The sequence below is a fragment of the Lactuca sativa genome, chromosome 4 (assembly GCF_002870075.4).
Source record: "Lactuca sativa cultivar Salinas chromosome 4, Lsat_Salinas_v11, whole genome shotgun sequence".
NCBI classification, from domain to species: domain Eukaryota; kingdom Viridiplantae; phylum Streptophyta; class Magnoliopsida; order Asterales; family Asteraceae; genus Lactuca; species Lactuca sativa.
The window spans coordinates 113,180,087-113,252,175 of record NC_056626.2 but is presented as its reverse complement, the minus strand read 5'-3'; the positions used below and the strand labels follow the sequence as shown (position 1 = coordinate 113,252,175).

The 72,089-nt window shown below is 39.6% G+C and overlaps 3 protein-coding genes and 1 long non-coding RNA gene across 4 annotated transcripts; 1 reads left to right on the top strand and 3 right to left on the bottom strand.

The window, feature by feature from the left end:
• Positions 1–19,217: 19,217 nt before the first annotated feature.
• Positions 19,218–19,623, bottom strand: LOC122197685 (uncharacterized). The gene is made up of 2 exons (XR_006191320.2): positions 19,514–19,623; positions 19,218–19,310 (listed from the first exon to the last, which is right to left on the bottom strand). It is a non-coding gene; the product is annotated as an uncharacterized LOC122197685 (long non-coding RNA).
• Positions 19,624–33,431: 13,808 nt separating this feature from the next.
• Positions 33,432–37,850, top strand: LOC111903497 (putative zinc finger protein CONSTANS-LIKE 11). The gene is made up of 6 exons (XM_023899261.3): positions 33,432–34,477; positions 34,556–34,783; positions 34,863–35,191; positions 36,029–36,171; positions 37,059–37,155; positions 37,616–37,850. The coding sequence occupies exons 1-4, from the start codon at positions 33,896–33,898 to the stop codon at positions 36,153–36,155; spliced, it is 1,266 nt and encodes a 421-aa protein (XP_023755029.1). The 5' UTR covers positions 33,432–33,895; the 3' UTR covers positions 36,156–36,171; positions 37,059–37,155; positions 37,616–37,850.
• Positions 37,851–42,319: 4,469 nt separating this feature from the next.
• LOC111907830 (cytochrome P450 736A117-like) lies at positions 42,320–44,537 on the bottom strand. Its single transcript, XM_023903637.3, has 2 exons — positions 43,200–44,537; positions 42,320–43,086 (listed from the first exon to the last, which is right to left on the bottom strand). The coding sequence occupies exons 1-2, from the start codon at positions 44,124–44,126 to the stop codon at positions 42,463–42,465; spliced, it is 1,551 nt and encodes a 516-aa protein (XP_023759405.2). The 5' UTR covers positions 44,127–44,537; the 3' UTR covers positions 42,320–42,462.
• Positions 44,538–48,407: 3,870 nt separating this feature from the next.
• Positions 48,408–50,324, bottom strand: LOC111903489 (cytochrome P450 736A117-like). The gene is made up of 2 exons (XM_023899253.3): positions 49,324–50,324; positions 48,408–49,210 (listed from the first exon to the last, which is right to left on the bottom strand). Exons 1-2 carry the CDS (start codon positions 50,248–50,250, stop codon positions 48,587–48,589), a joined length of 1,551 nt encoding a protein of 516 aa, XP_023755021.1. The 5' UTR covers positions 50,251–50,324; the 3' UTR covers positions 48,408–48,586.
• Positions 50,325–72,089: the final 21,765 nt, after the last annotated feature.

Genomic DNA, 72,089 nt, shown 5'->3' with positions numbered 1-72,089 from the left:
AACTAATATTTATGTTTCAAATGTTTTACCAAACTTATTTATGCTTTTATATTACAAATTGCATGCCCATATATGTATAGACGTATAAATAATGTTTAAAGGGCTTAGGAAGGCTATCCACCTTGTTTCCTTTTCCTCGATTTGGATGTGGTCTGATAGGATTTTGGGTGACCATCCGAAGGTCGTTTCCATATTAATTATATATCAAATAGACATATATAGACATAAAAGTACTTCCATAATCATACGTACTAAACACACCGTTAACAAGTTACCATCGGGGTAACACAGAATCATACTATTACAACTGCTAGATCAATGAGTCAGTTCATTCATGAGTCTATACTAGGAAGAGAATATATACAACTATACTACGAGAACATATACAACTATACTAGAACACTTACATGACAATACTTGCTAGATAAAGAGATCACACATTACCGCTAGCACACGTAGAACATTTCAGTACACCATAAGTACAATTGCGTGATCACACTTACATGAGTACGCTTTCATATACATAGGATAGACGTCACTAGGGGCTATAGCTCAGAACCAGTTTAGGATCTAACTATACTGATAAAGCACACTACGATTGTGATTGTTATATCGAGTATACATGATCACAGGTAATGTGGTGCTCACGGCTTGCATTCATGCAGGGGTCGTGTGTGGGTCCTAAAATCCCTTTGATAGGGGAGCGAATCAGTTTGGGATCTAGACATCACATTATACCTTATCCATCAAATAAGGCAAGTTGAGTATCGGTGTATTGATATATAGACATATATATATCCAAATACTGTGGTACTTGGTAGTATTACCCTAGATTTAAGGTAATAGGTACGGTTGTAGTTTGACACTACACCATAGTACCATCTCCTTCCCATTACATTCACTTCGCGAATATTTCATAGGAAGCGCGGTAATGTAGATGCTATCTGTTGATAAATAGTAGCCCTTTTAGAGCTACGATTTAGTACTACGTTAATTTTTCCAGTACATATTTCAGTGATAACCTCACTTAAACATAAATGTACAATCTATATTTTGAGTAATAATAGTTATACTTTGGAAAAATACATACTCTTACAAGAAACACACACACAGAACAGTTAAGTCTTGGTAGAAGACTCCTTTTGTTACTAATAGAAATCATAGGGATTTCTAGGGATTTTCAAACATAAACAGTTGAGCTACAAATATTTTCATACTTATACTCGTTTTCTTTTAAAGCAATGTCAAGTCTTAGAAGTTATAAGTTTTCACAAATTAAGACACATTAATACTTATGATCTCACCAGCTTTATAGCTGATACTCGCTTTCAAAATTACTTGTATCCTCAGGTCATCATAGACAGGTACCGATGCAAGGAAAACGGAAGATGGAGCTTATTCAAGACTTATCTTTCATTTTGATTTATGCTTTAGTGTTTATCAAAATTTGTCAGAATACAATTGTATAATAATTATTTTATTAATGCAATGGATGATGTTGTTGCTTGTTTACTACTTTACATTGTTGTTGATATTATACATGACGTCCTCCGCCCCAGAACGTTTCCGCCGTTCTCGGTTTTGGGGTGTGACAGATTGGTATCAGAGCATTGTTTATAGTGAATTGAGTATATCAACCCATAAAAGATATACTAACTATAAATACATATGGGATTAAAAATACTCTGATTGAGAGTTTATACTTTAAATAGTAAAATATTTAAGTAAGTATACGTGCTGCATTCATACTAAAATCAGTGTCACTAGGACAGTACAAAAGAATTACGATTGTTGGGCAACACAAATGTGCTTAGAGACATATGGTCAAAGCTGGGAAGATATAGCCTGATCGCCTATATTATCCGAGGGTTGACTAGCATGTGCCTAAGTTTAAGTGTGTGGTTGCAACAATGCTAAAATCTTACCAACCCTACCCCAATGAGAACAATACAACATAACAAAAAAAAAATTTAAAATACTATAGGTGTATTTTGGTATTACTATAAGTACTTTATACTTGAGAATTAAAACGGGATCTTCATTATTAAGTTGATAGTTGCTAAGTGGATACACTAAGGCTATATGTAATTAGGATGTTATAGACTTAGAATTTGTGAAAATTTTGCCTTACCCCTATTCTGTGTGAATTTGGAACTAAGGTCATTTATTCGAAGGTCTATCCTGTTTAGGTTACACATAGCTGGTATGCACTTCACAAATAGTGATGTAACTAATGAAGGTTTTCTAAATAATTATCTAGATAGTTCGTCTGATAATTATCCTCTTACCCTAAATTCTCGCATAAAAATCATAGCTGGACTCCATCCCCGTGACAACCAATATCTTCCGAATGAAGTCATAGCTGGTTGGTTTGGAGAAGAACCAGAGAACGATCATCCTATCCCTTGGGATGATCACCATGACGAAGACTTTTCGTATGATGCTAACTCCGAACCAGAAGTTGAGAACCTACCCCGAGTAGCTCCCGTTCCAAATTCCTAACCCTCTTCCGGCTTTTCATGGCCTGACCCTGAGTGAGTGGAATGCTCGGAAACATGGAACCAAGAACAAGATCAGCCCATGCCATTTATTGGCAACCGAAACTTTTGCGACTTGAGTAATGAGGGCTTAGCAGATATAGTCTTGCCAATCTTGGTCCGCAGAGAGGCCATAAATGAGATTCAAGGCAGGACAGCCCTACATCAGATTTCAGAAGAAGTCGCCTATGCTAGAATGCATACCCTCCACACCTTTCTTCTAGAGGATGCTCACGAGAGATCAGAGAGAAACCACGAAACCCTGCTGCAAGCACTGGCTGAATCCCGAGCCGAAGTCATAGAGCTCCGAGTACGCTAGACGGTGTGCAAAAGACACCTACTTGACATGGAACGTCAATTGATTGAACTAAGAGTTCACCAGAGGGATGACCGTCGCGGTAGTAGACGCTTTACTTTATTTCCCTTATAACAAGAAACCGTGTTTTTTCTGTCTATGCCCGATGTGGTATTTTCTATGAAATTATCTTGATTCCGTAAGTACTTTAGTTAGGTCTTTATGCTGTCAGGAACTATCTTCCGAGGATATGATGTAAGACCTTCACAAGGTCATTTTCCAAAAACGTTACATCGTGAATATCAAAGATATTGACAGCCGGCTAACTTCTGTGTCATTCTTCATTCAAGTACTTTTATCTTACCTTCATTTGAGTCTATCTGAAACATGTTTTAGTCAAGTCATTGGACTATGGTGATTTATTCAGGAGACACTCCCAAGTCTCTTTCAGTGGTTGGATCTTGTTATTCACCAACCCACGATACCTCAGTTCGAACGACAAACGTCTTGTGACCATTCTACGAACATATTTCCATTCCGTACTAGGACTGCATCATAGGGATGTAGGTCAAACTTTAGAGATCATACTCTTACTCTTTTCATGAACAATCTAAGTACATCAGGGTCAACCATAATCGCTTACAAATCTTTACTCTTTCATGTTACAGAATCATGGCGTCGTCCGGAAACAACCAACCAAGCAACAAGACCTCTACTTTTCCAATGGACGCCGCCACCTTTCAAACGACAATTACAGCTGCCGTAGTGGCGGCCGTAACCGCGGTTATGGCGCACCGTAGCGCTAACAGCACAGTCAATGCTGCTAATGGGAATAAAGTTTCCAATCGCAATATCCATCCAGGAAGTCATCCAACAGTAACATCCACAGGCTCGCAAAGCCAGAAAGCAGAGAACAAGAAAAGAAAATGTCAAGCCAAAGTGGAACGCAAACGGTTTCAGAAAATTGCCAGACAGCAGCCACAAACCTCTGCCATCCCAGTACCGAGCAGACCATATAAGGGAACACTCCCGAAGTGCGACCGGTGCAATTTCCACCACGAGGGAATGTGCCGCGTCTTGCAGTGCGTGAACTGCAACAAGAAAGGACACATCGCCCGTTTTTGTAAAGCTACCTTCACCACTAGGGCCAGCCTAAATTGCTATAACTGTGGTGAGTTTGGGCACTATAAAAGAGATTGCCCAAAGAAGGAAAACAAGGAAAGCACCCGTGTTCCCATGACTCCTACCCGACACTTCACTTCCTCCACTGATGTGAGTACTAGCCAGTCATGCCACCAATGCGGTGAGTTAGGGCACTTCAAGAAGGATTGCCCGATAACGCAGAACCCTGGCGCAGACGGGAAGATTCCCAGGATCACAGCTGCAGGAGAGCCTGCTCAGGAACCACGTTATTGTATTTAAGGCGTTTCGTTGTAACAGACTTATAAACTATCTAGAACTAGTACAACTAGAGTCTTACCTTTTGCGAGATCCTGTCTGTATAAGAATTCTCGTGCTGCGTATACTTGTCTTTTGTAGTATATCTTATTCGCAGCAATAGTCTAGTGGTAAATCTAAAGTACTGTAACTCTGTTCATGGTTGCACAGTTGTGTTTTGTCTGTAATCGTCTATGTTTAATTCTAATGTCTTTAAAGTTCTGTATGATTCCGACATTATCATACAATCAGATTCAATTTGATCGATGCGAAAACAGCTTCATGCGTACATCTCTTTCTTCTAGATCACTTTTTCAGCGAAGCCGTCTTATCAGAACGCCGAAGTGCTCATTCCAGGATTACCTCTTAGATAGTTTCTTTCCAAGGAAATCCTCGATGTACCACTCGTGCAGTACGTCAAGTGCAATCTAGGAAAATTCATACGGATGATCTATCACTGAGGAAGGTATACATAAGAGTGTTATATGATCAAGGTTCTACAGGTTTAGAATTAATGATTTCGCCTTAACTCTTTTCCTCCTTGGGATGTGAGGGTAAGGAAGAATCAGTTATTCGACTACCTTTTCAATCTTAATTATATACGCCTCGTATACACGAAATGGTGATCGTGAAACCCTGTATGAATTCTCAAATGGACTTCAGGACGGAGAAACTGCCTAAGTATACGAGTAATCACATCGTCATAGACTTAGAACCCAGTACAACTCCCGAAAACAGATCGCCCAATAGTTTAAACACCCATGGAGATACCAGAACAGTGCAAACAACTAAGCGAACCACATAGAATTAGAATTAGAAGACTAGGTTTCTCACCCTAGAGAACCTCGGTCATATTCTTCCAGAGATCGACGAATCGCATCGTATGTGCCTCAGATATCGAGGACTTCGTCAAAACTTTCATAGAAAGCGTTATCTCTGCCTCGCATATACAAAATGGTTGAGCAAACGTAAGGAAAGAATTTACTTCCAGGAATGGATCTGGAATCCGAATATCACCAGTTCGAGTGTTAGGGGAGGATGTCCGGAAGACTATCTCCTAAACCCGATACGGACACTTCGAGTTCGTAGTGATACCTTTCCGATAGGACCAATACGCCCATGGTTTTCATGAGTTAAATGAAGGGTTACGTCTTTCTTACTTGGATCAATTCGTCATTTCCCCATGAAATGACTTACTTATCTACCCTCGTAGTAAGAAGAAGGCCCATGGTAACATTCCTACAGAGGAACTTTTAGCAAAGTTCTCTAGGCTTGAGTTTTGAAATTGAAGAGTCAAATTTCTAGGACACACTGATGGCAATGTGAGAAATTTTGAGTACTCTCTCAATTTGTCAAAACCGTTGAGCAATTATCAACACCAGAGACTCCGACAGTTTTTCGTCAGATTCTAGGTCTTACCGACCTACCGCCTTAGTTCATTCAGAACTCCTCGCAAGCTACAGAAACTCGTACGACTTTGACCCAGCAAGGGGTGGCCTTTGACTGAGGAGTTACGTAAGAAAAGGAACCTTTGAGTTTCCAAGTGAGTGACCAAGTTCTTTAGGATGACTCACTTTGGGAATGGCTTAATACGCTTCGTAAAGCGTGGAAATCTAAATCCAAGTTAGACAGGACCTCTGAGATTCTTATCAAAATTGGTCCTGTGCCTCACACAAACAAGACCTACTCCGCGAACTCAGTATCATACTTTCTACTCTTCGCATCTCGATCGTAAAACCATACCTTTCCGTTAGGACTCTTGCAAGTCCACTCGTCGAGATCCTCGCCTTCGTATTAGAACCGTAGTGACCCTCGACCGAGAGGTCAAGCGGACGAAGAAACGCCATCGCCAGTTAGTGAAGGTTCGTTGGAATGCCAACCGAGAACCCGTTATCACTTAGGTGCGCTAGAACCAATCGATTAGGAAGCTTCCTCCTCACGACTCAATCATTCGTGCATACTTCCTTTCTTAAATTCTAATTTCGGGACGAAATTCCTTCTAACGGGGGGATGATGTGACAACCCGATATTTCGAGACAATGTAATGTAAACCAATCAAATTTAGGTCAAAATTGTAACTTTCCTAAAAACTTATTTGGGTTAATTAAAGTAGTAGGAATCTTATCAAGGTTTTCGTACATATAAAGAACCCTAAAATCCGAGTTATAACGAAGAAGTTATGACCAACCGAAGATTCTCGGAAAAACCGGCATCAGCGATTAATCGTAAGACGTGAAATTTCGATGCAATAGTTTTTAGCCTTAAGTATCTAAATGGAAGTTATAGACAACCTCAATCTATGATCGTGCATAAAAAGAACGTCCAAATCTGACTTCGGATGTGAAAGTTATGAATTTTAGAAGAAATTCATTAATCACGTCATTTTAATAAATAAATAATAAAAATAATTTCGGAATTTGCCAACGGAATCTAAACGAAAGTTGTAGATCATGGTCTCACCTTCGCGTGGATATAAAGAACATCAAAAACGGAGTTCGTATGAGGGAGATATGAATTTTAGAAGTTTAATTAAAATAAATATAAATTTAATTGTAAATTCCTGGTATTATCCGAAGGGGAGTCATCGGATAGGTCCGAAGTACGCCCTGCGTACCTTCGTACGCCCCGCGTACTGAGATCAAGGGCTTCGGATCGTCCACGTCGCCAATATCCGAGGAATCCGACCCGTCCGACCCGTCCGAAGCTCCGACCCGTCCGACCCGACGTCCCATCCGACCCGCCGTCCCATCCGACCCGCGTACCCAGCAACCCGTCCCATCCGAACCGAGGCAGTCGAGGCTTCGGTCACGCATGACGTACGCGTACGCGCTGCGTACGAGCGTACGCCCCGCGTTCGGAGGCGGTTCAGCCTTCCTATAAATAGGATGCGAGGCTTTCCGAAAAAGTTGCTCAATTCTCTCATTTCTCTCTCGATCTTGCCTCGTTTTCCGTGCCCGTTATAACCCGAAGCTCTGGTCTTTTTGCTCAAGTCCCGAGGGTCGATTTTACTCCCGAGATTCCCGAGAATCCCGAGGAAAATCCGTTTCCCGAGACGAAACTCTGCCCGGTTTTCCATCTCGCTATCTTCAAGCTTTCATGTGAGTTCATACCCCTTAAATAATGTTTTAAACTACTTTTAAATGCTTTATGGGGGGGAATACAAGTAGAATCATGCTACTTATTATGTCAATTGCATGTGATTAGTAAGTAGGAGTATATTACTTATTACATCAATCACATGTGATTAAATTACAACAATCAAAAGATTTGGCTACTCATTTAGCCGTTTTACCAAACAATTTCCTTCAAATGATTTTTTATAAACATTTTATATGTTTTAAACTCCTTATTACACTGTGCCTCTTACTCTGTTTATCATATTTCAAACTTATTTACAACAGTGTTTCAAACAAATGTTCCTTATACTTATATTGTTTTATCAAACTTATGCCTTCAAATGGTTTATAGATTGACATCAAGTCGATCTTTCCTTAAAACTAATATTTATGTTTCAAATGTTTTACCAAACTTATTTATGCTTTTATATTACAAATTGCATGCCCATATATGTATAGACGTATAAATAATGTTTAAAGGGCTTAAGAAGGCTATCCACCTTGTTTCCTTTTCCTCGATTTGGATGTGGTCTGATAGGATTTTGGGTGACCATCCGAAGGTCGTTTCCATATTAATTATATATCAAATAGACATATATAGACATAAAAGTACTTCCATAATCATACGTACTAAACACACCGTTAACAAGTTACCATCGGGGTAACACAGAATCATACTATTACAACTGCTAGATCAATGAGTCAGTTCATTCATGAGTCTATACTAGGAAGAGAATATATACAACTATACTACGAGAACATATACAACTATACTAGAACACTTACATGACAATACTTGCTAGATAAAGAGATCACACATTACCGCTAGCACACGTAGAACATTTCAGTACACCATAAGTACAATTGCGTGATCACACTTACATGAGTACGCTTTCATATACATAGGATAGACGTCACTAGGGGCTATAGCTCAGAACCATTTTAGGATCTAACTATACTGATAAAGCACACTACGATTGTGATTGTTATATCGAGTATACATGATCACAGGTAATGTGGTGCTCACGGCTTGCATTCATGCAGGGGTCGTGTGTGGGTCCTAAAATCCCTTTGATAGGGGAGCGAATCAGTCTGGGATCTAGACATCACATTATACCTTATCCATCAAATAAGGCAAGTTGAGTATCGGTGTATTGATATATAGACATATATATATCCAAATACTGTGGTACTTGGTAGTATTACCCTAGATTTAAGGTAATAGGTACGGTTGTAGTTTGACACTACACCATAGTACCATCTCCTTCCCATTACATTCACTTCGCGAATATTTCATAGGAAGCGCGGTAATGTAGATGCTATCTGTTGATAAATAGTAGCCCTTTTAGAGCTACGATTTAGTACTACGTTAATTTTTCCAGTACATATTTCAGTGATAACCTCACTTAAACATAAATGTACAATCTATATTTTGAGTAATAATAGTTATACTTTGGAAAAATACATACTCTTACAAGAAACACACACACAGAACAGTTAAGTCTTGGTAGAAGACTCCTTTTGTTACTAATAGAAATCATAGGGATTTCTAGGGATTTTCAAACATAAACAGTTGAGCTACAAATATTTTCATACTTATACTCGTTTTCTTTTAAAGCAATGTCAAGTCTTAGAAGTTATAAGTTTTCACAAATTAAGACACATTAATACTTATGATCTCACCAGCTTTATAGCTGATACTCGCTTTCAAAATTACTTGTATCCTCAGGTCATCATAGACAGGTACCGATGCAAGGAAAACGGAAGATGGAGCTTATTCAAGACTTATCTTTCATTTTGATTTATGCTTTAGTGTTTATCAAAATTTGTCAGAATACAATTGTATAATAATTATTTTATTAATGCAATGGATGATGTTGTTGCTTGTTTACTACTTTACATTGTTGTTGATATTATACATGACGTCCTCCGCCCCAGAACGTTTCCGCCGTTCTCGGTTTTGGGGTGTGACACAAGCGTCCAATCACCAATTCCGCTTCCTTTTCCATCCGAGCATGTAATTGTTGCTGAAAAATGAAATTATAAACTAACTAAGCACCTTTTGTTCATTAAATGAGACAACAGCAACATAAAGTATTAAGATAATGCATGAATTATATGACTAAATATGCTCATATCACTCGTCATAGTCAACTCCGGGAGTTTGAGTAAAGCCCTTCGCGACCAATCGCGCTTTATATGTGTGTACGTTTCCATCCACGTCGGTCTTCTTCTTGAAGATCCATTTGCACCCAACGGTCTTACATCCGGGCACATTATCAACCAAATCCCAAACTTGGTTATCATACATGGATTGGATCTCGCTATCCATTGCCTCTTTCCATTTCGCAGACTCCGGGCTTGCCATGGCTTCCTTATAGCTATTAGGTTCATCAAGGTTTATTAGTGTACCATCACTAATATACGTGTCCCCTTCGGTAGTAATATGAAAACCATAAAACTGGGGTTGAACTCTAACTCTTTCGGAACGTCTAAGAGGTAAGGACTCGTCAATTGGTTCAACCGGAGTTTCCTCCTCGGGTTGAGTGACAGCGGTAGAGGTTCCTTCATCTATCGACTCTTGAATCTCTTCAATCTTGATTTGCCTCCCCCTGTCTCCTTGGCCTATGAGTTCTCGCTCTCGGAAAACTCCTCTCCTCGCAACAAAGACAACATTGTCCTTCGGTCTATAGAAGAGATATCCAAAGGATTTCTGTGGGTAGCCGATGAAAATACATCGCTCACTTCGAGGTTCGAGCTTGTCGTGAGTATCTCTTCTTACGAAAGCCTCATAATCCCAAACCTTGATATGTGCTAACGAGGGAGCTTTCCCTGTCCACATCTCGTGAGGTGTTTTGACAACCTTCTTAGTAGGGACTCAGTTAAGGACATGGGCGGTAGTCTCTAAGGCATACCCCCAAAAAGAGATAGGTAGTGAAGCACGACTCATCATAGAGCGAACCATATCCAATAAGGTTCGATTACGCCTTTCTGCCACACCACTCAATTGTGGTGTCCTAGGTGGCGTCAATTGTGAAACTATTCCACACTCCTTGAGATAATCGTGGAATTCAAGACTTAGGTACTCTCCTCCTCGATCGGATCGAAGCATCTTGATTTTCCTGCCCAATTGATTCTCCACTTCATTCTTGAACTCTTTGAACTTTTCAAAAGTTTCTGACTTTTGCTTGATTAAGTAGATATACCCATATCTACTATAGTCATCGGTAAAAGTCACATAGAAGCGGTTCCCATCCTTCATGGCTGATCTAAACGGTCCACATACATCGGTATGTATTAGGTCCAATAGACCCTCTCCCCTTTCACACGTACTTGTGAAGGGTAACTTAGTCATCTTTCCAAGTAAACAAGACTCGCATGTGTCATCTTCCCTAAGGTCGAATGACTCCAACACTCCATCCTTTTGGAGTTGGGCTATGCGCTTCTTGTTGACATGTCCAAGACGACAATGCCACAAGGATGCTCTATCCATACTATTGGAAGAATCTATGTTCAAAACATCATTTCCTAAGTTATCAACAATCATAACAGTTTCATATATTCCATTACATGGTATAGCTTCAAAATAAAAGACACCATTTAGATAAGCCAAAATAGAACCATTCTCATTATTAAAAGAAAATCTAAAACCTTGCCTAAACAAACCATGAAATGAAATGATGTTTCTAGCCATTTATGGCGAATAGCAACAATTGTTCAAATCCAAACTTAAACCTTTCCTAAGCACTAAAGAATACACTCCAATCTTGGTCACAGGCGCCGATCTTCTGTTCCCCATGATTAAATTTATTCTTCCAGCCTCCACATCCCTATTTCTTCTTAGTCCCTGCACATTAGAAGAAATTTGGTAACCACAACCGGTATTAAGAAACCAAGAAATAGCATGATGAATCGTTAGATTTAATTGTGTATATACCTGCGAAAGACGACTTGATCTTTCCTTCCTTGATGGTTTGCAGGTACTCTGGGCAGCTTCTCTTCCAATGTCCTATCTTGTGGCAGTGGTGTCACTCTGCCTCCTTTGGGTTAGGGCGGGGCTTAGCAGGATCAACTTTGGTCCCACTAGAAGTGGCACCATCTCGGGCTTTAACCTTGCGATAGTTCTTAGACGAAGCCTTCCTCTTCTTTCCCTTTCCTTGTCCAATAGCCAAGACAGGAGCAGCGGGTGGATTGGGAGTTGGTGCAACAGACTTGTCTTTGAAGTTGCTCTCGGCGACCCTCAAGAGACCTTGGAGTTTGCTTAGGGTGACCTCCTCTTTGTTCATGTGGTAGGTCATCCTAAATTGATTGTAGCTTGGAGGCAAAGAGTGAAGCACCATGTCGATCGCCAAGTCTTCCCCAAAGTCAACATTCAACTTGCGAAGACGGTCGACATACCTTTGCATCTTTTGCAGGTGCACGGTAAGAGACTCTCCATGACCCATCTTAGCGGAAATCATGTTAGTGAAAATCTCATAATGCTCTTGTCTCGCGTTTTGGTGGTATCTCTCCAATAAGTCTTAGTGCATCTCATACGGGTACATGTCCTCATAGGACTTTTGGAATTCGGAGTTCATAGTGGCTATCATGATGCAATGTACCTTCGTTGCATCACGCTCGTGAGTTTCAAAAGCGGTCATTTCAGCCGGAGTAGCGATTTCAAGGTTGATTTTCTCGAGCTTCTCATCGAGGACATACTCCTTATCCTCATAGCGAGCAATAGTGCGAATGTATCTTATCCATTCACTAAAGTTCGTCCCATCGAAAGTGACCTTTTGACAAAGGCTCATCAATGTGAATGAACTAGCAGCAGCGTTGTTTGCGTTCGACATCTACAAATAGAAAGGACAAAGATAGATTAGAATATGAATCCCTAATTATCACCCAATAAGAAAATTAGGGCTAGGATCCAACAACAATATTTACATATTAGAAAAGAGATGCCGTAATCTAACATGCAAACAATTTGAAGGTAAGTGAATGACGATTCACTAATTCTCCACCATGAAAACCTAACTTTACGTTCTAAATGAATTTGAGAATTCCTAGGTTTAGATGAGATTCATTGAAACATTTCAATGGCATGTTTAAATCTCGATATTCCCCTCTTGTTTGTGACTGGGATACCGAGGATCACAAAGCGGGTGTGAATTACCATGCAAATTCACATGGTGCCTTCATTGTAACGATCACCTATTCGATGTGCCGGTAAACCACACACGCTCCATCGAACTATGATAAACAATGAATCACCCTTTGCCACATTCGCTTAGAACCAATTAGTGTGCTGGTAAGCCACACACGCTCCACTAACTTATTAGCAAGGTGCAAAGTGTAATTTCATGGGATTGCATCAATTCACTTTTCCTAAAGTAACTAAGATTGGGAAATTTTTAAAAAACATGTAGTTACTTTGTATTTCATATTATACTTTTAATGAGAGGATGAGGTTGCCTCTATCCTACCCGTTCGGCTAACGACCCTCCACCGATCAAGCAAGCGGTGGGTGTGAGTGTACACCCATTAAGCGCCATTTTATAGGCCTCAACCTTATACCCACCTTATAGATCAGCTTCATGAATGAGGCCTACTAACGGTAAGACTAGCATTTTAGTTATACATATATATATATATATATATATATATATATATATATATATATATATATATATATATATATATATTAATCTTGTAATATTATATTAGTATAGGGTTGTATTTTAAACTTGTAAAATTCTAGGGTTTGAAATTTAAATTTTCTAAATTAAAACTTTTAATCACAAAACATAAATTTCAAAACTTGAGGACAAGTTTTAAACATTTAAAACATGGAGGATCAAATAACAAATAATCTTCATTAACAATTAATTCCATAATTATCCATATTTGATTTATTTAAGATTTCTTGCATAATAATTTACCAATTTAATCAAAATAATTAATTACTTATCACATAAGAAAATTAGATATTTTATTAATTGACAAATCTCTTTAATTAGATCAAGATTATAGTCATATATATCAAAAAATCGGATTAGGGTTGATCTAATATGATAAAGGCAAGTTTCCATAAGATAAATATGAAAAAATCCCGAATCTGGCCCTTCCTGACGCTTGGACTCGCCGAGTGCACCATGGGACTCGCCGAGGCAGGCTAACTCGCCGAGTCCACAATGGGACTCGCCGAGTCCACGACTCAGAAACACAAATTTCGAATTTTGCAAGCAAGATTCAAACAAACAAGCAACAATTTAATAGAAACCAATCTAGGCTCTGATACCACTGATGGGTTTTGGCCATATGAACATTCCTATGTGCACATGCAAACCCTAATGCTTGGATCTAGGTTTCTCTAATTAAACATGCTTTGAATCCAAGACTTCTAATGACTAATTAAGTATAAGAACAATACAAAATCAGATCTAGAAGTTTACCTTTGAATCTCTTGTTTTGATCTTGTTATCTTGGAGCTCTAGAGTCACAATTGTCACTCCTCTAATGGCTTAGAAACACCAACTGGCAAGGAGGATGATTTGAGAGAGAGGAGAGGGAAGAAATTCGGCCAGGGTTTTCTTTCTTTAGAAGAGATGCCGATTTCACATGCCCTAAGGGTCTATTTATACTTGTAGGCTCCTAGGGTTTCACCCTTAAACCCTAGTTGGATAATCTTTTGTTAAAGAAATCCAAATCCTTACCTAAGATAAGCCTTGGACGAATTTGAGGCTATCCCAAGCCCTAGAATTCATCCATCCTCTATCCAATAAGGATTTATAGCCCAAAGTGTAACTATCAAACAATTGACAGTTTATACCCTCTTATATAATTAATCTCTTTAAGTCACCAAATTAATATTAATTAATCTATGACTTATATTAATCAAATAACAATATTATTATTCCTTATATTATTCTCATAATATATTAATAATATCTATTCTCCCATGATAAATCATCTTATCATGTTGCTATGGTGAAGGCAACCCAAAAGGACCATGCACAATCGGGTCAAATACTTGCCTAATATAGTTGCAGCCTTAGACACTATTCCAACACATCTAATCTTCATAAGTTCAAGAACATGAATATGAACATTTCAAGAATCATAAATTACTCATAAAACTTGTAGTTTTGATACTAGCCATTGTAAATGGATTAGCATAAACATTACACCATCAAAAACAAGTTTTATAACACCAAAACAGTTTAGGGTAATGTTTCTAGTCCATTTCCAGCAGCAAAACTCGAAAAACTGGACACTGCAGCCTCTACTCGTCGAGTGCATGAACAGACTCAATGAGTAGCATGCATTTCTTCATGGACTCGTCGAGTCCTCCCATGGACTCGGCAAGTTCATACGAGAAGTGAACAAAAAAATTGATTTTAAGCAGTTTTTGCAAGTGTAACAAGAAAACAAGCCTAGGCTCTGATACCACTGTTGGGTTTTGAGCATTCTAACACTCCTATGGTGTACATGCAACCCTATAAACCTTGGATCTATGTTTTCTCTATTATACATGCAAATAAGAACTTTCCAAGGCTTTAATCCTAACTAGCATATTATGAAGCTCTTATACTACAAAGTACTAGTTAGATGACATACCTTTTGATGTAGCTTGATGTCTTCAAGCTTTAAGAGCTTAGCCCCAATAGTGTGGAAGCCTCAAGTGGAATCACAAATCACCACAAACCTTGTAAACTTGAGAGAATAGTAGCACATAAGTAGAAATCAGCCACACCTTGTATTACACATACACTAGTGCCATTTTAGGTGCCAAGTACTCCTTTATATAGTGTGGTGGGTTAGGGTTACATCCATGTAAACCCTAATACCCATGTCTTTTTATTTCCATGAGATCCATGGGTTAAGCTCCATGGATTATCCATGGACTTACCATGCAAGCCTAGCCCATTCCAAATAAGCATTAGCCCACACTATATAAATACTTGAGCCCATATTTATTTAGTCATACTTATGATCACTAAATTAATTCCAAATTAATTTAAGATCAATACTAATTAAATAATATGATTTCATATTAATATATTAGAACTTATAATATATTAATAAATCATAACTTATACTATACTTACAATATTATCCATATAAATTGTTCGGGTGAAGTGCAACCCAAATGGACCATGCCGGGTCGGGTCAAGTACATACCAAATATAGTTATGGACTTAGACATTAATCCAAGAATAACATCCAATCCTCCTAGGCTATAATAAATCACACAAATCAAACACTTATATCATATGATTCCTGAAGGTACCCTTAACCCTACTCTAGCAAGCAATTCACATTTCTGTCATAATAGTCATAACACATGGGTATGGGTATTTTGGGAACCACTTACTTGAGCTTGACTGATTGCAAGAATCGCACCCCCTTTTATTTTGTAAAAATATTTTAAAGTTTTGTTTTTCTTTTGAAAAATTATCAATTCCTCAGTTTGAGTTCAGACACACCTGAAAGTGTGCCCAAATCCCTCAAACCAAGGCTTTGATACCGACTCGTAACATTCCAAAAAACACTGATAGAATTTTTCATTTTAAAAAATCATTAATTCCATACATCATATGTCTGAAAGTCAACCACGATACAAAGTATCAAAATCATCAGAGTAAAAGTAATCATAAGTGCAGAAACATGAGGAGGATGATGTGACATAACATCGAGCCCTTCACTTTCGAACTAGAAGTACCTACAACCTTAAACATAAATTGTAAGGACAAAGCTTAGTGAGTTCCCCAAAGTACTACATACCATACATACAATTGGGCCCAACCCCGGGGTATATTCCAACCCAATCTACAACAATGGGCGTAACCTTAGGGCCGACCCTAGGGTTTCTTTCAACCCAATACACAATAATGGGCCCAATCCTCGGGTTTCTTTCAATTCATGATATACTCATGGGCCCTGCCCTGGGGCCTAGCCTTGGGGTGTATTTCAACCCGATCATACAAACATGCAAGTGTCACAAAGACAACTAGTATCCTACATACACAATCCAATGGGCTAAAATTAATGCCTTCGACCCAAGAGTACAGTGAGATTACTCACCTTAATCGGAAGATAACTGAATCACACACGTGCTTGCTGCTACAATGGCTCCTTACACTAAACACATCCAAAACCCACCCTACTTAATAATTAGGGTAATAGCCGATAATCAAGGTCCAAACATAATCTCTCTTAGTAAGGGTAAAAAACCATTCTACCTTTTCTAAACTAGACACAACTAAGCCTGATCCAAGGCCTAAAAATGACCCAAATGCACTTCTAGGAGTACGCATTACGCCCTACATATTAGGTTACCACAAAAAAGGAAACGGGCAAAACCCGCTATGTGTTGAACACCCTAGGGTTACGCCCCTGCATAACCCATTTGATGCCAAAATCCACTTTTAAGCTCTTAATACTTAAACACTAAGGTGTTGTTTGTTTTTTCTGAGGTAAAATGTTTGCAGTCTGCGGACCACATCTGTAGACCTCTGCAACAGAAGAGGTTGACCAAACGTCTGCAGTAAACGTCTGCAACAGAAGAGGTTACGCCCCTGCATAACCCATTTGATGCCAAAATCCACTTTTAAGCTCTTAATACTTAAACACTAAGGTGTTGTTTGTTTTTTCTGAGGTAAAATGTCTGCAGTCTGCGGACCACATCTGTAGACCTCTACAACAGAAGAGGTTGACCAAACGTCTGCAGTCTGAAGAAAGAAGACTGTTTGTTTTTTTAACATCTGTAGGCTACTAAAATAAACTAAAATCTAAGTAAACTGGTTTTTTTAAACTACAAAGTGATTTTTTAAATATATTTATGACTTTGTTACAAATAATTAACAAATGTAAATCAACTTTTACGTATTATTGTATAAAAAGTGAAAATAAAAATGATACAAATTAACTTATATATTTGATAAAAACCAACAATTTTTGTCGAAAAGTTATGCCTAAACATTGTAATTAGGAATCAAAGAATTTGATATCTAAAGGGATGGAAATAAACTTCGATTTTTTCAATTAAATCAATTAAAAACGTGTCATAAATATTTTTTCTAAGAAATTGACGATGCTTTATTAAATAATGTTTTATAAAATTTGATACAAAAAAATATAAGAATACATTATTTTTTTCATATTTATATAAACAATTTCAACGACCATTATTGTCATAAACTTTTATTTATAAATTTGTCAAAAATATCATGTTTGTGTCGTCAAACTTTTTTTAAGTATTGATTTTTTTTCAAATTGTTTATCACTAATAAAGTTGGAATAAACATAAATTTAAAAAAACTAAAAAAAATAAAGTATATGTGTTTTTTTAGGCTAGAAGATGTCTGAATATATTAGAAGACTTTGGTCCACATCTGCACCAAGAAGAGGGCGCACATACATTTTTAGGTCTGCAGTCTTCAAAAAAACAAACAATCTGTGAAGGCTAATGTCTACGCATGGTCTGCGCCGCGCAGATAGAAGAGGCCAGAAAGATCTGCGGACAAAAAACAAACACCACCTAAACGTCCAACTCACAAATCTCAATCTTGGGAAGGTCCTAACTGATAAATTTGTCAAGTTTAAGCTTTTGCATAGCTTAATAGAGTCCAAAACCAAACCCTAAGTCCGTAACACTCTTTAATAGCCTCAAACTCTTGCATGAGTGAGAAATAATAACAAAAACTTCATTTTTGTGGCACAAAATCTCCAATAACAACATAAAGTGACAAACTTGAGCTTTGGAGTAGCTTTAACTCACAAGAACCAAACCATGGGACCAAAAAGTTTGCAAAACTAAGACCTAGCCTAGATCTAAATTATAGAACCATAAAGGTGTGTGCTTTATACCTACTGAAGTTGGAAAATGAAAAGGAAGCTCTTGATCTACAAGCTCCAAGCCCAATAATCCTTAATGGTGAACTTTTTCTTCTTCCACAATGCACCAAGAACACTCTAAAGGTCCAAAACAAGCTTTTAAGGGTTAGGGGTTCGAAATGACATAATGGGGGAGTTGAGGTTGAAGGTAAGGGATTTCTTTAGTAAGCACCCTAAAAATTAGATTTTTGGGTCAGCTCGAGTATGTCATGCGTACTTCTTGTGTTCGCCCAAATTACACAAAGGAGTCCCCGCCTCCTTTAGTGAGCTATGTCCAGCGTACCCATAGGGTACACCCCATGTAATGGACCAACATTGCAATTATTTAGACTTTAAGTCATAATTAAAAATACCTGGAAACATGATGGTTACAATATGTACATAAAATGAATGATTCTTGAATTGAAAGTTCATGTACTAGTTTTGATGACTCATTCGTTACTCTTGTTTTTTTCTTAAAAGTTCTTTTATTATTTTTCTCAACAAACACATGATTAATTACTAAATCATAAGCTATAAATCGGACAATATTCAAAGCATTCTTAAACACATGCTCTGATGGTCTTTAAAAAACTTAATAAGTTTTCTCATACTATTAATTGCCTTTTCAATACACATGATTTCAAATTGCACTTGTGCTCCCATTCACAATTCAACTTAGGGCCTGTTTGATAAGCCTTCTAACTGAGTCCAAAGTTAGGACCCAGTCTTAATCCCCAATCAGCTTGTTTGTTTTGACTTTAGCATCCTTGGACTCGGTCCAAATCAGGGACTCGGTCCCCAATTCTATGTTGATTCAGTCCTCCAACAAAAAGAACCGACTCGATCCTTTTTTTCCCTTTCACGTATTTGCCCTTCACCTTTGTTCCTCCTGTACGCCTTCGCTTCATCGTCTTCGACTGATTATGGTTGTAGTTGTGGCCTCCTCTTATAGAAATTAAGGGAGACTTTGACTTATTTTTCGCTAGTAGACAACAACCACAGGAACGGATCTCGGCTTCGGAAGATGATATCGATTGGGTGAAGACCCAGATCGAAGTGAATGGACTGCATATGTAAGATAATGTATATTAACAATCCGTATAGAACGATTTCAGAAAACTAGATGAAAACTACTAGAAGAACATATTTTTTTGATCGGTAGTTTCATAAAAATGCAAATTTGAAAAATCTGTGGGTTCACAAAAATGCAAATTTGAAAAGATCTGGAAGATGAAGAAGGGATTAGATTTAAGAAAAGTGAAGATTACCTTCGGATTGGAAGATGAATTGTGAAGCAAAGAATGTGAAAGCTGGATTTATGGAAGGAAGCGTAGCGAAGGAGCTGCCAAAGCCCCTTACGCCTTTTTCTTGAAGCTTTAAAAACATAAATCCCGAGAGTATGAAAGAAGGATGTTTTAGTAGATGACAAAATAAAATAAATAAATAATAAAATAAGTTTCTATTCCTGTTGTTAAAATAACAAAATACATCTTGTCATATATTATTATTTCATTTATAATATTATTTTTATATTTTAATAACTTATGTTTGTAGGTGACAAAATAAAATAATTAATAACTGGAGGTGTAAGTGAGTCGAAAAATTTATATGTGGTCATAAGGGTAATATAATCATTTTTTCATCATTCATCATGGTCGGTCAAAAAAATAATCAAACAACATAAACTCGGTCAGATGTGGACTCAGTTAGAACTTCTAACTCAGTCTGCTTCTAACCCAGTCAACTCTAATTCAGTTAGCAACTATCAAACGACTCTTATTCTTCTCCAAGTTCTTCCACTACTTTACCGTTCCATATGTTTTTTCTTTTTAGATTGAACATTATCAAAACTTATATTATTATATATGGATCACTTGAACAAATATATATATATATATATATATATATATATATATATATATATATATATATATATATATATATATATATATATATATATATATATATCAACCGAGCTATTATAAATGTAAAAGAAAACAAAAGGAACAATTTAATTCATAATAAAAAGAAGTTATCAATCAATATATTATCAAACAAGTAAGTGTCAGAGTGTTATGATAAAAAAATAATTTGTTCAAGTGATCCATATATATATATATATATATATATATATATATATATATATATATATATATATATATATATATATATATATATATATATATATATATATATAAAAACCAATGTTAATAAGTTAACAATCAATCAAATTTACATAATATATCAATCAAATTTAAAGATTATACTTGTTCATATTATCTATTCAAATTACACACGTTCACCGTTCAAATTACTTAGATCGCAATGTGAGTTGATCTTGAATAGCAGTGACAGAGCTAGATGGGACGTTGGGGGTATTACATTACCACCAAAAAATTGTTTTATATACATAAAAAATATTATTTGTAAACATTTTTATGTTATTGTACTCCCAACTAAAGAGATCATAACATGTTTTTTAATGCCAAATATTGTATAACTACGTATAATATATCAGACCTGGAGTTACATCGAGCAGCCTGTAGCGATCCTCGACCGGAAGTCGAAGGATTTGAGGAACAAGAGGGTGGAACTCGTGAAGGTGCAATGACAGCACCGGAAGGGATCAGAGTGGACTTGGGAGCCGGTGGAAGAGATGATGGAGCACTACCCCGAGCTGTTTCCGGGGCGAACAGCAGACTTCGAGGACGAAGTCTAAAATAAGTGGGGGAGATTTGTAGCACCTGGTTCCCGGTACGTATTCCTTGTAATTACAATTCTTATTTCTTGCATTTTTGCCTTGAACTCGGCGAGTTGACGGACCAACTCGCCGAGTAGAAGCGGGATGAGGCGCGGGGTCCAAGCTTTGGACTCGGCGAGTCGGTCCCCGGACTCGGCGAGTAGACCCTGTTTGGGCAAAAACCCTAATTCGGGTGTTTGCACCCTATTTAAACGCTCTAACTTGGCGTCCTTTGTCCCTAACACTTCCAGAGAGCTGTAGAGCGAAACCCTAGCCACCATTTTGTTCTTGAGAGTGTTCTTGGCTTTGTGAAGAAGGTTTAGAGCTTAGGAGAAGAAGGAAGAGGTTGAAGTGTGCAAGGAGGGGAGGTAGATCCAGAATCTTCACTGAAAGAAGCTTCCATTCAGGTAGAAAAGTTCTTACCTTGATTCACTAGTTCATTAGATCCCCCTTTTTGTCCCAAATTAGTGGTTTTCAAGCCCTAAAACCTCAAAATCCATGTATTTGTGCTTTATGTTCCAAAAGGACTTCAAATCTAGACCTTATGGACGTATTAGAAGTATAAAGTTTCTGTGGTTGAAGTGATTAAGGTCCCCATTGAGTGTATGACCTCATTAAGAGCTTGGTTTTGCCTTTTGGAGCTTATAGGGCCATGCATGCACGTAAAGTTTGCAACTTTACGTGATAAGCATGCCCTAGGATCATAGATCTATGGTTTGGAAGCGTTGCATGTCTCAGATTTGGTCTGTATGGGAAATGGGTCGTAGGGACTCGGCGAGTCCCAAAGTGGAACTCGGCAAGTTCTATGAAGATGGTCTTAGACTCGACGAGTTGGATGAACAACTCGGCGAGTCCTTTGAAGATTGCCTGGTACTCGACGAGTTGTTCTTCAAACTCGGCGAGTCATATGAACTGTTACTGAGTTAAGACGGGTTTAAGTGTAGAAGGTCCAACCCTTCGCATCTACATGCAAAATTAGCAATTTAACGTGTAGCAATAGTCCCAGAAACCCAAACCCTCATAAAGGATGCTCTGAGGAGGATTTGGAATCGAGTAGGAGATTTGCTTGTGGGACTCGGCGAGTTAATCTTGGACTCGGCGAGTCGGATCGCGAGTCGGTTCTATAATCCCAAGTAGTGAGTTGAGGGTGACTCAGTGAGTGGGAAGAGGGACTTGGCGTGTAGGACCATGTTAGTAGGAGAAGGAATCGGCGAGTCTGTGCCATAACTCGATGTGTCCAGTCAACTGGAAGTTGACTTTGACCAAGGAGTTGACCTTGGACCAGAGGTGGGTCAGTCATTTGATCTGAGGGTATTTATGAGTGGCTAACCTATGTTTATGGATTTGTAGCCGGAGGATTACCAGTGCAGCAGTCAGACGTTCAACAGTTAGACTTTTGGTAGCTACTTTTCGAGGTGAGTTTCCTTCCAGTAGGAACGGGTCTAAGGCACCAAGGCCTGCCCGTATAGACGATATGATAGTATCGGAGTGTGGGTAAAGCCCGTATCTCTTAGTTGAGTCTGATGATGATATATGCTAGTATGGTAGAATTGTTTATACACGTTGTCTGTGTGATACTTGTATGTTATGGTATAGTAGTGGAGTGTGGGCGAAGCCCATATCTCCTAGATAGCAGAGTGTGGGCGAGGCCCGTATCTCCTAGATAGCGGAGTATGGGAGAGGCACGTATCTCCCAGTTAGCAGGGTGTGGCCCGTATCTCCTAGCCGTTCCTCATATGATTGTATGATATGTGGTATTATGGGGGAACTCACTAAGCTTCGTGCTTATAGTTTAGAGTTTTGGTTTCAGGTACCTCTTCAGCGAAAGGGAAAGAGCTGGCACGATAGCGGCACATCATACACACCCCTTGTTTTTCCGCACTATGAGATTGTTCTGGGATTTGTACTCTGACACTATGGTTGATTCCATGTTTTGGTTTTCAGATACGTAATATGTTTAAGAAACGATATGATCGAATGTTGTTTATTTTCAAATGTTTTGCAAAATGTTTAATTAAAAATGAAATTTTTGGCTGTGAAAATTGGGTCGTTACACAAGGAGAAAGAGTTTATAATTCCTCCTTCAAAAATACCAATGAAATTTACATATTGGGATTATATTGAAAGTTTTCATAAAGCCTTCTTATATGAGAATCCTCAAAGAAAGCATAATTGGTTCTTTAAAGTATGTGAAAAGGTTTATAACCAAAGCAAAAATATACCAAATTGGTTTACTAATTAGTGGACCTCATATGGTCCAAGTATAGATATTCTCCCAGAAGAACCATTTAGAAAGTTATATGGTGAATGGCTACCAGTCTCTCCAAGTTACCTAAAACAGTCCATTCCTTTGAAATCAGAAGGACTAGAAGCAATATCTTCTATGTTTTTTTTCATGGAATTTTCTATTCCTTGGATCTGGAAATGGTCCCCACATATGGATTATACTCCCTCTAAATTTCCTTCTCTGCAAAGGTTATATTTTACCAAATTTTAGCCTAAAATGCTTCATAAGGATCTAGAAACAAAAGTTCTTAATGCCCAAGAAACAATTGATCATATCAAACAACAAATCAAAAAATATCAAAGATTAGAAAAATTTCTCGGATATAACCCCCTCAACCCTCAAAATTTTAATCTAACTAAAGAAGAAATGATCAAATCATTCAGGTTATACTGTTATGAGATAAAGGAAAACCTTAAACGTCTTACAGAAAATGAAAATGTAAAAGATGCAAATTCAAATGAAGAAATTTCAGACAACATGTCAATTGAGAACCAAAGCCAATCACAATGCTTAGCAGGGGAAGCCCAACCAAATGATGAAGAAATTCCAGATGCAGAACTTCTAATTGATTGCATGATTGATATGATCGAGGAGTCAACCACTCAAAGAAAGAATCTTTTAAAAAACAAGAGGAAATCATCGCAATGAACTCATGATGACAAATGTGTGAACCAAAATAAAAGAGGTTAATATTCCTCAAAAGTTATTGAAGGCAAAGGGCAATATTCTTCAAAAATTATTAAAGATGAAAGAATCAAACAAAGAGTCATTTCTACTTTTCTAAAAGCTGTCTGCCAACGCTAAATGTAATAATTTAGATTTTGTTTGTTTTTATGCTCTCCTAGTCTATTTAAGGAGACTCTTTCTTATGTTTGAGGCAGATTTTTGTGGCCACAGAGCTGTTTTAGGGTGTTTTACTTATTGACTCGCCTAACTCACCAAACTCTTTTGTTTTAAAAATTAAGTCCATGTCCGTTTACTCATATCTCGTTATGGTCCTGCTAGAAAATAATGTTAATAAGTTAACAATATATATTAGTAATAAATTTAATGCTATTATGCCATTTCGACTAAAAAAATATTAAATATAACATAAATTTACATAATATATCAATCAAATTTAAAGACTATACTTGTTCATATTATCTTTTCAAATTACACACATTCACCTTTCAAATTACTTAGATCGCAATGCCAGTTGATCTTGAATAGTTGAAGATAAAGTGCATGAGCAATGGTATGCATAATTGTGATTTTTCTATTCTTGCCGTTGCTGTAAAAACGAAACCGTGTTTGTGAAACATTAAAACGTAAATATATAATTTTAATATTTTTGTCCATGTAGTAGGTTTATTATATTGACATTTAAATTTTAATTAGTTTTATTAATATATCTAACAAATCTAATTCTTATCGTTCATAAAACATTAACGAGCTTAGTAGCATGTTAATATTATGCCTTATTTAATATATACTTATTTTTATTCTTTTGATTTTTTGAATAAAAAATATTAAATAAATTCTTTGATCGAATGAACTTCACAATTAAAGACAGTACCATGCAACCCTACCATCCATACATCCCTCACCCGCCACTACATAATACACCAAAACATACATAAAACCACAAATTTCAACTAACTCGTAGAAAACCACAAATTTAACAAAACTTACATAAAAAACACAAAATTTGAGCATGTGAGTCTAACCGTTGTAGGGATGAGTCTGTTACTCGAAGGATTATCTGAGCCTCATCACATGTGATGGTATTCAGGTAATGGCTAATTGGCATTACAAGGAGGCCTTCAGCAGCTGAGGACCGGGTAGGTTGGAGTCAGAGATTTCCCTAAGGCAAGCCTAGGATGAGTATAGTAGTGATCAGTAGTAGTGAAAGGGATCTGGTGGAGTCGAGGCAGTCCTTGAAGAAGGTACGGATAGATGTGGAAGGTAGTATGGGTCCGTACTACTGAAAGCAGAGGATCCATATCCGAAATAAGGAAGGCCGGGACAAGACCAGGGAACTTGAAATAGACGTGATCCCTTTAGAAGTATCAGTATCACTAATGGTTGCCTGTGTGTATTGCAAAATGGTGGTACTACGTCAGAGGCCAGCTGGTGGCAGTTCTTGAGAGGGATCGGGTTCGGGATCAGGTTTTGAGCCTGTAGATGAGAGGCTACGCGAGTTCATCGCGTCAGAGATCACCAGAGGCATCCTTGAGTCGACCCCCATCATTTTCGGGTCGATCAAGGAAGGGATAGTTGAGCTGATGGAGGACTGCCTCAGGGCGTTCAGGAGTGACAGGCATCTGGCCAGCCAGGATCTTGCACACTGTCCTTTAAGGACTTCAGGGGCAGTGGTGCGCCGGATTTCCATGGGGCGAAGGACCCCATTGCTGCCAGACGATGGATTGCGGACATTGAGTCCGCACAGCTGACTAGCTTTTGCCCCGAGGGGTCGAAGGTGAGATACGCAGCAGGGTGTTTGAGAGACAGAGCCAGAGATTGGTGGGAGTCCGTCGGTGACTCGTTGGGAGCCTCGAGCCCTCGAATGTTGAGGCTGTGACCTGGTCGGAATTTGTGACCAGGTTCAGGGTAGAGTTTGTGTCGGGTGTCGAGCTTCAGCAGCTGGCCAGGGAGTTCCTAGACATGAGACAAACTACGGAGACTGTGGCGGAGATCACCGCCAAGTTCTGGGAGAGGGAATTGCTGGTGCCCCAGTATGCTGGAGACGAGGATATGAGGAGGACCCGCTATCATGACATGCTCCGCACTGACATCCGAGAGCATGTTAGCTTTTCAGCTTGCCCTACCTAGAATCCATGATTGCCAGGGCAAGGGAGAGGGAGATCGATCTGGAGCATATCCGGAAGAGGAAGGCAGAGGTGGGGTAGGTGGCTGGGGCTTCGGGGAAGAAGCCCAGGGGATCAGATGGTAGGCCGAAAGGCCAAGGAGGACCGGGCCGCTGCGGGAAATGCGACAGGTCACACAAGGGAGCATGTAGATTGGGATCGTCGGGCTGCTACAAGTGCGGCAAGACGGGACACTTCAGCAGGGATTTTACTGCCCCTACCTCGGTTGTTCATACATCTGAGTTGTTGTGTTTCCACTGCAACCAGAGGGGCCACAAGAGGGCCGATTGCCCCCAGTTGACAGCAGCATCAGCGCCAGTGAAGGCGCCAGCTCCAGCGACCTTGCGGATCACAGATGGCTGGCAGGGCAAGTCGGAGGCTCCAGTGGTGAGGAGTCGGGCCTTTCAGCTGACTACAGAGGAGGCACGCGCCACGCCCGATGTGGTGACGGGTATGATTTCTTATTTATGCTTTATTTTATGTTGCTGTAATTTTGATATGTTATATGTATGTGCTTTGTCTAGGATCGTTCCATGTGAACGACATCCAGTTCAGGTGTTGTTTGATTCGGGGGCTACCCGGTCGTTTGTTTCTCTTGCGCTTAGCAAGAAGTTTCCTGAGTCTCCCGGCATGTTGGGTTGCCCTTTAGAGGTAGAGATTGCCGATGATCGATCGGTGCGAGCATCAGTAGTGTTCAGGGATTGTGTTCTAAGGTTGTTTGAGGAGTGCTATTTGGTGGATTTGGTTCCCATTCCGTTGCGTGGGAGCAAGGTGATTATTGGTATGGATTGGTTAAGCCCCAATAGAGCAGTGATAGACTGCGTGCAACAGCTAGTGCGAGTCTGAGCCCCAAGTGGGGGAGAGTTGGTGATTCAGGGTGAGAGACCACAGCGAGGGCCAGCCTTGTGTTCGGCGGCGAGGGCAAGGCGCTACCTCCAGCAGGGTTGCGCAGGTTATGTCGCGTATGTTTCGGATACCCGGGAGGCGGGTAGAGAGACAGTGGACAAGGTGTCCATAGTACGAGAGTTCGCGGATGTATTCCCCGAGGAGCTGCCTGGGATACCTCCGGAGAGGCAGGTGGAGTTCAGGATCGACCTAGTCCCTGGTGCGGCTCCGATAGCCAAGGCACCATATCGGTTGGCTCCTCCCGAGATGCAGGAGTTGTCTCCACAGCTACAGGATCTGTTAGACAAAGGGTTCATTAGGCCAAGCAGTTCACCCTGGGGAGCCCCAATCCTGTTTGTAAAGAAGAAGGACGGGTCACATCGGATGTGTATAGATTATCGGGAGCTGAACAAGGTAACGGTGAAGAATTGTTACCTACTCCCAAGGATTGATGATCTCTTTGACCAGTTACAGGGAGCATCTTGGTTCTCAAAAATCGATTTGCGTTCAAGTTATCACCAGATGAGGGTCCTAGAGGAGGATGAGCAGAAGACCGCGTTTCGGACGCGCTATGGCCATTATGAGTTCGTGGTGATGCCGTTTGGGCTCAACAATGCTCCTGCCGCGTTCATGGACCTCATGAACCGTGTGTGCAGACTGATGCTAGATCGACCTGTGATAGTTTTCATTAATGACATCTTGGTTTATTCCAAGATGCAGGAGGAGCACGAGGAGCACCTGCGAGAGGTGCTGGAGACTTTGAGGAGGAAGAGCTTGTATGCTAAGTTCTCCAAGTGTGAGTTCTGGTTGCGCGAGGTGCAGTTTCTTGGGCACCTTGTCAACCAGGACGTGATTTCAGTAGACCCGGCCAAGGTAGAGGCCGTGATGAGATGGGAGGTTCTGAAGTCTCCATCCGAGATTCAGAGTTTCCTGGGTTTAGCGGGCTATTATCGGATATTCATCCAGGATTTCTCCAAGATAGTCATACCATTGACCAGGATAACAAGGAAGGCCGTGGTCTTTCGTTGGGGGCCTGAGCAGCAGACAACATTTGAGACACTAAGACGAAGATTGTACGAGTCGCCAATCTTAGTCCTGCCAGAGGACATGAAGGATTTTGTTATGTACTGCGATGTGCCCATCTCAGGTTTGGGCGTGGTATTGATGCAGAGAAGGCATGTCACCGCCTACGTGTCGAGGCAACTGAAGCCTCACGAGACGAATTACCCGATACATGACTTGGAGCTGGGGGTTGTTGTGTTCGCCCTCAAGATTTGGCGTCATTACCTCTATGGGGTTCGCTGTACCATTTACACGGACCATAAGAGTTTGAGGTACCTCATGGATCAGCCGAATCTAAACATGAGGCAGCGTCGGTGGTTGGATGTGGTAAAAGATTACGATTTCGAGATCCTTTATCACCCAGGGAAGGCCAATGTGGTGGCCGACGCGCTTAGCCGTAAGGCAGCGCCGATCCAAGATATCTGCCTACGGATGACAGTAGTGACTCCGCTGTTGGAGCGGATTCGGGAGGCTCAGCAGGAGGCTATAAAGGAGGAACATCAGAAGAGTGAGCGGATTGTGGGGCAGGTTTCCTCCTTCGACTATCATAGCCGAGGGTTATTGACTCTTCACCGTAGAGTGTGGGTCCCTTATCATGGAGGCGTGCGTCAGGTTCTGATGGAGGAGGCACACAAATCCCAGTTCTCTATTCATCCCGGGGCGACGAAGATGTATAGGGATCTTCGTCTAGATTATTGATGGCCCTGCATGAAGCGGGATGTGGCTTGGTACGTTGAGTGGTGTTTGACCTGCAGGAAGGTCAAGGCCGAACATCAGAGACTGCACGACAAGATGCAGCCGTTGGACATCCCGTTGTGGAAATGGGAAGATATTATGATGGATTTTATCACAAAGCTTCCCAGGACCGCGCGAGGAGTGGATTCGATATGGGTCATCGTAGATCGATTGACCAAGAGCGCCCATTTTATTCCAATTCAGGAGAGCATATCGACTGAAAAGTTGGCAGACATCTATATATCAGGGAGATAGTGGCGCGGCACAGAGTGCCGGTATCCGTGATTTCAGACAGGGATGTGCGTTTTACTTCCAGGTTCTAGAAGAAGTTTCATGACGAGTTGGGTACTCGTCTGCATTTCAGCACCGCTTTTCACCCGCAGACGGATGGTCAGAGTGAGCAGACCATCCAAACGTTAGAGGATATGTTGCGGGCATGTGTTCTGGATTTCGGGGGTAGTTGGGATACTTACCTTCCGTTGGCGGAGTTCTCGTATAATAATAGCTATCATGCAAGTATCGACCATCCTCCCTTCGAGATGTTGTATGGGAGGAGGTGCAGGATCCCGATATGTTGGGGAGAGGTTGGCCAGAGGGTCATGGGGAGCACCGAAGTAGTGCTCAAGATGACAAAGAAGAATCAGCAGGTCCGAAGCAGGCTTCAAACTGCTCAGAGTCGGCATAAAAGTTATGCCGACAAGCGTCGATCAAACCTGGAGTTCCAGGTCGAAGATATGGTCCTCCTGAAAGTGTCGCCGTGGAAAGGCGTCATTCGATTCAGGAAGCGGGGCAAGTTGGGCCCGAGGTATATTGGGTCGTTCAGGGTTATAGCCTGGGTGGGCAAGGTGGCATATAGGCTGGATTTGCCAGCCGAACTCAGTCAGATACACAACACTTTCCATGTCTCTCAGTTGCGGAAGTGTCTGGTGGACGACTCAGCAGTAGTACCCTTGGAGGACATTCAGGTTGATGGCAGCCTGAATTACATCGAGCAGCCTGTAGCGATCCTCGACCGAAAGTCGAAGGATTTGAGGAACAAGAGGATGGAACTCGTGAAGGTGCAATGGCAGCACCGAAAGGGATCAGAGTGGACTTGGGAGCCGGTGGAAGAGATGATGGAGCACTACCCCGAGCTGTTTCCGGGGCGAACAGCAGACTTCGAGGACGAAGTCTAAAATAAGTGGGGGAGATTTGTAGCACCTGGTTCCCGGTACGTATTCCTTGTAATTATAATTCTTATTTCTTGCATTTTTGCCTTGAACTCGGCGAGTTGAAGAACCAACTCGCCGAGTAGAAGCGGGATGAGGCGCGGGGTCCAAGCTTTGGACTCGGCGAGTAGACCCTGTTTGGGCAAAAACCCTAATCCGGGTGTTTGCACCCTATTTAAACGCTCTAACTTGGCCTCCTTTGTCCCTAACACTTCCAGAGAGCTGTAGAGCGAAACCCTAGCCCCCATTTTGTTCTTGAGAGTGTTCTTGGCTTTGTGAAGAAGGGTTAGAGCTTTGGAGAAGAAGGAAGAGGTTGAAGTGTGCAAGGAGGGGAGGTAGATCCGGAATCTTCACTGAGAGAAGCTTCCATTTAGGTAGAAAAGTTCTTACCTTGATCACTAGTTCATTGGATCCCCCTTTTTGTCCCAAATTAGTGGTTTTCAAGCCCTAAAACCTCAAACTCCATGTATTTGTGCTCTATGTTCCGAAAGGACTTTAGATCTAGACCTTATGGACGTATTAGAAGTAGAAAGTTTATGTGGTTGAAGTGATTGAGGTCCCCATTGAGTGTATGACCTCATTAAGAGCTTGGTTTTGCCTTTTGGAGCTTATAGGGCCATGCATGCACGTAAAGTTTGCAACTTTACGTGATAAGCATGCCCTAGGATTATATATCTATGGTTTGGAAGCGTTGCATGTCTCAGATTTGGTCTGTATGGGAAATGGGTTGTAGGGACTCGGCGAGTCCCAAAGTGGAACTCGACGAGTTCTATGAAGATGGTCTTAGACTCGACGAGTTGGATGAACAACTCGGCGAGTCCTTTGAAGATTTCCTGGTACTCGACGAGTTGTTCTTCAAACTCGGCGAGTCATATGAACTGTTACTGAGTTAAGACGGGTTTAAGTGTAGAAGGTCCAAACCTTCGCATATACACGCGGAATTAGCAATTTAACGTGTAGCAATAGTCCCAGAAACCCAAACCCTCATAAAGGATGCTCTGAGGAGGATTTGGAATCGAGTAGGAGATTTGCTCGTGGGATACGGCGAGTTGTTCTTGGACTCGGCGAGTCGGATCGCGATTCGGTTCTATAATCCCAAGTAGTGAGTTGAGGGTGACTCAGTGAGTGGGAAGAGGGACTTGGCGTGTAGGACCATGTTAGTAGGAGAAGGACTCGGCGAGTCTGTGCCATAACTCGGCGAGTCCAGTCAACTGGAAGTTGACTTTGACCAAGGAGTTGACCTTGGACCAGGGATGGGCCAGTCATTTGATCTGAGGGTATTTATGAGTGGCTAACCTATGTTTATGGATTTGTAGCCGGAGGATTACCGGTGCAGCAGTCAGACGTTCAACAGTTAGACTTTTGGTAGCTACTTTTTGAGGTGAGTTTCCTTCCAGTAGGAACGGGTCTAAGGCACCAAGGCCGGCCCGTATAGACGATATGATAGTATCGGAGTGTGGGCAGAGCCCGTATCTCTTAGTTGAGTCTGATGATGATATATGCTAGTATGGTAGAATTGTTTATACACGCTGTCTGTGTGATACTTGTATGTTATGGTATAGTAGTGGAGTGTGGGCGAGGCCCGTATCTCCTAGATAGCGAAGTGTGGGCGAGGCCCGTATCTCCTAGATAGCGGAGTGTGGGCGAGGCACGTATCTCCCAGTTAGCGGGGTGTGGGCGAGGCCCGTATCTCCATGAGTGGCGGCGAGGCCCGTATCTCCTAGCCGTTCCTCATATGATTGTATGATATGTGGTATTATGGGGGAACTCACTAAGCTTCGTGCTTATAGTTTAGAGTTTTGGTTTCAGGTACCTCTTCAGCGAAAGGGAAAGAGCTGGCACGATAGCGGCACATCATACACACCCCTTGTTTTTCCGCACTATGAGATTGTTCTGGGATTTGTACTCTGACACTATGGTTGATTCCATGTTTTGGTTTTCAGATACGTAATATGTTTAAGAAACGATATGATCGAATGTTGTTTATTTTCAAATGTTTTGCAAAATGTTTAATTAAAAATGAAAATTTTGGCTGTGAAAATTGGGTCGTTACACAAGGAGAAAGAGTTTATAATTCCTCCTTCAAAAATACCAATGAAATTTACATATTGGGATTATATCGAAAGTTTTCATAAAGCCTTATTATATGAGAATCCTCAAAGAAAGCATACTTGGTTCTTTAAAGTATGTGAAAAGGTTTATAACCAAAGCAAAAATATACCAAATTGGCTTACTAATTAGTGGATCTCATATGGTCCAAGTATAGATATTCTCCCAGAAGAACCATTCAGAAAGTTATATGATGAATGGCTACCAGTCTCTCCAAGATACCTAAAACAATCCATTCCTTTGAAATTAGAAGGACTAGAAGCAATATCTTCTATGTTTTTTTTCATGGAATTTTCTATTCCTTAGATCTGGAAATGGTCCCCACATATGGATTATACTCCCTCTAAATTTCCTTCTCTGCAAAGGTTATATTTTACCAAATTTTGGCCTAAAATGCTTCATAAGGATCTAGAAACAAAAGTTCTTAATGCCCAAGAAACAATTGATCATATCAAACAACAAATCAAAAAATATCAAGATCAGAAAAATTTCTCGGATATAACCCCCTCAACCCCTCAAAAAGTTAATCTAACTAAAGAAGAAATGATCAAATCATTCAGGTTATACTGTTATGAGATAAAGGAAAACCTTAAACGTCTTACAGAAAATGAAAATGTAAAAGATGAAAATTCAAATGAAGAAATTTCAGACAACATGTCAATTGAGAACCAAAGCCAATCACAATGGTTAGCAGGGGAAGCCCAACCAAATGATGAAGAAATTCCAAATGCAGAACTTCCAATTGATTGCATGATTGATATGATCGAGGAGTCAACCACTCAAAGAAAGAATCTTTTCAAAAACAAGAGGACATCATCGCAATGAACTCCTGATGACAAATGTGTGAACCAAAATAAAAGAGGTTAATATTCCACAAATGATATGATGACAATGCTACCGATTTCATAGAGTTTAGATTACATATTATTTATAAAAAATTTAATTATGAATTTAATCCTAATTCTTAAGAAATAATAAGATGAAATAGAGCAAAATCCATATCAGCAACATGACACCACGTCAGCCGATGAGATTATCCATGTCACCAAGTCATGTGAATTTTTTCGATGATCACAACCTCCAGGCGTAACAGAACACTATTCTCTGCGCATGACTCGGATGACGTGTCAGTTCAGTTGTGGGTAATTATTCTTAATTGACAATGCCCTTAATGTTACAACTATTTACGCTTTATGCCACTCAGATATAATTAGTGGCTGGAAAGAGCGAGTAAAAGGTAGATCTTTTCAAATTCCACATCAGCTACTGCCATGTCACTCTTTGGACCCACACCGTCCACGTGTCATCCCATTAACTCGGAGGTTTTGTGTATAAATATGAACAAGCTACACCCTCATCGACCCTTCTTCCATCTCGTCATCAATCAAAATCTCTTGTGTTGTATTTTCTTCAAATCAAAATCAAATAATTTACTTTCGCAAACAAAAAGAACCCATTTTTATGATTATAATTAACTTTTTTGATCATATTTCTTTTCTTGGAAGATCTGTTTAGAGATGATAAATCCTTTTCCTCATTTCTCAAGTGTAATTTATTAAATAATCGGTGGAAATTCAGTCCAATAAATTATCGACAACATCAGTAACCTCTAATATCTCCACCTGTTCAAGATTCATTAGTTCTTGTTGCATTTGGTGCTGAATATTTGAGATCTTTGGTTTGATAATCGATACTGGATAGGCTGAATTTCTACAGACTATTACAAGTAATTTGATCTAAAAAAGTTCAAGAAAAACGAAGGGTTTTACTTTAATATGGAAGCTTTCTGTGATCTCTGTAGGGTAGCTAGGGCATTGGTGTATTGTAAATCCGATGCAGCAAAATTATGCTTCCAATGTGACAACCGCGTGCACTCTGCTAATTCATTATCACGCAGGCACCCTCGTTCCTTCCTCTGTGATAACTGTAACTTGCAGCCGGCTATTGCCCACCATCTGTTCGATAAAATGTTATTTTGTCAAGTTTGTGATATGAATGAGAATGGATGCTCATCTGTGCAAGGACATAGCATTGAGGAACTCAATGCCTATACCGGGTGTCCTTCACATGATGAATTTTTGAAGATTTTGTCTACAATTCGTGATAGAGGTCCAAGTATTGACCCTCAGTTCCATCCTATGACCAGTTTAAACCTCAATGAGAATCTTGTCAGTGATCAAAACGAGGATCAAATGGGATTAGTGGCATCTACGCTCAATGAATTAGCATCAGCAGTGAAGTTTGAGCCTTGGATCGTTAATCCATCTTCAATAATCCCACCACATTTGACCTACTTGCCATCTTGTGATCAAAAAGATCCAAACCCTTTCTTCTCAGATGGATCAAACCTGACTAAGGTATTCTACTTACTCCTTTCATTCATCTTTTTGATGTAGAAATCATGAATCACTTTAAATTTGTCTTGAAAAATGTAGGATGGATCCGATTTGAACAATCTTGGACTTAATGAAGGTGAAGTTTTATGTGACAATGTTGATTTGGGCGATGTTTCACTGAGTTTTGAAGGTGGTTATGAGATGTTTAATGGTATTCCTCAACCTCAAACCAGATATCCATCCGAGGGTGGAGGTGGGGATTGCCTTGTAATGGAGAAAAACTTATCAGTTACCGAATCAAACAGTCATATAGAAAACACACTTGAGGTTCTCTTCTACTTTCACATTTTTTGTGTATCTTTCATTTAACTTCTATATCATATTCATTTGCTTGAAATGTTGTTAGGCAACATCATCCGGACAACAAGATTGCACCACTTTTCCGGCATCACAAGTGGCGGCATCTGCTAATGTGTTGCAGGCGGTGAGTGGCGGCGGCGGCAACATGCTTATGAATCCAAGCTGTAATCAAAGTGTTGTGAACCTTGGATTCCCCAATATGCCCCTTTCATTATCAAACATTACTGGAGAAAGTAGTGCTACAGATTATCAAGATTGTGGCTTATCACCAATGTTCCTCACGCGTGAATCATTGTGGGAGTCGAATTTTGAATCAAGCCCACAAGCAAGGGACAAAGCTAAGATGAGATATAATGAAAAAAAGAAAACACGAATGTATGTTCTTCTTTTAGTTTCTTTTTCTTTTTCTTTAGATGCTACTAAATGCAAGAAATATCAACGTACTTTTAATATATATGTACTACAACATATTATTTTCGATATTTTCTTATTAAGACATTATATTTTGAAATATCTGATCAATCATGAGTTAAATTTGCTTTGTATTTGGATAACATTGCTATAACGGGTGGATTTTTTAAAGTACAATGTTTTAATAGGAAGAAATGAAAGTGGGATAATAATAAACATAGAATGAAAGTTCATTGCTATTTCTTGCATTTAACCTGCTAGATTCATGAAATAGCAACACACTTCCATTTATTTGTATCATATAAATGTCTTCGTATTGCAACATTGTACTTTAGAAAAATCTACCTTATTATAGCAATGTCATACATATACAAAGGGATTTTGCATGTTGTGATTCGGTAATATTTTCAAGGTATAATATCCTAATAAGAAAAAGTTTGAAATTACAATGCTTTAACAAGGAAAAATATAAAATTACAATGTTGTAATACAAAGAAATAAAGTAGGAAGTTATAACAAACAAATAAATGAAAGCACGTTGTTATTCTTGTATTTAGCCCTTGAAAAAATGATGGTTTACTCTGGGAAATGGAAGGAAAATTTAGTATAAAGGTTGGGAGTTAATACTACTTAACACGAATGCCTTCTCTAATAAATTATTCTTTTTTGCATTAAGTAAAATAAACATCTTCACTTACCGTATAGGTAAAAAAGAAACAACACCTTAACTTTTAATGGAAACTTGCAGTTCTTCTATAAAAATTACATTTTTATATAATCATTTACACTTGTGACATGTAGGTTTGGTAAACAAATACGATATGCTTCTCGTAAAGCTAGAGCCGATACTAGGAAGCGCGTAAAAGGTAGATTTGTTAAGGCGGGTGAAGAGTATGATTATGACCCTCTTGTGACAACGGGGTTTTGACTTTGCTATATATAAGGTATCAACTTGTTACTCCTAACCCCATTTTAATATGTTTGATTTAAAGAGATATTTCTCATTCACTAAATACTCTAGTGGATTGATTTCATATATCAAGCTAGGTTAAATGCAAGAAACAACAATATACTTTAATTATTTGTTTATTATAACATCCTACTTCACCTTCTCTTTTATAGTATTTTATTTCAAAATCTGCCCAATTATAGCAACACCATCTAAATATAAAACAAATTTCACACCTATAATTAGGTAGGTTTTGTAAAGTATAATGCCCTTTTAAGAAAAAAAAAAGTTGAAAGTGAAATGCTATGATTGGATAGATTTTTTTCAAGGTACATTGTATTATTAAGAAAAATTTGAAAGTAGTATGTTGTAATAGAAAGAAATGAAAGTATGATGTTATGATACAAAGATAAATGAAATACGTTGCCATTCTGTGCATTTAGTCCTCTTAGATTTGACTGAGGCTCGTTTCTTTCTTCCCCATTAAGTAATCTTTGGAACTTTGGATGAATGATGTTTAAAAACTATTTGAGAAAATTACAACAAACTTGGGGAAATGGAAGGAAAAAATAAATGATGGCAAAATTGTAAAAAGTTAGGACTTAATGGTGAAAACCTTATTTCTTTTGCTTTCTCTGTTAGTTCGTTCTTTCTATATTAAGTAAGAAAGAAATATCATATATTGCCTACCATATTAAGCTCTTATTTCCTTTTCTTGTCCATTAAGTCCGTATGAACAAAGATTGTCTTCTTCTGGATTAAATGAAACGTCTGAATGAGAGTAAATGAAGTGGTGATGTTGAATAAAACGTCAATGTTTATTTGTCCCAATTAAGTGCATTTTATTATAAAGAAACAACACCTAACGCTAAGCAATTTTAGGTCCTCAGGATCAAATTCTGCTGATAATGGACCGAGTCACAACATTTTTGATTAGTGATAACATTTATGAAACACCTTCGTGTTCTCCATGGTAAAGGTATGTGTGCATATATATATATATATATATATATATATATATATATAGGGTTAGGTTATTTTGTTTTCACTATCTATTGTGTGCATGTATGACTGATTCTGGACCAATCATTTTAGTTATTTTAAAAAAGTAATTAATGCATATTACATGTTGAAGATATAATAGGTATTAATTACATCTTCAGCATTTAATAAGCATTAACTACTTTCTTAAAATAACTAAAATGATTGGTCCAGAATCAATCATACAGGCACACAATATATAGTAAAAACATCTGAACCTAACTCTCTCTCTCTCTCTCTCTCTCTCTCTCTATATATATATATATATATATATATATATATATATATATATATATATATATATATATATATATATATATATTAAGAAATGGATTTTATATGATACTTTTTATTTTTTTATAGCAAGAAATTGAGGTTTTGGTTTTGAAATTTTGAAGGATTTTGAAAGTGAGCTCCGTTTTGAAGCCGGTAAAGGAGGCCATTGCTTGGAGTTGCATTCTAATTAAATTTTTGATTAGATTAATATGGTTTTTAATTCAGAAAACAATATTCATTTCAGGCAAATAAGTTCCACATTAATTCATTTATACTTGATTTAAAGAAACATTTTTTCCATTATGTTTTATGTTACATAATAAAACCCGTATACTTTTTTGGATATTGTGAGTTATCATGTATGTTATTTTGATTTGTATCACCTATGAACTTAAGGATGTTAAAAAATATATGAATCTCATATTATAATCCTAAATAAATGTGGAATTTTGTTCATATATTAAGGGGGTGTGTTTAAATGCTCATTTAAATCAACTTATGTTTTTTTTTTCAAAAGTATCATGTGTTTTTTTAGAATGGCAAACAAACAAACCTATTAATCATACTTTTAATTCTATATATTTATTCACAACAAGACTTGAACCTTCGATCACTTAAAGGAAGGATCATCTTTTCAAAAAATATTATGTGGTGATAGGTTGTTAAAATAGTTTTTGAATGTTTAACAGATATATGTAATTATGTAATTACAGACCAATAAAGCTATCGTCACATATTATTGATTTATTGGTTCTTACATATAATTACAATTTTTTAATCATTTATGGTAATAATTTTTACTAAAATTAATACTAATAAATTTAACAATTTTATATTATGATAACTATATGTAACAAACTTTATTACAAAATAAAATATATAAAACCTCAAATATCAATAATGTAAATTAGTACAATAAAGGGCTTCAATCGATCATTGTCAAACCCAAAATTCAATTTTAAATAGGATAATGAATTATATTCATCAACAAATACGAAAAATATTTATATCTAATGTCAAACAAATTATGTAAATAGTGAATTGAGATTTTTTTCCTTTTAAAACAAAAATATATTAATTTGTTACGTAGCAATAACAAATGGTAAAAATATTTAAATCTAATGCAGTGACGGATGCAAAACGTTTTAGTAAGGGTGATACTAAAAAAAAATTTCGGAAAAATCTAAATTAGCAGTGACACTCGTATTTTAAGCCGGTGTACTTAATAGAAAAAACATAAAAAAAAAAATTTACACTACGTGCCGGAATCGGAGCAGTGGCCCGGAACCCCCCGTACTCCACTAAGGTCTGCCACTGATCTAATGCCAAAAATTATGTAACTAGTGAATTGAGATTTTCCTTTTAAAACAAAAATATATTAACTTATTTTGTAGCAATAGTTACTCCTGGTTTCCCATGAAAACAATAAAGCATTATTAGGCTGAACGAAGGCACAAAGCCTCGTCGTAGCCATGTGATAAGGTCACAATTAAGGGTGTTTGTTTGGATGGATCGGTTTGATCCGATCCAATTAAGTAAATCCAAATTGATTTCGATTTTCAAAATATGGATCCGAACTGTTCAAACTAAATTCAAATCCGATCCGATCCAATCCAGTTACAATTCGGTTGGATCGGTTTTTGTAATCCGGTTTTCAAAAGTCAGAACAATTTAAAACAACGTATACTTATAATAATATCCAATGTTTAATGAAGAAACAAAAATAAATTATTTAGTTGTGATTTAAAATTTATAAACAACTAGTAAGAAGGTATATTATAATTTAATATATTATAGATAAAAAAACTCTTGAGAGAAAATACATATTAAGTTGTTTATTATGTGAAAATTTTTGGACTTTTTGAAAAAAATAAATTATAAAATTAATAAATAATTATAAATATATTAAAATAAATAAATAATAAACTGTTATTCAGTTTTTTTTGGACTATTCGGTTCTTATTTTATAAACCAAAACCACTCCAAAATCCAAAATAATAGTTTGGTTTTGGTGAAATCCAATCCAAAAATCCGAATATCCGAACCAAATAGTCCAATCCAAATTGTCCAATTAGACAATTCGGTTTTATCCAAATAGTGGACAACCCTAGTGACAATTACCTTGCACATTATCCCCACAAATTGCAACATATCAATAACAATTAAATGAGTATATTTCCAAGGCTAAAATGGTTGTAAACATTTATTCCATAATTTACCGACAAATATAACCCTCTACTATAATATATTTCACATCATTTTTCGTTCCCTAATACACAAACCACAATACGTTTACATGCAATTTCTTACTCCTTACCTACCATTGAACAATTTCCATAACAATCAAATTTCCAAAAGCAACAACTTTATGAGGAAATAAAGAAACCGCTCAAAAGTCCTCCGACACGAGTCCTAGTCCTAGTCGTTGCGTTGCGATCTATTTCCCGGCTTCGCCGTTTTAGCTCATGATTGGATTTCATTGTCCGAATACCCCTTAAAAAAAGAGAAACTTTTTGGAAATCTATTCGAAACCACTTCCACAACAAAATATGAAAATGTGTTTATCGGCTTCTCGATGGACTTTCGTCAAAATGACACAATATGAGGTTAAAGTAACCAAATTCAACAAAATTTTAAATGGTCCTAAAAATACACATTCAAATAGGAGTAGTAATTCTGAGGTCATCAATGCAATGTTGAAACAATACCAATAATACCAACTTAACTGTAAACATCTTTTTTATATCAATATTTGGTATGAGTTTTTTAATTATTTAAGATCATTTCTGTGGACACATGCGAATGTTGAAGATGAAAATTAAATTTCATACTACGGTGCCGTTTGTTTTTTCAAAGCTAAAATGTCTGAAGTTTGCAGACCACCTTTGCAACCCTCTGTAGTAGAAGAGGGAGACCAAACGGCTGCAACATGTAATAAGATGTTTGTTTATTTTTTAACCTCTGCAGACTGCTGCAATAAGTTAAAGTAAGATGTGAAGAGGTTTGAAGCAGAGGATCAAGTGCTGTGCCACACAGCACATGCGCAACAATTTTTAAGTCCAAACAACTGCGAAGGGTCAAGTGATGCGCGTGTGGTGCGTGGCGCAACAGTAAGTGATTAGAAGATGTTTTTTTAGAAAAAAAACAAACACCACCTAAGTAAATTTTCTTTTATTTAAATTAATGTAACCTTTTTTTTTTTCCTACTATCTGATTTTCCTTTTTATTAAATTTAATGTAATGTTTTAATTTTAATGCGAAAAGATGCAAGTAAAGTATGAGAAGAGGTGAAGAGATGCGATGAGGATAGAGTAGGAGTATGGGAAGAGGTGAAGATGGAGTATGGGAAGAGTATGAGATGAGATGAGAAAGGTACAAATAGAGTAAGAGAAGAGTATGAGATGAAATAAAGATAAAGTAAGAGTCTAAGAAGTGTTAAATATAGAGTAAGAGTATGAGATGAGATGAGAAAGGGTGCATATAAAGTAAGAGAAGAGTATGAGATGAGATAAAGATAGAGTAAGAGTAGAAGAAAAGGTAAAGATAGAGTAAGAGTATGAGATGAGATGAAAAGATGTGTATAAAGAGTATGAGATGAGATGAAGATAGAGTAAGAGTATGAGAAGAGGTAAAGATGGAGTATGAGTATGAGAAGAACATGATAAGAGGTGAGAATAAAGTAGAGTATGAAAAGATGAGAAAAATAAGAGAAGAGTGTGAGAAGATGAGACTAGAGTGAAAGAGTATGAGAAGAAGATGTTAGAATGCCAGAGTGTCAGTAAAATAGAACAAAATGGTAGAGTATGAAAAGAAAGAAAGTAAAGAAGAAGAGTATGATGACATAAAAACAGAGTTTTTATAACTCACAAGACTAGTTTTCTGATGTTGTAGATTTTCATTTATTGTAGGTTCAGGTAGTAGCTGTTGTATAAGAGGAGATAGAAGCACCAAGGACTTGGGCTAGATATAGTTTTTTATTTGGTACTTCCTTGTTGCTTTAAATTATGGTTATGATATGCTGTAAACCCAATAATATCCTATAATGTAAAATATTTTTGAAATTTAGAATTCAACATTTGTATAGAAAAGCTCTGATAAATCTCCATAATATTAATTGAGAACAATTGAGTCGTTACATATTATGTGCGAGCATGCATAATGGAGAGTTTAGTTGGAGAGTTGAGTAAGGTGACAGACTTACTCGTCATTCAATGGATGCAACTCTATCATTGTCAGATGTCATATTGATATTCAATAAATTTGGAATTCAATAGTCATTGAATCTTTCAATGGAAAAAAGAAAAGTTTTCTATTACATAAATAAATATTTAAACATGTTTCACTGAATTTTGTAGAGTTCAATATATTATAGAAAAAAATTAATGAAATTATATATAATGTACAATGATGACGTTACAATTCATCAAACTTTATTTATATACCAATTATTACTCATATAACAAATAGAATATATTGGTAAGAACTATATATTATCATGTATTTTTATAAGATCTTGATAATGATCATTAATTGGTTAAGATTTTCTTGTAAGAATATTAGACGTGTAACACGTGTTTATCCTACTATACTAGTTGATGTACTTAGAATGATGGAAGCAGTTTATGTATTTTTTTTTTTTTTTAATAGATTAATGAATATAACCTCATTTAGAAATATGTACAATAACCATGCTTTTAAACATATTGATGTAAAAGCTAAAATCATACATGAATATTTTACGCTGATGTGTAAATTTATAAAGAGGAACAGATGAAAAACTATGTGAATGGTTATATAACGATACCATTATGTTTGCCCACTATATATTAATTTAACAAAAGAATATGCATATCATCATATAACTTGGGCTACAAATACAATCGTACATGAAATTTTTTCCAAAATAAACGAATAAATTAATGGCAAATATCCATCCATTCAACTAGGAATATTTTAGATAATGGCTAGGTTAATTATTATGGGGAGAATGGAATGGTGTCCCAAGAGCTAGCAATGGAACCTTCCGGTGATTAGCGAGACCAAAAGTTTCATTCATATCAACGTCCTGTGGCCTAACTCCTTGTGGCAGAGCCCAATCGAACCTGTACAAAACATTAGCCAACACCTTCTCATTGATGGCCATGGCAAATATCCTTCCAGGGCAACTCCTCCTTCCAGCACCAAATGTAAGCAACTCAAAATTGTGCCTCACGAAATCAATACATGACTCCAAGAACCTCTCCGGCATAAACGTTTCAGGTTTATCCCACACTTTAGGATCCCTCATAATTGCATAAACATTGACGTATACCCTAGTTCCTTCTGCAATATCATACCCCATTACTTTGGCATCGTGTCTTGCAACTCGTGGTGGTAGAACTGGAAGGGGAGGATGGAGGCGGGTGGCTTCCATGATGACGCATTTTAGATACTTCATCTTCTCCACATCGCTGTCAGTTATGTCTTTCTTTCCGTTAAGGACTGCCCTTATCTCGCCCTGGACTTTCTCAAGGCAATCACGATGTAACAGAAGTTCGGTCATCGCCCATTCCAGTACGGATGATGATGTATCCGTACCAGCAACATACGCATCCTACATACATACGAAATTAATAGGTCAAAACAAATACTTTAGTGGATAATTCATTCAATTGTCAATTGTTCATGTATATAAGATGAAAAGAGATTAATTTGTATATATTATACCAAAAGCAGTGCTTTGATGACGTCTGCGTCGATGGTGATGCCAAGAATATCTTCCTTCTGAATCTTGAGTAGTGCATCAATGAAGGTCTCCACACCGTGTTCATCACCACTAACTGGATTAGGGTTATTTCTTTTCTTGGATAAAGTCTCATCAACCACATTTTGAAGGAACTCATCAAAATCCACTGCTACCCTATCGACTTTAGCACTAAGACCAGTAATCCGATCCACGACTGCAAGCTGAGGAATAGAATCCTCAAAATAAAAGCTACCCAAAACCTCGGAGAAGTCTTGCATGATCTTTTTAAATTTCATACCAATCTCTCCTTCGTTATACGTCCTCCCAAACGTCGCCATGCATGTGACATCGTTCGTAAGTGAGCTAAACAAGTCGCTCAAGTCCGCAGGCTTGTTTGACAAGAAACATTGGTTGATTTTAGCGAGGCAATCGCCGATTATCTTTTCCCTAAGCCCATCAAAAGACTGGACCTTTTTGTTACTCAGAAGCTGGAGAGTTAGAATACTCTTTGCTTGCCTCCAGTATTCACCATAAGGAGCGACTGTTATTTCCTTGAGATCGTAGGAGATGGTCCTGAACATCCTGGTGGTGGGCCTGCTGGCAAATGCTAAATCATGTGTCTTCATGATCTCACGAGCCGCTTCAGTTGACGAGACGACCAGGCTTGGGACTGAGCCGATGTGGAGGAGCATGAGGGAGTCACCATAGCGTCTGGCCAGAGAAAAGAATGACTGGTGGACGAGTGCCCCGAGCTGGTGGAGGTTGCCAATAACCGGCAACGTTGGTGGTGAAGGAGGGAGTTTCCTGATGATAGTTGGCGTTGTAGAATTGTACCATCTGGTTAGGAACGCACCACTTAGAAACAACGGCAATATGTAAATAAAAATATGATCCAAGAAAGCCAACATCTTGATTACTAATGAGTGATGACTACTAGAGATGGAATTCAATGGTATGTGGAATTGTGTTGAAATGACGTGCTTTCTTCACTTATTTATACGTACTTCAGATCTTGTGTACAGGCGGCCGCACGCCAGAAAGGAACCTCCATTCACGAAACAATAACTCATTGCCCCATTTCCATGTAAAAACAAAAAGAAAACAATCTAGGTCGGCCGTAAAAGAAGATTTGGTACGGTAGACACTTTAAAACTCGTTACTCGGTACTTGGTCGGTCGACCATCGAATAGCGAGTACTCGGAGTACTCAGGGTATTCGAATTCGGTAATTCATGTAAAAATATTTTAAGGAAATTATATATGTCAAAATCTAAGTTAAAATCAAAAATTGATTGAAATATTTAACAAAATTAGATACATATGAATATACAAAAAAAAAAAAAATGCATAATGGTCAAAATTAGTAGTCCAACGGTGAAAAGACAGACGAAAACGGACGTCGGATGAAGAAGTTATGAATTTCTAACGGAATTTTCCTATCCTGACCTACTAAAAATAATATAATGAAAATAAAGTCAAAATTAGCCGACGGTGTCTAAACGAAAGTTGTAGAGCATAGTCTCACCTATGTGTGGATATAAAGAATGTCAAAAACGGAGCTCGTATGCAGAAGTTATGAATTTATGAAGTTTTTAAATAAATAAAATAAATAAATAAAATTATAAATTCGGAAGCTTATTCGAAGTCGTGACTCGTCCGGTCTGATCCACCCGGTACGCCCAACGTATATGTCGACAACGGAGTACGCCCAACGTAAATCGGGGTTCAACCCCTATAAATAGAACTCAAGGGTTGCTGATCTTTTTGCTAATTTTCCACTTCTCCCCCCTTTTTCTTTCTTCTACTTGGCAAGAAATACCCCCCGAAGCCCCGATATCATCCCGATACCCGAAGCAAGTCCCGAAGCCCCGAAGATCCCGAGAAGAAAAGAGTTTTCAAGCCGAAGCTCTGCCCACGAGATGCCCGGTTTTTGGAAGATATCTCGGTTTCATCAAAGATTATTATTTTAAGAGTTGTAGTGCTGTCCGAGCATCGTCTTATCAAGTGAGTGTGTAATTGCTTTCTTCTAACACATAGATATGAATTATTTCTCTATAAAATACATGTTATATGTTTATATGTTATATGTTATTTGGGATGGATATTGAATGAATATATTATACATGTTTTAAGTCATGTATAAATGTATATCTACAAAAATGTTGGGTAAAGCTTGGGTAGATAGTTGATGTGTGATGAAATAAAAATGATGAGAGGCCTCGATGTTGTTGTTGATCTAGTAATCTAGCGGAGTATGGATGATGACCACAGACTCTTTCTAGACAGTCCAGTGGAACGCTGACAGGTTCATAACCTATAAGTGTTGTGAACGATGTGTTCATCGGTGTACTCTATCCCCCTCATGGTTGCCTTTAGGACATCTATTGTTGAGGAAACCCCTTTGCAGTAATGTTCGTCCCGATGAAAATCCTAGATTAGGTCCCTTGTAATAGTTGTTGTCATAGGGACGTAAAGTGAGGATAACAGGAATGGGTAATCGGGTTATTGTTGATTTGTTGGTTGGTGAAAATTAAATATAATTATTTATTGTGGGTTGAAAACCCTATATGCTCAACAGACTCCCAAGCCTGACCCACTCAGTTTCTTTGTATTACAGGTAGTGGCGCGAGAGCATAAGTTGGACAACTTGTGAAGATGTTTTTGTTTATAGACCAATAGTTGTATATAACTGTGTAAGGTTTATGTTTTTGTGTCTGTATCGGAACATGACATCTCGAGTTTTGAGATATAATGAAAATACATTTCTTTAAGAAATGCTTTGATAAATCTTATTTTATCATGTAATGTTTTGGGGACAAATTACGCAACACTTTTTAATCAATAGATTTACTCTGAAATTATTTTACAAGCATAAATGAAACCGGTCTTTTCTGGCCGTGATTTTGGGGATGTCACACTGGGCTACCCCTATGGTTTTTCCTTGCAGTGCAATAACCAAATCATGGTCTTACAAGCAAAGGTCATCGGCTACCCCATGGTCTTTCATACAACTGCCATGAGCTACCCCCATGGTCTTTCATACAGATGTCAGGGGCTAGATCATGGTCTTTCATGCAACTATCACAAAGACAACTAGCATCGTACATAGTATAATGAGAAGACACACCTCGTAATTTGGACTAGATATAGTTTTTTATTTGGTACTACCTTGTTGCTTTAAATTATGGTTATGATATGTTGTAAACCCGATAATATCCTGGAATGTAAAATTAGAATTCCACATTTGTATAGAAAAACTCTGATAAATCTCCATAATATTAGTTGAGAAAAATCGAATCGTTACATTTTATTTGCATATTATGAGCATGCATAATGGAGAGTTTAGTAGGAGAATTGAGTGAGGTGACAAACTTACTCGTCATTAAATAGATGCAACCCTACCGTTGTGAGGTTTTATATTGATATTCAATAAGTTTGGAGTCTAATAGTCATTGAATATTTCAATGGAAAAAATGAAAGTTTTCTCTTACATAAATAAATATTTAAAAATATTTATTGAATTTTATAGAGTTCAATACATTGTACAAAAAAATTGATGGAATTATATAAAATATATAATGATGACATGAAAATCCATTAAACTTTATTTATATACTAAGTATTGTTTAACAATAGAGTATCTTGGTAAGATATATTATCATGTATTTTTTATACGATCTTGATAATGATCATTAAATGGTTAAGATTTCCTTATAAGGATATTAGACGTGTTTATCCTACTAGTTGATGTCATTATGAGTAGTGTATCATGAATGATTTCAATTCGTTAAGGACTTAGGGGCTGTTTGGCAGGATCTGAATTTTTAAAATCTGAATTTTTAAGAAGTCTGAATTTCTAAGAGGGTCTGAATTTTTAAGATCTAAATTTTAAAAATCTGTTTGGCTAGAACCTCTGAATTGTTGTGCTGAATAATAAAAATGACCGTTTTGCCCTTCTATATCATTTCTTTCAACTACAACATTGTACTTCCAATTTTTCCTTATCAAGAGTTCGTACTTAAAAAACTATAACCATAAATTTCACCAAATAACATCAAAACTAATAAAAACATCAAAATTCAGTAAAAAAAAACAACATCAAAATTCATTAAAACAACACCAATATTGATGTGAAATCACCCAACTTTGACCTAGATATTGATGATTTGATTATGTTCACAGTATCAAGCTCTGCTTTCTTCACGAGCACTTCTTGTTGCCTCCCATTTGGTACATCTTAAGGCCAACAACAACACATTTCCCACTTGTTCTTTGATCATGGTATCATCAGCAACCTGAAATGCGAATTATCACATCAAAATTAGAACTCTTAAGACCTAATTGGGAAGCAGAAACAAAAACAAAAAACACTTTGGGAGAAGATAACGAATACATAGAGAGTTCTGATCTTTCAAGAAGTCATCGATCGACGCTGTGATTGAGAAGAGGATTTCCCAAATCGATGATGACGTCAGCCTTGGGAGAGGATAATGAACCCATGAAGTCTTACGCGGCCTCTTCAGTTTTTGGTGTTCTCTCTTGTACACACCCACAGTCGCTGGAGGGGCGGTGTCGATGTGAGGGTGACACACCGGAGATGAGGGTGGTTGCTTTGAAGAGGTCGAAGTCAATGGAAAAGTGAAGAGGTCAAGGCCTCAAGGGTAAAATGGGGCTTTCTTGGCTATCACACACATTTTAAATCTAAGCCCAACGTTCCGAAGGGGATGACCGGAAGGGATGGCGGAGGGTTGCAATTGGCGTTTCAGTGGGAGGGGGCAAGAAGAAAAGCGACAATTGTGAAGAAGAAAGGCAGAGGAAAGAGAAGAAGTATTTGGGCAAAAAGGGAACGAGATCTTTTTATTTTTTCAGACGTAGTTTTATATCTGAAATTTTAAAACGCTTCTTAAAAATTAAGAGGCATAAATTCATATCCAACCAAACAGTCTAAATCTGAAAAATTAAGAGTCTGCCTCTTAATTTTTCAATTAAAAGGCTACCAAACGGGGCCTTAGAACGATGGATGCAGTTTTTGATTTTTTTAATAGATTAATGAATATAACCTCATTTAGAAATATGTACAATAACCATGCTTTTAAAATATTGATGTAAAAGCTAAAATCATACATGAATATTTTACACTGATGTGTGAATTATTTATAAAGAGCAACAGATGAAAAACTATGTGAATGGTTATATAACGATACCATTATGTTTGCCCACTATATATTAATTTAACAAAAGAATATGCATATCATCATATAACTTGGGCTACAAATACAATCGTACATGAAATTTTTTCCAAAATAAACGAATAAATTAATGGCAAATATCCATCCATTCAACTAGGAATATTTTAGATAATGGCTAGGTTAATTATTATGGGGAGAATGGAATGGTGTCCCAAGAGCTAGCAATGGAACCTTCCGGTGATTAGCGAGACCAAAAGTTTCATTCATATCAACGTCCTGTGGCCTAACTCCTTGTGGCAGAGCCCAATCGAACCTGTACAAAACATTAGCCAACACCTTCTCATTGATGGCCATGGCAAATATCCTTCCAGGGCAACTCCTCCTTCCAGCACCAAATGTAAGCAACTCAAAATTGTGCCTCACGAAATCAATACATGACTCCAAGAACCTCTCCGGCATAAACGTTTCAGGTTTATCCCACACTTTAGGATCCCTCATAATTGCATAAACATTGACGTATACCCTAGTTCCTTCTGCAATATCATACCCCATTACTTTGGCATCGTGTCTTGCAACTCGTGGTGGTAGAACTGGAAGGGGAGGATGGAGGCGGGTGGCTTCCATGATGACGCATTTTAGATACTTCATCTTCTCCACATCGCTGTCAGTTATGTCTTTCTTTCCGTTAAGGACTGCCCTTATCTCGCCCTGGACTTTCTCAAGGCAATCACGATGTAACAGAAGTTCGGTCATCGCCCATTCCAGTACGGATGATGATGTATCCGTACCAGCAACATACGCATCCTACATACATACAAAATTAATAGGTCAAAACAAATACTTTAGTGGATAATTCATTCAATTGTCAATTGTTCATGTATATAAGATGAAAAGAGATTAATTTGTATATATTATACCAAAAGCAGTGCTTTGATGACGTCTGCGTCGATGGTGATGCCAAGAATATCTTCCTTCTGAATCTTGAGTAGTGCATCAATGAAGGTCTCCACACCGTGTTCATCACCACTAACTGGATTAGGGTTATTTCTTTTCTTGGATAAAGTCTCATCAACCACATTTTGAAGGAACTCATCAAAATCCACTGCTACCCTATCGACTTTAGCACTAAGACCAGTAATCCGATCCACGAATGCAAGCTGAGGAATAGAATCCTCAAAATAAAAGCTACCCAAAACCTCGGAGAAGTCTTGCATGATCTTTTTAAATTTCATACCAATCTCTCCTTCGTTATACGTCCTCCCAAACGTCGCCATGCATGTGACATCGTTCGTAAGTGAGCTAAACAAGTCGCTCAAGTCCGCAGGCTTGTTTGACAAGAAACATTGGTTGATTTTAGCGAGGCAATCGCCGATTATCTTTTCCCTAAGCCCATCAAAAGACTGGACCTTTTTGTTACTCAGAAGCTGGAGAGTTAGAATACTCTTTGCTTGCCTCCAGTATTCACCATAAGGAGCGACTGTTATTTCCTTGAGATCGTAGGAGATGGTCCTGAACATCCTGGTGGTGGGCCTGCTGGCAAATGCTAAATCATGTGTCTTCATGATCTCACGAGCCGCTTCAGTTGACGAGACGACCAGGCTTGGGACTGAGCCGATGTGGAGGAGCATGAGGGAGTCACCATAGCGTCTGGCCAGAGAAAAGAATGACTGGTGGACGAGTGCCCCGAGCTGGTGGAGGTTGCCAATAACCGGCAACGTTGGTGGTGAAGGAGGTAGTTTCCTGATGATAGTTGGCGGTGTAGAATTGTACCATCTGATTAGGAACGCACCACTTAGAAACAACGGCAATATGTAAATAAAAATATGATCCAAGAAAGCCAACATCTTGATTACTAATGAGTGATGACTACTATAGATGGAATTCAATGGTATGTGGAATTGTGTTGAAATGACGTGCTTTCTTCACTTATTTATACGTACTTCAGATCTTGTGTACAGGCGGCCGCACGCCAGAAAGGAACCTCCATTCACGAAACAATAACTCATTGCCCCATTTCCATGTAAAAACAAAAAGAAAACAATCTAGGTCCGCCATAAAAGAAGATTTGGTACTATAGATATAAAACGGATTATAAAATTATTGACTAATATTATACTCATATTTAGTCAATTATGTAATCCGCCTTTAAACTTGTTTAATATAATATGCATTTCATGTGGATAAAGTATGTACTTTAATTTACTAAAACTAACACAATTATAAAGACCAAGGAGTTAATTAATAAAATTAATATACTGATACGTAAAAGCAACAATTAATTAACATAGTGTGGTATATATTCAGGATTTGATTTTGTTTGAGGGTATGTCAAAATATAAAATATGAGCGATTGATAAAAATTTTCAAATGATAATGAAATGTAACTGTATATGAATTACTAACTAAATTATCTATTTTAAATTACATACAATGCTGTCTTATATTATTAAAATAATCTAAAAATAAGTCTAATCGACATATACAATAATATATTTTCTTGTACTAATTTTAAGTTTTGAATGGAATAGGCCGTATCACAACCCTAATTCCTTTTATTTAATATATATATATATATATATATATATATATATATATATATATATATATATATATATATATATATATATAACCTTAATTTTATATGGGTGGGCCAATGCCCACTCTTACCCTATATTGACTCTACAAAAACTGGAACAAACTTAAATACATAGTTTAAAGTATATATAGCACTAAAAATATACTACCGACAAATTAATTATAGAGATTTAGAAAAATAGTATTTGACTAAAATTTGAAATTTGTTTAACTTTCAATTTGAGATTCAAACCATCCCACATAATATGTCGACATATAACACAACTAATGCACATACAGATAATCACATAATACTACAGGTAGTCCCACAGATCTACCTAACTGCCATAACAACTAGCATGCAGACAGTCATACCAACTATAGGTCACTAAACATAAACACATCCGATCTACCAGGATACTGATCTAACAGATCATACTAGCATATAACAATCCTATCTACCAGTATACCAAACTAACATATCACAACAGTAATAATCCCAATAACAAAACAAAGAGTCGGCCTTAGTGCCTTAGACCCTTGAGTACAGTGAGGATAACTCACCTCGCAACTGACGCGCTGAAGTGATAAGCTCCACTATCGGATCACTGACACAACTCCACTACCTATATTCACCATAGAACTATACTTATAATTTCCAATTTCCTAAAATGCTCCCAGAAGTCAACTAGTCAACCCTTTGTCAAAGTCCAAGTCAATGGTCAAGGTCAACAGTTCATGTGGACCTCAACTCGCCGAGTACAACCAACCACTCGTCGAGTTCCTTGCATAGCTTGTCAACTCACCGAGTCACTTGAGTGATTCGTCGAGTTCCTAATGTTTGCGGCCGTAAACTCCTTGGCTAACTCGTCGAGTTTCCTCTACAACTCATCGAGTTCATGTGTGCCAAAAATTGGGAAAACCCTAACTGACTCACCGATTCACCCCACTAACTCGCCGAGTCCACGACAATCTTCATCGGACTCGCCGAGTTGACCATGAAACTCGCCGAGTCCCTTCAGTCCATTATCCATTCAGATTCTTTTTAAGCCATCTTAAGGTTCCATATTGTAGATCCAGTTTCCAAAGGCATTTTTATCCCGTAAAGTTGCAAACTTTATGTGCATGCAAGGCTCTAAAGTCTTATAATGACAAAACCAAGCTTGCAATGGAGTTTTACACTTAAGGAGAGGTTCACACTTGCTAAAGCTGAAATCTTTATGGACTTAGAGACCAAAGAGAGTTCAGATCTAATTTTACAACTTTAGATCTGAGCTCATACCCAAGAATAGCTTCATAATATGCTAGAAAAACCCTAAACTTCCCCCAAATGAGATCTTGAATGAAATGAGGTCAAGGAAACGACTTGATACCTTCCAAAAGATGCTAACTGAGGTAGATTTCAGTTCCCATACGTTCCTTGCTTCTTGTCACTTGTTCTTCAATCTCTTCCCACCAAGAATCCTCTTCCAAAGCTTAAAACACACAAGAATGATGCACACACATGGATTAGGGTTTATAGACTATCAAGAGGGTGTAAGGGGAAGCTGAGTAGGCCAATGATCCTTTAAATAGGGTGCAAAAACCCCGGAAATTAGGGTTTCATCCTCCAGATCTTACTCGTCGATTCCCTTCTTAGACTCGGCGAGTAGGTCACTTGAATTCGTAGACCAACCTGTTGCTACTCGACGAGTAAGGGAAACAACTCATTGAGTAGACCTTGAAACCATGAGAATTTATAACCATAAATTGATACTCGAGAATCGGGGCGTTACATTAACTTACATGGATCCTAATGAGAATCAGGATTATTGCTGGCAGATGTTCGATACCGAGCACTTCTATTTGCATGGCTATCTACTATCCCGGAGCTTTGCTTAAAAGGAAACTCTTCAGAACCCCAAAAGAACTTAAGAATTCTGATTGTTAAGAGAGAGAAGGTGAGAAAGTTTCGTGTCTGAAATGAATAGGCAAAGCAGCAATTTATAGGTGAATTCGGCAGGCGCATCACTTACATGGTCAGGTGCGCGTCGCACATTTGGTTGGGGTGCTGACGTGGCTCCTCTCAGAAATTGACACATGGAAAATTTACGGTGGCGTGTCAGTGCGCGTAGTGCGCCTTGTGGGTGTGCGCTCGCACGCGCACAAGTTTTCAGTTTCTTTTAAAATTCATATCTATTCATATGTGCTTCGTTTTTTACGTTCTTTATATCCATGTGTAGCTATCGACAAGATCTACAACTTTTATTTAGACCCCATCGGCTAATTCTCACTTTATTTTAAAATTATATTTTTAACAGGCTTAGACTGTTAAAACCCATATAAAATCATAACTTGTCCATACGAACTTCGTTCTCAACTGTCTTTATATCGAGGACCTTATATCGACGAGATCTTCAATTCTCGTTTAAATTTTTTTCCTAACAATCGATCGATCTTAATTTCGGTTTTTGTGTCGCATACTATTGCGTTGAAACTTCTTAAAATCATAACTTCCTCATATGAAGTCAAATTTAGGCTGTCTATATATCTACAGAAATCATATTGACGTTCCCTACATGTTTATGATGATTATTTGGGCTAAAAAGTGACATATCTCTACTTTGAATTTTATAAACAATATTTTATATTGAATCCTACTGAAAGGTGAAAATGAGGTGTTACAACTCTCCCCCACTTACAAAGATTTCGTCCCCGAAATCCTGCTCCTAGCGCACCAATACTAGAAATCATGTTATCCGTGTTATCGAGATTGACTCATGATCTAGTCGATGTTGCCACATCGAAATTTCTCGTAGAACTTTTTTTTTTCTATCTTAGACGTACTCCTGAACTCCTCATGAAGTCTTCTAAAACCAGGAAATTGTCTATCTGGACTTCTAGAATTTATATTTTACAACGAATGATCACTTGCAGACGTGAAATCTTGAATTTTTTTCTTTTGATTAGGAACGTTGTTGCCTCGATATAAAGTGATTAATTGGGGAAATTTAACTACGACATCGTAACAAAATCTACTTATTCAGAACATGCCTCTAAAAGGACTACGTTGCATTGTTAAAATACACACGAACCTAAATTGTAAGTGGTTTCTCTACCTAGTGTAGGTGTTCCATCATCTTGAATTTTAACCGAAACTACTATGACTGGTTTATTGGCTTGAAAACACAGGAACCGATACTCTAATATTAGTGATGAACTCATTATAAGGCTTGTTTATTCTTCAAACTGCTAGATTATAATGAATACTAGGTCACCAATAGCCTTCTCTCTAGGTTCTAACTATATTTCTTGCATCAAGGTATGCCTATTGCTCGAGTAACATGCTTATGACAGATCGTAATACTAGCCAACTTTTGAGGTGTTGATGCTTGATTGCTCCTGTTATCATCCTTTCTTGATCATAATAGATCCCTACATCCCCTAAAACAATGAGGTGTCTCCACAACTGAATCCATAACGCTTTCTATTGGAGAACTACGCAACCTACTGGATTTCTTGTCTGGAAGCTCCTATGCTGCCAAGAAAAATCCCATATTCTCCTGGCTATCAGATTCATACCCATGGATTTAGTAAATTCCTAAATCATATCTGATGCTTGGGAGGAAATACCAACCTTTCCTTGGGAAGTAAGAAGCTCATAGCATATGGGTAATCTTAACAAAAGACTTCCTTCTTCTTTTACCCCGAACAACTTCTATCTACTTGTGTTGCACCCTCCTCGTCCTTGACGTAGAGACCGAAAGTCGAACTTCTCTTCACACTTTTGTCTCATGGGCCGATTCTCCCCACTTGGGTTTGACCCATTATCTGTTACTGTTTGTCACTGATAAAATCCCAAGATGGCTTTGTCTATGTAATTTGTAGATTCTTTTGCCTTTCAAGAAACTCATGTTTGTCATATCCAATGACCTTTGATGTTCCTATTGTAGTACTACTACCTGTATTCACCTTAGTGACCCCTTGTATAGTATGAATAATACATGATAAGCTTGTGACAAGCACACATCGTCTTTGAAATGTAAAAACGCATACATATAACTAAATATGGTATAAGGATATTACTATCTTAACACTAGTCACCATAAAGTCAACATTCCATTTTTATTATATCTTCATTGTCATATGTTTATTACATAGGGTTTTAGCTAAAGTCAAAAAGCACTATTAATCTCTCCAATGCAATCACATTCATGATGGAGCTTTTCCTCACTCCGAAGAACACCCAACTATGACTTCTGGTGCTTCCCTTTCGTCCTCTATTGTGAGTTGAAAAGCTTGCCCTCTGTCCCTTGGGGCTTCAACACTGCCATGTTGTGCATCGCTTATCCTTAAATTTGTAGGTTTGGGAGCTTGTATTGCACCTGTTGGATTTAGAAGATGACAATTTTCCTTGATGTGACCCATTTGGTGGCAGTGGAAATAGATATGCACTCCTTGTGCTTTCTGCTTACAGTCTCAGCTGTAATCTCCTTCCTTTCGGCACTTGAAGCATATCAAAGCATGGAAAGCTCCTTCATGGGACTTTAAACACCTATTACACTGTGGATCCCTCTATCTTCCAGACCTCGATTCATCGGGATTGAATCTCTTAGTTGTTGGTTGAGACGGAGCTGGAGTCTACCTCTTTTCCTTTTGTTGAGTCTCCAACTCAATTTCTCTTCTCCTAGCATGCTCTTGAATTTTTGCTAAGGTCTTGTATCGATTATGCAATATGAACTCCCTGATATTAGTCTTGAGCATACTCAAGTATGAATACATCTTCACTTGCTCTGATGAGTCATATTCTAGGCAAAACAAGGCTCTGTCGGTGAACATATTGGTGATCTCAATCACAAATTCAGTGGTCTGTTTGAGTGATAGATATTCTTGAGCAAGTCGTTTCCTCTTTAATGGTAGAACATACTCTTCCTTGAACTTCTCAACAAATTGTTCCCAAGTTTCAACACTCTTTTTGGCAGGTGAATAGTTCTTGGTGACAAAGTTCCCCTAGTATTTTGCTCCTATGCGTAGAAGATTTTGTGCATATCTAAACTTTAGGTTAGCTGGACAAGCACAAGTGTGGAAACACCCTTCTACATATGAGATACATCACATGGAAACAATCAGATCTATAAAACCATCAAATTCTGAGGGCTTGGTGTTATTAAACTGTAACACCCAAAGTTTGGAAAGCCAAGAAAGGAAAGAAAACCCCAAATTTTAAGGGGAGACTCGGCGAGTCCAAGGAGGGACTCGGCGAGTCCGAGCGGGATCCAGGTTGAGGTGTAAGCGACCGACTCGGCGAGTCGGCCAAGGTGACTCGGCGAGTCAGGCCTGAGCAAGGAAAACCCTAAATCCGGACTTGGAGCCTATTTAAACGTCTCATTCTCCTCCCTAGGGTTCCTTTACTGCCTCTCTACCCCAGAACACCAAACCCTAGCCACCATATCCGTTTTTGAGCTAGATCTTGCCTTGAAGGGTGCACTAAAGCTTGGAGAAGGAAGAAAGGCCTTAGAGGTGCAAGAAGGGACTGTAGATTCGGGATTGAGAAGACATTTCAGACCAATTGGAGGTAATAAGCTGTTGCTTGGACTCCCTTTGCACCTAGATCTATTCTTATGTGTGAGTTTTGGACATTTTTGGCATGATAAGTAACCATTTCGAGTTAGAGGTCCATATCTGAGGTTGCTACCTCAGATCCATGCTTGTTTTGGTTTAGAATCCCCTAAAGTATCAGCCCTTGGTATGTTGAAGAAGTATGTTTGCCATAAACCCTAGTTTGAATGTGTTTTGAGCCTAGATCTCTTGATATACACGTAAAGTTTGCCACTTTACGTGGGGGATAGGCCTTAGAAGTATGGATCTATGAGTTGGAAGCCCTGTTTGGCTCGAAAAGCCACTGCATGGATTAAGGACTGGATAGACTCGGCGAGTCCTTCGAATGGGCGAGTAGCTTAAAGATGAGGAGGAACTCGACGAGTGGGATGAACAGCTCGTCGAGTCGGATGAAGTTAGGCATGAACTCGGCGAGTTGGATGAACAACTCGACGAGTTGGATGAAGATTGCCTTGGGCTCGGCGAGTCTATTCTTGGACTTGGCGAGTCAGGTCGCGAAAACCCCAAGCCCTTCGAGTTGAAACTCGAATCAGCGAGTCGGGTGGAGACTCAGAGAGTTGGACAGGTCAGGACTCAGGAATAGTTGACTCGGCGAGTCATGGACTGACTCGGCGAGTCGAGTCGCGAATAGAAGGACCCTGAGCATATGAACTCGGCAAGTTATTAGCTGGACTCGACGAGTAGGGTTGACCTGGAAGGTTGACTTTGACCAGGATTTTGACCTTGACTAGAGTTGGCCTAGTTGACCTTTTGGAGGTCAGTTGGACTAAGTGTTATCTTGGCATTGGTAGCTCGAGGAGCTAGTGGAGCAGCTGTTTGGAGTCGGAGGTCAAGTAGCAGTCAAAGGATTAGCAGCATCAGTTTAGCAATCTCAGGTGAGTTTCCTTCCAGTAGGAACGGATCTAAGGCCACAATGCCGGCCCGTTCAGTTAGCCGTAGTTTCTGGACTTCGGTCCGATGCAGTAGTTAGCATGTTTGATGCCTTCGTGGCTCAGACAGGATTTATGTGTTATGTGAGCCGGGCTACGGCCCGATGTAGTATATGTGCGTTCATGCTAGTGGATATGTTCATGCTATGTTCAGTCAGCTTCGGACTTCGGTCCGATGTAGGGGACAAGGTCCCAGTCATCTTCGGACTTCGGTCCGATGTAGGGGACAAGGTCCCAGTCAGCTTCGGACTTCGGTCCGATGTAGGGGGCAAGGCCCCAGTTAGCCCGGACTTCGGTCCGATGCAGTGGGCAAGGCCCAATATGTGCTTTATATGTTATTGTGTGGTATGTGGTAGATTGGGGGAGCTTACTAAGCTTCGTGCTTACGGTTTTCAGTTTTGGTTTCAGGTACTCGGTTTTCAAAAGAGGAGCTCGGGAAGATTGCAGTGCACACACCATAGTCAGTTAGCCTGGGAACGTTTGACTCTGATAATAATGTTATGTGTTGATTTAATACTCGAGAAATTATGTTATGACTTATGATACGGTTTTTATAAATATGATTTTAGTATTGTTTTAAAAGAAAACTCTAGTCGTGATTTTTGGGTCGTTACAAGTTGGTATCATAGCCTTGGTTTGAGGGATTCGGATGCACCTCCGGGTGTATCTGGACTCAAACTAAGGGAAAGATAAAAAGATTTTCAAAAAAGGAAAAACGTTTTCAAATGGAATTTTAAAAAGCACTTAGAAAGAAAAGAATTCTTAAACAAGATAAAGGTGTGGTGCATGCAATCAGCCGAGCTCAAGTAAGTACTCCCAATTCACCCATACAAGTTATGTTATGATTATCAGTATCAGTTTCAGTTTCAGTTTCAGCTTCAGTAGAACAGCATGCTAGAATAGGACTAAGGATCTAGGATGATGCCTTATGTGCCTGCTTTATGTGTTCTAGCTTGATGAGAATTGCATGCTAGTATTGAGTAGACAGTAGTAGGATAGCCTGCGTAGGTTATGCCTGATAGTGTGAGCTTAGCATTGTATGCTAGTGCAGTTTCTTGTTATGAGAATAGTTTTGCCTGAGTATGTTTCCTTTATCCGAATGCTGCTTGCTTTGTGCTTTGTGGGACTCTGAGTGATGGGAGTTAGCCATTAGGTGAATACGTCACATCACATGTGATCAGGGTTGAATAATCTCAGAGTGTTGGATTTGGCCCTACGGCGCAGCTCTTGTCCGAGTCCAACCGTTGTAGGGACGAGACTTTTACTCGAAGGATTATCCGAGCCTCATTACATGTGATGGTATTCAGGTGGTGGCTAATTGGCATCCCAAGGAGACCTTCAGCAGCTGAGGACTGGTTTTAGGTGGAGTCAGAAGTTCCCTAGGGCAAGCCTAGGATGAGAGTAGCAGAGATCAGTATTAGTAGAAGTGATTTGGTGGAGTTGAGGTAACTCTTGAGGAAAGTACGGATAGATGTGGAAGGTAGTAGGGGCCCATACTACTGAAAGCAGAGGATCCGTACTCGATTCAAGAGGAGCCAAGACGAAACCAGGGAATGGTGGAGTGAGTGAGAAATCCCTCAGCAGTAGTGTGTAAATTGATTAGAAATTGTTATATTTTCAGCATGGTGACATTGCGCGAGCTACCAGTTAGCAGTTCAGGCATCGAGGAGGGATCTGGCTCGGGCTTTAGAGCTGGACAGCTTGATGATCAGATGAGGGATTTCATTTCCGCAGAGATCACGCGCAACATCATTGATCAGACTCCAGTGATTTTCGGTTCGGTTAGGGAGGCCATTATGGAGCTCATGGACAGTCATCTTGAGGCCTTTAAGGCTGGGATAGTTTCAGGACAGATTGGGGCTCGTATAGACCCTGATTCTTATGGAGTTCAGGGATCCATCGGGAGAGGAGATCCCATTTCTAGTTTTTGCCATCAGGGGACAGGAGTGAGTGGGGCACCCTGTCTCCAAGAGAGACCTTTGCATGATTGGATAGTTGAGGAGGTTACGCGAGCCATTTGCGAGGATCTGCGCGACATGGTCGTGAGGATCACTGATAGATTGATCGAGAGGCTCCAGGATCAGATAGCTGTTGTTCAGCCATCGGGCAGGGAGTCGGAAAGGAAGAGGAAAACGGATGAGACTCAGGTAGCCACAGGTTCGGGTAAAAGGCTCAAGGGTTCGGATTTGAGGACGAGGAACTATCAGAACCGCAGTCGATGCGGGAAGTGCGGAAGGACGCACATGGGTGTGTGCAGGCGTAGAAGTCGTGGCGATGCTGGATGTTTCAAGTACGGCCGGATTGGTCATTTTAGCAGAGACTGTGTTGTTACCATCGCCTAGGGACTTGATCCGTTATGTTTCCATTGCAGTCAGAGGGGCCACAAGAAGGCTCACTGTCCGAGTTTGTATTCAGCAGGGCAGGTGCCAGCTCCTGCCCCTGGGAATTCGAGAGCCACCAGTGGACATCAGGGCCGAGCAAGGGCGTCTACGGCTCGGAGCCGAGTTTTCGGTAGATTTCAGCAGGGATTCGAGCAGCACTGAGTGATGGAGGTATGTATCTTTTGCTTTTCTGTCATCTATTATTGTGATATTATTGTTATGTTGCTGCATTGTTATCAATAAGCTTAAGTATTGGGGTATTGTATTACCTGCTTTTGGTTGAGTTTTATGCCATCTGCATACCTTGGAATTAGAATGGTGAATTGGAGGTCGTTCCCTCCAGATCAGGTTACTTCGGATACAGTAACTATAGCATGTATGTGTAAGATGCAGTAGTGCCTTACTACTTGCGGAAGGCATTAGTCGGGCAATGATCAGTTATATTTTCAGTAGTGATAACCCAGAGTTTTTAGTGGAGTAGCTAGCGTTCAGTAAGGAAATGGGTTGGGGATGTGCACCCCAAACGCAGATTCTCGGGATGTAGTCCCTAAAGCAAATACAGTTAAGGATCAAAGGGTGCTCAGTCAGATAGCAGGAAGGGTGCGGATCTGGTAAGAGTTAGTTAGAGCGCTGGCAAGGGTAAACGTCGGCGGACAACATATCGCCCTTTTAATGGAAGGAAGGTTGGAAATCCTTTCGACCAGTGAGCAGTAAGGATCTAGTCGAATCCAAGTGGGGGAGAACCCTCCGAGTATACAAGGATAAGAGCCACGTAGACTCAGAATGAGTGCGCGTCCTCTGAGAGGAAATGATAGTAGCACAGTGATCGATGGATCGAGAGGTTCAGAACTGGAAGTTCGAGGACCTTCATAGCAGTTAGTTCATGTAATCAAGATGGTTAGAAGCTGGTGGAGAATCCAGGATTGGAGGACCACCTGTAGAGGCTCAAGTGAGTCGGAATGAGGATCCTGAGAACGGTTAGCAAGAGATGCCTTCGTATTAGTAGCCAGTGGCAGAGTTAGCATGCAGGATTGTGTAAATTCAGGAGTTGGGAGTTTGGAAACTTCCCAACAATAGCTTCTTGTATCCGGATTAGTAGACGGCTGGTTTGGGAACCAAGCCGAAGAGTTCCTCGACGAAGCGCTAAGTATATCAAGGATATAAGATGTCGAGGATGATGCAGTATTCAAAGACTGAGGGCTGGTTTTGCGGAATCAGGATGAGGAATCACTAGCAGGACTAGGGACAGTAAGGATTTCCTCGGGATAGTAGTAGTGTTGTAAGTCTGCGGGGGTAGCCGTAGCATTCACTAGCAGTCAGATAGCAGTAGTAGTGTTGTAAGTCTGCGGGGGTAGCCGTAGCATTCACTAGCAGTCAGATAGTAGTAGTAGTGTTGTAAGTCTGCGGGGGTAGCCGTAGCATTCACTAGCAGTTAGATAGTAGTAGTAGTTTTGTAAGTCTGCGAGGGTAGCCGTAGCCTTCAGTAGCAGTCAGGTAGTAGTAGTGGTGTTGTAAGTCTGCGGGGGTAGCCGTAGCATTCATTAGCAGCCAGATAGTATCAGAGAGTTGTAAGTCCGCGGGTGTAGCTGTGGCCTTTATCAGATTGGTAGGCAGCATGAGCGCATTGTTGGGCGCGGGAAAGCAATAGTTCCCACCCGTTCGGGTGCAGCAGTGAGGATATGGGAATCCATGGGTTAGATTTCGGATTTCCAAGTATTTCAGTTATGAGATTAGAGTAGTAGTGGACCGATGGGGTTCGTGCATGTTAAGGGCTACCTTCAATCTGGGAGCCATCGTGTTGTTAGTCGCGGAATTGATGATGTCAGGATGTGACGTATGGACCCGATCGGTTGGATCAGAAGGGTGTTAGAGCCACAGTGACAGGATAACTAGTGGAAACTAGTTCCAGAGAAAGATTTCATTCAGAAGTCATGGGAGCGACTAAGTGGGGAGTCCTTTGACTCCACAGTTGAGTTGGAACTCAGTGTTTCAGGCAGTTCAGTGTTTCAGGCAGCTCAGTGTTTCAGTCAGTTCAGTGTTTCAGGCAGTTCAGTGTTTCAGGCAGCTCAGTGTTTCAGTCAGTTCAGTGTTTCAGGCAGCTCAGTGTATCAGTCAGTTCAGTGTTTCAGGCAGTTCAGTGTTTCAGGCAGCTTAGTGTTTTAGGCAACTCGGTGTTGCAGGTAGTTCCGTGTTGCGGATAGTTGCAGTGTGAGGGTCAGTGTTAGTATAGTTGGTTGATTTGGTAATGGCAAGTCCCTCTCAGCAGGATCAGTGGAGCCTTCTTCCAAGTATAAGTGATCTGTAAGGATAGCTAGGCAGGCAGTTTTTCCTTAAGGATGGAAGGCTCGAGTTAGTAGGAGTCGAGTAATCAGATGGGAGATAAGCAAGCTGGTTCCAGCAGCATCGTTTCAGTATGAGTAGCAGAGTGGACAGTAAAGTTATAAATAGTCAAGGAATCTTGCGGAGTCGCTAGGAGCGACTAGGAGATTGCGATGGAGTGTAGTGACCGGTGGGAGTCCGGTAACTCAGATATCGGCATATTAGTTAGACCTAGGTAGTCTCAGTGCATCCGGTAGGCGGATGAGAAGCAACATGATTTTCAGTCGGAGGAAGTAACGTTGAGGAAATTATGGAAAAGAGAAGGATTCAGTATGTACCTACAGTAGTGACCAGCACTACAAGTGGCTGGAGTGATGGGCAAGAAGGGGGTGTTAGATTTCCCAGACAAAGAGTTGGAGGCAGCTCGCAGGACAGTTGGTCATAGCAAACTTCAAGGACGAAGTTTAGTTTAAGTGGGGGAGAGTTGTAACACCCAAAGTTTGGAAAGCCAAGAAAGGAAAGAAAACCCCAAATTTTAAGGGGAGACTCGGCGAGTCCAAGGAGGGACTCGGCGAGTCCGAGCGGGATCCGGGTTGAGGTGTAAGCGACCGACTCAGCGAGTCGGCCAAGGTGACTCGGCGAGTCAGGCCTGAGCAAGGAAAACCCTAAATCCGGACTTGGAGCCTATTTAAACGTCTCATTCTCCTCCCTAGGGTTCCTTTACTGCCTCTCTACCCCAGAACACCAAACCCTAGCCACCATATCCGTTTTTGAGCTAGATCTTGCCTTGAAGGGTGCACTAAAGCTTGGAGAAGGAAGAAAGGCCTTAGAGGTGCAAGAAGGGACTGTAGATTCGGGATTGAGAAGACATTTCAGACCAATTGGAGGTAATAAGTTGTTGCTTGGACTCCCTTTGCACCTAGATCTATTCTTATGTGTGAGTTTTGGACATTTTTGGCATGATAAGTAACCATTTCGAGTTAGAGGTCCATATCTAAGGTTGCTACCTCAGATCCATGCTTGTTTTGATCTAGAATCCCCTAAAGTATCAGCCCTTGGTATGTTGAAGAAGTATGTTTGCCATAAACCCTAGTTTGAATGTGTTTTGAGCCTAGATCTCTTGATCTACACGTAAAGTTTGCCACTTTACGTGGGGGATAGGCCTTAGAAGTATGGATCTATGAGTTGGAAGCCCTGTTTGGCTCGAAAAGCCACTGCATGGATTAAGGACTGGATAGACTCGGCGAGTCCTTCGAATGGGCGAGTAGCTTGAAGATGAGGAGGAACTCGACGAGTGGGATGAACAACTCGTCGATTCGGATGAAGTTAGGCATGAACTCGGCGAGTTGGATGAACAACTCGACGAGTTGGATGAAGATTGCCTTGGGCTCGGCGAGTCTATTCTTGGACTCGGCGAGTCAGGTCGCGAAAACCCCAAGCCCTTCGAGTTGAAACTCGAATCAGCGAGTCGGGTGGAGACTCAGCGAGTTGGACAGGTCAGGACTCGGGAATAGTTGACTCGGCGAGTCATGGACTGACTCGGCGAGTCGAGTCACGAATAGAAGGACCCTGAGCATATGAACTCGGCGAGTTATTAGGTGGACTTGGCGAGTAGGGTTGACCTGGAAGGTTGACTTTGACCAGGATTTTGACCTTGACTAGAGTTGGCCTAGTTGACCTTTTGGAGGTCAGCTGGACTAAGTGTTATCTTGGCATTGGTAGCTCGAGGAGCTAGTGGAGCAGCTGTTTGGAGTCGGAGGTCAAGTAGCAGTCAAAGGATTAGCAGCATCAGTTCAGCAATCTCAGGTGAGTTTTCTTCCAGTAGGAACAGATCTAAGGCCACAATGTCGTCCCGTTCAGTTAGCCGTAGTTTCTGGACTTCGGTCCGATGCAGTAGTTAGCATGTTTGATGCCTTCGTGGCTCAGACAGGATTTATGTGTTATGTGAGCCGGGCTACGGCCCGATGTAGTATATGTGTGTTCATGCTAGTGGATATGTTCATGCTATGTTCAGTCAGCTTCGGACTTCGGTCCGATGTAGGGGACAAGGTCCCAGTCAGCTTCAGACTTCGGTCCGATGTAGGGGACAAGGTCCTAGTCAGCTTCGGACTTCGGTCCGATGTAGGGGGCAAGGCCCCAGTTAGCCCGGACTTCGGTCCGATGCAGTGGGCAAGGCCCAGTATGTGCTTTATATGTTATTGTGTGGTATGTGGTAGATTGGGGGAGCTTACTAAGCTTCGTGCTTACGGTTTTCAGTTTTGGTTTCAGGTACCCGGTTTTCAAAAGAGGAGCTCGGGAAGATTGCAGTGCACACACCATAGTTAGTTAGCCTGGGAACGTTTGACTCTGATAATGATGTTTTGTTTTGATTTAATACTCGAGAAATTATGTTATGACTTATGATACGGTTTTTATAAATATGATTTTAGTAATGTTTTAAAAGAAATTTTTAGTCGTGATTTTTGGGTCGTTACCTAAACTCTCGATAAGGCATCTCCTTCTCTCCAGGTGAAGTTGCAACAATGATAACAGCAGTGGCTGAAGCGGCATCGATATTGGCAACGACAACGTACCATTCATCAAACAAGGCTATCAGTGCATTCTTAATAGTTCTACACATTTCCATAGTTATCTCTCTTATAGTTGTTGATACCATCACCTCTATCTAATCGTGTATATCAGTCTCGCTTGGTCTTGACCCTTTAGATCCAGAACCCGACCTACTTTCTCTTATGATCATTATCATGTTGAAGGCGTTATGGGAATAGGTTAATATGAACCGAATTAACTCCAAAATAATACTCGAATCCTCTCTAGTTCCTTAGCAACTTTGTGTCTTTTCTTGATTCGTGTACGGATCATGTGCTTCCGGTAGTACGGGTCCATACTACCTTCCACACCTATCCATACTATATTCAAGAATTGCTCTAATGTTTCCAAGTCACTACACTCTGCTATTAATAGGTCTTTTCATACACACAATGTTTCAAGGACCTAATTATTTATTTCCTTGATTTCACTAGTGCAAGGACATGTAGCTTTGATTTGACATTGTGGAAATGTAGAAGTGCATAATCGAAAAGAATGAATTAATGTGTAAGCATAATTGTATAGATAAAATGGAGTAAACAAAATTTGTAGTAGCATGTGCTTGCTCCTACAATATTCTCTCTCAAACTAATCAACTCATCTATACAAAATGGGAGCTCTCTCAACCTACAAAAAATACTAAACTACTATATATAGGGAAGATCAACCCATAAGTCACAAGGCTATTCCCACACATGTCATAAAAAGGGTGAAGTATTCAAGTCATCACCAAATGGAGAGCTTTGCACCCCAAAATTCTCCCCCTCAAAGCTTGGAATGGATGACTCGGCTTCTAGTTCCAAAAGAGCGACTAGCGATTTAAGACCTTAATCGTGAAGAAAGTAGAAGTGATCACCAAATCTTCAAATCTTCTATAGCCTTATAAGTTGGGTTCTAGGATGTAAGACATTATAATACAAAGCTACAAGTGACAACTTCAACCTTGAGCATAAAGCATATGTAACACCCAAAATCTGGAAGGCCAAGAAAGGAAAGAAACCCTAATTTTTAGGGGCGACTCGGCGAGTCCAAGGAGGAACTCGGCGAGTCTGAGCGGGATCCGGGTCGAGGAGTAAGTGACCGACTCGTCGAGTCGGCCAAAGAGACTCGGCGATTCTGGTCTGTGCGAGGAAAACCCTAATTCCGGGAGTTGTATCCTATATAAAGGGTGTTATGTCCCTCCCTCAGCCTCCATATCATCCTAGAGAACCTGTAAACCCTAGTATGTTTTGAGCCAAGATCTCTTTAGTTATACGTAAAGTTTGCAACTTTACGTGGGGATTGAGCTTTGGAAGTAAGGATCTATGGTTTGGAGTCCCTGCATGACTCAAAAGTCCTCTGCATGTTGGGAGATCTAAATGGACTCGGCGAGTCCTTTGAGTGGACTCGACGAGTAGCATGAAGATTTGGAGAAAATCGACGAGTAGAATGAACAGCTCGTCGAGTCAGATGGTGTTGGGCAGGAACTCGGCGAGTTGGATGAACAACTCGGCGAGTCTATTGAAGGTTGTCTTGGACTCGGCGAGTCTGTTCTTGGACTCGACGAGTCAGGTCGTGAAACCCCAAACCCTTCGAGTTGAGACTCGAATCAGTGAGTCGAATGGAGACTCGGTGAGTTGGTCAGGTCAGGACTCGGTAATCGGTAGACTCGGCGAGTCATGGACTGACTCGGCGAGTCGAGTCGCGAATAGAAGGACTATGAACATATGAACTCGGCGAGTCAATAGGGTGACTCGGCGAGTAGGGTTGACCTGGAAGGTTGACTTTGACCAGGACTTTGACTTTGACCAGAGTTGACTTGGTTGTCTTTCGGGGGTCAGTTAGACTCAGTGCTGCATTGATATTGGTAGCTCGGGGAGCGAGTGGAGCAGGAGTTTAGAGAGTTGCCGGGCAACAGCTAGTGGGTTCATCAGCCAGTTCAGCCAGTGCAGGTGAGTTTCCCTTTGTATGAATGGGTCTACGGCCACAATGCCGACCCATGTAGTTATGAGTAGAAGACCCGGGGGTTAGCCCTAGGCACAGTATGCTAGTATGATATTTGGGACGAGGTCCAATGATAAAGGGCGGGTTCCCAAGGAATGGTTTATGTGATAGTTTATACTTGTTGTCTGTGTGATACTTGTATGTGCCTGGTAGGGAGGTGAGTGTGGGCGAGGTCCCGTATCTCACCAATAGCAGAGTGTGGATGGTGTTCCACATCTCAGTAGCAGCAGAGCAGGGGCGAGGCCCAAGTTAGGGAAGGAGTGAGGGTGGGCTGGGCCCGTACCTCACTATCAGCAGAAGTATGGACGGGGTTCCATGACTCATCAGTAGCTGGACAAGGGTGGGGCCCTGAGATAGGCGAGGCCTTAGGACAAGATCCGTTAGTATGTGTTTAGATTATGTAATGTGATGTGATATGTTTACGTGCTATTATATGTTAGTGGGCGAGGCCCTGTGACAGGCGAGGCCTAAGTGAAACAGATCTGTATCCGAGCGGGGCTCGAAGCCAGGCGAGTCCTGGAGCGGCGGGGCCGTTGTAGCGGGTGAGGCCCGAGGTAGGGGGCGAGGCTAAGGATAGCGGGCGTGGCCCAGTATGTGCAATATGTGGTTATGCATGGTATGTGGTAGGGTGGGGAACTCACTAAGCTTCGTGCTTACGGTTTTCAGTTTTGGTTTCAGGTACTTCCGGTAGCGGAGGGAAGAGCTCGGGGTGATCGCATGGCACACACCATAGCTTAGACAGCCTGGGAATGTTTACTCTAATAACGAACATGTATTTTGGAAACTAATACTCTGTTTATGTTTTGAAATGATGAATTTGCTTAAAGTAATGTTTTATTAAAAGAAATTTTTAGTTTTGAATTTTGGGACGTTACAACACATCCCAAAAATAATCTAGAAATCTAAACCCATCATAAAAAACCCACTTATGAATATCAAATATGAATCACTTCATAATCAATAACAACTCTCCCTCAAAATTACAACGATCTTCAAGATCTAACATAGAAGATCATTAACTAAAAAATATGAATATCAAAAAACTTCTTTTGAATACCTATAACGAATTCTCCCGTTTTTTATAATTGAAATATGATTAAAAAACCTCCAAATGGGAATGAGAATGTGCTCAAATTATATTTATCAATGTTATACTCTCCCTCGACAAGTGAAATAAACTTGAAGCTTTAAATCTGGAAAAATTAATAAATTTGACATTTTTAGTCGAAATTTGAGATTTTGATTTTCGGATTGCCTTGGACTTGAACCGGAACAAATTCGCTCATATTGCAAGAAACCACTTTGCAAAAATATCAAGTTTGAAATCCTGAGAAAATTTCTCCAAAATTAGCAAAGATTTCTGTTTTTGGGTGAAAATGCCAGATTGTTGAAAGACGGGGGACCAAATGTGTTACTTTTGTATCTTCTTCCCCAAATCTTTGTTACAAAAAGAATGAAACAGGAAATCATCGAAGACTTAGACCTTCAATATCCAACCCTTCTATAATTCAATCCTTCGATTCGAACTTGATTCGTCACCATCTAAATCAATCTTCAATCTCTCAACAGATTTCGACATTAAATCGAACCACTATAAAAAATTCACTGTACAACCAACAAATTGCCATCATCAAACAAACATTCAACACCATCGAACTATCATCTAAGATCTATAACCTTCGATTCCAAATCTATTTGACTTTTCAATTCTTCGACTATCAATTTCAAATTGTATCACTTCGATTGTACTTCACCCAGAACTCCAGTTTTGACTTTTCAAATAGCAAACCTTTTCGATGCCCAAATACCATCATCAAACTTTATTCACTTGTACGCAAGCTTGGTATAGCGAAGATCTAATAATCATCATCTAGGGATGATGCCTTATGTGCCTATTATATGTGTTTTGAATTGCATGATAGTGCTGATTAGACAGTGGTAGGATAGCCTGTTTAGGTTATGCCTGAGTTTATGAGTTTGTACGGATCTATGAGTTTGTGTTGCATGCTAGTTCAGATTCTTGCTATGTGGATATGATTTCTTGAGTATGTTATGGTTAGATTTTCCCTTTTCTGAATGCTTCTTGCTTTGTGCATTGTGGAATTCTGAGTGATGGGAGTTAGCCATTAGGTGAATACGTCACGTCACATGTGATCAGGGTTGAATAATCTCAGAGTGCTGGATTTGGCCCTATTACGCAGCTCTCGTTTGATTCTAACCGTTGTAGGGACGAGTCTTTTACTCAAAGGATTATCTGAGCCTCGTCACATGTGATGGTATCCAGGTAATGGCTAATTGGCATCACAAGGAGACCTTCAGCAGCTGAGGACTGGTTTGAGCTGAGTTAGAGGTTTCCCTAGGGTAAGCCTAGGATGAGATAGTGCTGGGAGCAGTGGTAATGGATAAGGGACCTGGTGGAGTCGAATCAATTCCTAAGGAAAGTACGGATAGATGTGGAAGATAGTATGGGCCTGTACTACTGAAAGCAGAGGATCCGTACTCGATTCAGGAAAGGCCGAGACAAGACCGGGAACCGGTAGGGTGTGTTTGGTCTCGCAGCAGTGATGAGTATTCTGATAGTGGTGGTGTTGTATTTTCAGAATGGTGACGTTGTGAGAGAGACCAGCGGGCGGATCAGGCGCCGGAGAGGGATCGGGCTCAGGTTCAGGGGCCTAGCAGCTCGAGGAGAGGATGAGAGAGTTGATATCAGCTAAGGTTACGCGCAGTATTCTAGCTCAAACTCCTGTGATCTTTGGCACGGTCAAGGAGGGTATGTTGGAGATTTTGGATGAGAGGCTGGGAGCCTTCCGTGTTGAGATGATGGATTTGATGGGAGCGCGTACCTTGACATTTCGGGAGTTCAGGGCTTGCGGGGCACCAGATTATCATGGGGCTAGGGACCCCATCGCTAGCAGCATATGGTTGGCTGATGTTGCCAACGCATTCCGTACGAGCCGGTGCCCTGAGGGGGACAAGGTCAGACTCGCTTCCTGTCTTCTGAAGGATAGAGCGAGGGATTGGTGGGAGGAGATTGGTCATGCTTTGGGGGATGATGCCGCGTTGGACGCGATGACCTGGAGCGATTTTTCGGCCAGGTTCAGGGCGGAGTTTTCGCCAATTATTGAGGTGCAGCAGTTGGAAGGGGAGTTTCAGGATTTGACGCAGACCACTGAGACTGTGGCGGAGATCACCGCCAAGTTCATGGAGAGGGCTCTTCTCGTACCGCAGTATGTCGCAGATGAGAAGATGAAGAAGGCCCGATACCATGAGATGTTGAGGGATGACATCAGGGAGTTCGTGAGCAGATCCAGCTGTAAAACGCTGGAAGATATGATTTCTCGGGCTAGAGAAAGGGAAATTGATTTGGAGCAGATCCAGAAGAGGAAGCCGTATGAGGTTCAGGTAGCTACAAGTTCGGGCAAAAGGACCAAGGGATCGGATTCGAGGTCGAGGGATTATCAGGACCGTAGTCAGTGCGGGAAGTGTGGCAGGGCGCACGAGGGCGCGTGCAGGAGTGGTAGCGGTGGTGAGTCTGGCTGTTTCAAGTGCGGTCAGACTGGTCATTTCAGCAGGGATTGTACTGTTACCACCTCACAGGGATCCGACCTGTTATGTTTTCACTGCAACCAGTGGGGCCACAAGAAGGCCCAGTGCCCCAGTTTGTTTTCAGCAGGACGGGTGATGGCACCTGCCCCTGCAACTTTGATGATCACAGACGGCCGTCAGGGCCGTGCAGAGGCGCCTGCGGTAGGAGGCAGAGCTCTTCAGATGACTACCTTAGAGGCGCGATCAGCACCGGACGTTACAGGTATGCGATTTCTGTTTTCAGTTCTTTTATTTGTGCATGATTATATTGTTATGGTTCTGCATCATTATCAGTATGAGTATTTTATTTTTGAGCGGTTGATTGTGATCGAGTTATATGCCATCTGCATACCTTGGATACTCGAATGGTAGTGAGGGGATGTGCTGATGGGTTTTAGCCATAAGAACTTTCCAATGTGTGCATGCAAAACCCTAATGCTTGGATCGAGGCTATCTAATTAAACATGCTTTGAATCCAAGACTTCTAATGACTAGTTAGGTATAAGAACAACACAAAATCAGATCTAGAAGCAGACCTTTGGATCTCTTGTTTGATCTTGTTGTCTTGGAGCTCTAGAGTCACAGTTGTCACTCCTCTAATCGCTTACAAACACCAAATAGCAAGGAAGATGATTTGTGAGAGAGAGGGTAGGAGGAAATCGGCCAGGGGTTCTCTATTCTTTATGAGATTCCGATTTCCCTAAGCCATGGGGTCTATTTATACTTGTAGACTCCTTAAGGGTTACAACTTAAACCCTAGTTGGATAATCTTCTCTTAAAGCAATCCATATCCTTACCATAGATAGCCTTGGACGATTTTGAGCTATCCTTAGCTCTAGAATTCGTCCAACCCCTATCCAATAAGGATTTACAGTCTAAAGTTTAACTATCAAACAATTGACAGTTTATACCCTCTTATTTAATTAATCTCTTTAAGTCACCAAATTAATTCTAATTAATTTACAACTTATATTAATCAAATAACAATATTATTATTCTTTATATTATTCTCATAATATATTAATAATATTTATTCTCTCTTAATAAATCATCCTATCAAGTTGCTATGGTGAAGGCAACCCAAAAGGACCATGCACAATCGGGTCAAATACTTGCCTAATATAGTTGCAGCCTTAGACACTATTCCAACAGTCTCCCACTTGGATAAGTCTAGTAACTATATGCACAAGTACAATTCGATTTGCAATCGTAGCTCTCAAAGAAGCTGTCAAACTCTGATCTAATCAATCTTGTCCTTTAGATAAGGGATCGTACAGTCCTCTGTTAGATATCATGCTGACAATTCTATGGAATGATTAGTCAAGCATTTAGGTTTCTCGATCTCCGATTTATTCGACATAGAACTTAATCGAGCACATCAATTCAGTTTTGACCGGGCCCGGCACATAAGTCAAATCAAATCATCGAGCGGCCGAGATATCACTTTTACCCTCTTGGAATAAAAGTTACAGATAAACTTCGACTTATATGCATTTACTTATTCATTAACCAACTATACACAACAATGCGTTTTATAACATCGAGTTACTGATGCGTTTTTCGCATTATCAATGTACAACCAATTAACAAATAACAAACCATATATCTAGGTTTTAAGACTATATGATATTATCGTCTTGCGATCACCCTCTTATATAATATTCCATAAAGTGATTCCAGCAAGCGCGGGTTTGTTCCAATGCTCAAAACCAGTTCATAAGCACT

Excerpts from the sequence above, each read along its gene's own strand:
- LOC111903497 (XM_023899261.3), top strand. The coding sequence starts at position 33,896 with ATGGAAGCTTTCTGTGATCTCTGTAGGGTAGCTAGGGCATTGGTGTAT. Across the intron at positions 34,478-34,555 it reads ATGGATCAAACCTGACTAAG|GATGGATCCGATTTGAACAA; the intron begins GTATTCTACTTA and ends TGAAAAATGTAG. Across the intron at positions 34,784-34,862 it reads ATATAGAAAACACACTTGAG|GCAACATCATCCGGACAACA; the intron begins GTTCTCTTCTAC and ends AAATGTTGTTAG.
- LOC111907830 (XM_023903637.3), bottom strand. The coding sequence starts at position 44,126 with ATGTTGGCTTTCTTGGATCATATTTTTATTTACATATTGCCGTTGTTT. Across the intron at positions 43,087-43,199 it reads TCATCAAAGCACTGCTTTTG|GATGCGTATGTTGCTGGTAC; the intron begins GTATAATATATA and ends GTATGTATGTAG.
- LOC111903489 (XM_023899253.3), bottom strand. The coding sequence starts at position 50,250 with ATGTTGGCTTTCTTGGATCATATTTTTATTTACATATTGCCGTTGTTT. Across the intron at positions 49,211-49,323 it reads TCATCAAAGCACTGCTTTTG|GATGCGTATGTTGCTGGTAC; the intron begins GTATAATATATA and ends GTATGTATGTAG.